The following is a 69,340-nucleotide window of genomic DNA, read 5'->3' on the forward strand; positions in this document are numbered from 1 at the left end:
AATGGCTCAATTCCTCCTTTCAAAACGAGCCCTAGCTCTCCGCCGATTCAGGCGAAATCGCCGCGCCGCTGGGCTACGTCCGCCGCTGCTCTTGAATCCAGCGAAGTCGAGGCGACCGTAGGCGCCGCTTCTGAAATCCCGGGTCACCACCCTGGTTCGACGCCGTTGCGTCTCCCTGGAGTCCGGCGGAGCAGGGCAGTCAACCCCCTCCTCTTCCGTGCGATTAGCGTCGACGTCAAGCCGTCATCTTTCCCCGTTTAAATGAAACAGGTACCTCGAATAAGCCTCCCTCCCCTTCTAAATGCTAAGTTCAATATTTAAGTCTATGTGGAGTCTTGGTTTTGCTACTGATTTGTGAGAGTTTTCTCATTGCCTTTATCTCAAGTGGAGAAAATATATATGTATACTCTGTATTCTTTAACTGATCATGGTTGTTGGATGAAATGTGAATGGATTGAAGTAAGGGAGCTTAGTATATACCTGTGAAGTTTTGGTGTTTGGATGGCTGCTGTGATTATTGAATTCAATGGGGAAGGAACTGAAATTTGCAAATGTTGTTTCCTCAACAAATGCAGAAAGAACCAAGTATGAAATGAAGAAACTTAGGCCAAGACTCACCTCTCGATACTTGGCAGATGGCAGCAGGAATTAACTTCTCTTCATCTCCCTTTCTGGTGGTTGGTGTATGAGAGAAGGAATGAAGTGTTAGGCTGGTGCTTTAATAAGAGAGTTGTTGGCTGTAAAGTCAAAGGATTGGAGATGGTGGTTGGCTGAATTTGAAGGGAGGAGCCGATTGGTCTTCTCTCATTTTTCTTCTTTTTACACTCACGCGTTATCTCCCGCATGCTTGTAGGTATGTAGCTGTAGTGTTTTGTGATAGTGATAGGTTTTGATTGTAAGTAGGGAATAGTGGTGATGTAAATAATTCCCTACAGTCATTGTGTAAAGTTGTATCTGAAAATCTAATTTCTTTGTATCATCGCATATCTATAAAATTGGTTCTAGGTTTTGCTGAATAACTATGCTTCGATGTAACATCTCTACGAATTAAATAACTAATTTAACTCGTTCTCATTAGTCGGAACTAAATCACGACTTTCAAGTAACTAATAGAAATAAAATCTCTATCGCATATAAAATAACAACTTTAACTTGACTTTGCTAAGTCAATTATAAATCTGAAAATATAAATTATTGACTGGCTCAATAATTTATATTGCGGTTTTTCTCACTCGAGTTAACAAGCACAACTAAAATAATAATAGGCATAGTATACATACAATTTAGAATCATAGCTGAATTTTAAACATAAATAATTACTGGATTTCATTTACTGAAGAATGCGATAAATAAATATCGCATTTACTTATCTTAATCATAGAATAAAAGAGCGGGCTATTACAAACCTCTCCCTATATATATATATATATATATATATATATATATATATATATATTAACATATAAAATATGAATTACCTAAAATGTATGAATTCTGTGTACAACACGTATGAATTCGTTGTGCAGTATGAATTGCGAAAAATAATTTTTTTTGCTACCCATGGGATTCGAACTTGGGAGCATGAATTCATCTAACAAGGTGATGAATTAACCGTAGATCTTAATTATTTAAGGGCTGAAAATAGTTCTTATTTTATATTCTAAAATGTGTTTTTATTTTAGTCCATGATAGAGCTATTCAGAAAACTCATTTTAGACAATAAAATAAGAACTAATACTCACCACATATCTGTCTTAATCAACGGTGTTGATTAAAAGTTTGAGGGGCATCTGGTTCGTAGTTGAATAACTTGCGGTTCACACGCAATTTTCGTATAAGGGTAAATCAGGTAGTTGACTTTTCTACTGCAACCTTAATTTACGCATTTCAAAAATTTGAGCCGATTTATTATGGTAATAAAGATTTCATACCATTGCTTGTGGAGTATCTCAATAGACGTCAATCATATTTAAAATCAAATTCATCCCGATATGAAATTTGAAAAAGCTCCGTGTATAATCTTTATAGCTCGACATGAATATGATGCAATCGTGTGTGAATCATTTAGTGTTTGCGCATGAATTTAATTATAGAAAAATCTCCATGTATAATCTTTATAGCTCGACATGAATATGATGCAATCGTGTATGAATCATTCAGTGTCTTTTGCATGAATTATTTTTGGTTTATGTATGAATTTTTATCTGTTGCATGAATTATTTTTAGTTTATGTATGAATTTTTACGTTTTGGGATAATCTGATTGCATGAATTATTTTTGATTTATATATGAATTATGGAAATTTTTTTGTGGACGAATCTTTCACGCGTGAGTATAATAAGAATTGTAGTTATGGAATGATAAATCATGGCAGAAACGTGATCCCATGATTCATGGATAATGTAGTTATTAAAATATTGAAATTACTTTTCTATCCTAATACAAGATTGTGCGTTAATTATATCTCCAAAAGGAGGACAATATCTGATCGTTTAATCAATAAAAATCGGTGGATAAGAGTGGTTTTTATTTTATAGACTAAGATTTGTTTTTATTTTAACGTCCCTATATACATGTGTATATATAGGGTTGCGCTCAATATATGGAGACCACTAAATATTCAAATAATAGAGACCAAATCTCAGCCGTTGATCTTATCTAATCTAACGGTTAGCATTTATTCACGCCATGTTCAATGGATTTTTTTGTTGAACATATACAGGGTCGAATCCCACAACCCCCAAAAAATAAGCATTTATTCACGTCATGTTCAATGGATTTGATGAACGTTCAACATAATTACTGATATGTTCAACGGATTTGATGAACGTTCGTCAAATCCGTTGAACATAGCGTGAATAAATGCTAACCGTTAGATTAGATAAGATCAACGACTGAGATTTGGTCTCTGTTTTTTGAATATTTAATGGTCTTCATTTCCATTTCCATATATATATATATATATAGATATAGAGAGAGAGAGAGAGAGAGAGATTCAATGGAGAAATGCAAATGTTGTTAGAAAGGAGAAACAATCTCAACAATTAAAATAGCTCAATCAAACGATCAATAATTAAGAATAAATTCAGTGTTGAAATTTTGATGAACATGTCAATAGTTGTGATGAAAATGTCAATAATTTTGATGAATGAACGTATTTGTTGAAAATCATGCACTCCAGGATTCGAACCCAAACCAAAATACTTGTTCCATAAAATTATTAGTATGTTCATCAAAATTATTGATTTGTTCATTTCTAAATTTCGCAAAAAAAATAATTTCTCCATAGAACATAACCATATATATATATATATTGAAAGTGAACTAACATCTTATACTGTTTCTCCTTCCGAACTACATTATATTGAAAGTGAACTAACATCTTATACTCATTCATCCACAAAAATAGTTTCTTTTTGTTATTTTTGGATGTCCATAAAAATTCATCCCTTTCCACTTTTGAAAATTTTCTATCACATTGTAGACATCTTCATCCCCTCACAATTTAATTAATTAGATGATTATTAATACTACTTTTTAAGTGGGACCTCTTCTCCAATCATAATACACTCAACTATTTTCATTAAAACTCGTATTGTTTTTTTAGGGCTATATTTTGTGGACGTAGGGAGTAGAAGATTATTGCAAGCATATATTTATATAGATATGGAGTAACTACTATATAAATCATTTTTATTGTATAAAATAAGTTCACTTTCAATTAACTATGAAACATTATAATTTCGCTAAGAAAATAATCCATTCGTCCTACTATTGTTGCTCCAAAACTTTTCGACACAAGAATTAAGGATAATGTATAAATTGATTAAAAGTAGTAGGATTCGCAACTTTTGAAATATTAGTTATTACCTTTTATTGAAATATGACAATAATAACGAGACAACCAAAAATAGTAAATGAGACAACAATAGTGGGACGAAATGAGTAATATTTTAGAGAAAGAATGAAATTCTCGATACTTTTTGAAATTTGAATCCTAAATCATGAATTTAATCATTAAAATAATCAATCTATATAATATATAAAAGAGGAGTTTTTTCCCTATATTCTTTCCCTCTCTTCTCCCAACTATTTTTCCATAATTTTTTGTCCTTTTTTTATATTTTAATTACTTTCTAAACATTGTCAAGTTTGATTCATGAAAAAAATATTTAATATGCATCTTAAATTTAATATATAGTATAAAAATTATCAAAAATGAATTCAAAATGAACAAGTTATGAAAATTTAAAATTTAAAATATTTTATTTTCTCTCTTCATTAAAATTTTACAGTTTTTATTTATGTTTGTGTATGAAAATATTTATTTATTTATTATGACACGTAATACTATATAATAATATGTGTAATTGTGTAATGCTAATTTTTATTATCGAATAATTTTTGAATTTATTTAATAACTATAATTATCATCACACTTTATACAAAGTTGAAAATTTACAGTTTCGAATTTATGATTTTATTGAATAATTAAAACATATTTTGTATTTATTTATATTTTAATTTTGTTTAAGATTTTATATTTATTATTTATTTAAATATATCGTTTAATTTCGATGTTCGCCGTGTATCGCACAAATGAGCGTACTAGTTTATCATAAATCTAATGAGTGAATTTTTATTTTATGCAATAAATACCTAAATCCATTTATATCAATTCTAGAAAGTAAGATCTATAACTAGTATATATGAATTATCAATATGAAATACTTCCTCCGTCAGCAATTTTTTTTAGGAGTGATACGAATTTTAAGAAAAAAAATGTTGAGTGTATTAAGAGTGAAGAAAAGGTTGTTGAATGTATTAGGAATAGTGACATTATATTTTAATTAATATTGAAAGTGATAAAAAAAAATAAAGATAAATGAGATATTTATAAGTGGTGATATATAATCCAAAAATAAATAAGAATTTATTTTATGAACGTCTCAAATAATAAAAATAAAAAATTATTTTGTGGACGAGGCAACGCAAAATAAAGTACTCCCTCCGTCCCAATATTGTTGGCCACATTCTTTTCGGCACGGAGATTAAGAAAGGGGATTGTTATGTGTTTATTAAATGTGGTCCATCAAAATTAAAGAGTTAATTAAGTCTTTCTTGAACCTAAATCTGTCTTTTTCTCCATTTTCCGGCCGACGTCGACGCCGGCGGCGGCACCAGCGCCGGCGACAATCGCCCCAAATTTTCTTGCTATGTGAGTTCGTCTGTCACCAAGAAACCACAAACCAAAAAATCAAAAACCAAATCAAAGCTACTGTCGCCGGAAATCGAAAACCAAATCGAAGCTGCTACTGATGCCGGCGCCGGCGTTTGCCCCTCGCCCCTCACCCAAATCGGTGCACAGGCGAGCCCTAGCCCTAGCACCCAAATCGGCGCATAGGTGAGCCCTAGCCTAGCCCCCAAATCGGCGCACAGGCGAGCCCAAATGGGCTGCGAGCTTCGAACCCCCAAATCGCCTAGAGAGAGAGAGAGAGAAACATTGACAGACATTGAGAGGGAGAGAAGCTTCGAACCCCCAAATCGCTTCGAACCGCCAGGAGATGCCTTGAAGGATGGTGCCTCCGCGGAATAAGGGATGGCGCTGCTGTGGAGGAGCTCGACGCCGGTGACGCGGTCGTACTGGGGAGGGGCAGTGGTGGTAGGGGGGGAGGGGGGCTGAGTGTGTGTGTGTTTATTTAAGAGGATTTAGGTTTAGTTAGAAACTTTAATTAAATTAATTAATTGGACTTAATTAAAGTAAATTTTCTCATTTTTAGAAAGTGGTCAATAATAGTGGGACAAACCAAAAAGAAAATGTGGCCAATAATATTGGGACAGAGGGAGTAAGATTTTTCATACTATTTGTCCCGAAAAGTAGATAAAATATGTTTTGTGGTTTGAAAACTGTTGCTAATAATAGAGTTGAAGATTTAGAAATTAGGGCCAATGTTTTAGAGAGTAGAGCATGTAATTTCCGTTTTATTGCAAGATGGGATGCTAGGCTCCAATGTAATTGCGAAGGAAAGCAGAGGAAAGTGGAAAAAGTAGTAAAGAGAGCAGAGCAGGTTTGTTTGTTTGGAGGATAGCAGCACGTGGAGGGCGATGAGGTGCGGCGCCATGCAGGCGGGAACATATGTGGGCGGCGCGTGTCCTTCACAAGGACGTGTCAGAGTGCGGTCGAATCGCCACATCTCGCCGCGGGCCCACCACCCTCCCGGTTTTCTGGAGCCCGAGGCCCAGCCCGTTCTACACCAAAACCGCTCTTACAAAACAGCGCATAGGTTTCCGGTTTGGGGGTCTGCCATCTGTGGGCGCCCATTTTCCCAACTAATCGCCTTATTCCTATTTATTTTATTACTATTTCCCACTCTTTCTTTTATCTATTCCCCTTTCTCACTTCCATCGTTCTTATCCCATATACTCGGACTGCTTTTTCTTTTCTTTTCTTTTTTTTGCTGCATTTCCACCCTTTTGGCCTTTTGAGATCGCGCGTGTATGATATTTGTTACTCTCAATCTCTCAAAATTACGATCTTATTATTATATGTGTATATCCCTAAAAATTATAACATATTCTTATTTAAAAATAGTTTTATAAATTTTCTCTCTCATTATTTACAAAAAACTGTAGAACTCAATCTCCACTCAAATACTACTACAACATTTTTTTAAAAATGCATGTCATCTCTTTTTTCTAAAACTCGTGTTATTTTCTTTGAGTTGCAATTTTTAGGGACAGAGGGAGTAGTATCTTTTTTTATACTTTATTTATCTTGTTTCTTATTTGCGAACTCCACATCTCTCTATGAAACTCTAGTTTACCGCCGTGCATCCGCTACTCCAAAATCTCTCTCTCTCTCTCTATATATATATATATATATGAGTTGGTTATAATGAAAATTATAATTTAAAATAGGAATTGAGAACACTCACTGACGTGTAAAGTTATTAGTGCATTCGTTGTGCAGTTAGCTGCACTCTGAAAAAATGAAAAAAAATAAAATTTTCGCTCTCTCTAGAATTCGAACTCAGGTGGTGCATTCATCTATCAAGTGTAGGAATATTATAATTGATTAACATTCAATTTGCTCGTAGGATCGTCTTTTGAATTATCTAAATTCACCATACATCGATTAAACCTAACATGCTTCTATTAATTTAATTACTACACAGAGGAGGTATAAATACTTGAAGAATTCACAAAGGAATTCATCAAATTAATTATTGAACAGACCAACGAACTTCGATGCCCCGTTCGGCCTCTCAAATTGTTGAGAAAATTATATATGGTTTTGATTGAGTTCCAAAACTCAAAGATGGAACTCTGCTGATGACCAAAACATAGCTTAAGAATATCAAAAGTATTCTAAGCTGATGCAGTTTACTGAAGAAGTTGAAGGTTGCTGCAAGACACCAACTAAAGATCAAGCTGAGACAAGATCCCATCAGAAGATCTAATTGGAGCCTCGGGCTTATGGGAAAATTCCAGTTTGAAGGAACAACGAAGTTGCTATGCTGATCAGGGTTTGTGCTCGCCACCGAGCACGAAGACTTGTTTCTCTCAACGCTTATAAACTGATGGAAGCATCAGTTTAATCAAAGCAGACCGATCGAAGGACATCAATCTGACTCATGCTCAAACTCACCCATGCCACGTCAGCCATAAGGTCAACAAGCTCAAAGCAAAGTCAACCCTTAAAGCATATCAACCTTTTGAACGGTCTATATATACATCGGAACAACAAGACGCAGTGGTGGTGGTGGTGGTGGTGGTGGAAATATGAAGTTGCAGTATAATATTAGGTTACACCTTTAGAAACCAACAACTGTCATAAATAGGAACTAGATCTTCATTGTAAATTTCAAGTTCATAACTTGAGTCACATTTGTAGTTCCTAGACTAGGCATTTTCAATGTAAACATCCTAAGCTTAGAATCGAACACATTGATCCTTAGAAATTGTTCTTCATTGTAATAGTGTGTTCAATTAGTTGGAGAAACCCCCTATAACCTCTCACAAAGTTGTAAAGATGAAGTGAAGAAGTAAAGAGAAGTCGACGAGTAAGCTTCGAGTGAGAAGTCTGAAACTTGGCAAAGCAACGGGATTGCAACCACACAAATTACTAAGTACGGTATTGCACTTTGTAAATTGATAACGAGATCACAACCACGTAAAGTGCCAAGTAAGGGACTACAAACCGTGTAAATTTGTAAGTAATGAGATTGCAACCGCGAAAATTGCTAAGCCAAAGTTAAGGGATTACCCTGAGTGTTAGGGTCGTGGATGTAGGAGGAATTCCTCTGAACTATGTAAAATATTTGTGTATTGTACTTAGCTTACTTACTTAATGCATTAGTAATGCATCTCTCAGCCAGTTGACATAGCTTTCACTTGTTGACTCATTATCAACAAGTTGTTCAATATTTTGAGAAATCGAGAAAAAGTTGTTATCTGGTGTATTCCCCCATATACCAAACCATACTCTCCTCGGGACCAACAATTGGTATCAGAGCAGGTTATTCTACAGACCTATACTTCTGAAACTTAGTCCGTTCTTTTCTTGTTGAAATAATATCAGGAAATCACTTCAAATTTTTTTGATACCTATCTTGATATTAAAACAGAGATTCTCAAAAGATCCTAGTTGCTGAATATTAGGTCTACTTGAACTGATCTTAGAAAATCTTTTGTGTGTGTGTGGATTCAGGTTGTACTTTATGCCTTAAAATTTTAAGTTTAAAATCTTCGTCAAAAATAGTTTTTGTTCTTAAAAGTCTCTTGAACATCTCTTTGAAAAATGATTTTCATTCATCCAATAGTGCATAAAATTGTTATTATGAACTCACCCCTACCTTGCAGGAAATGAAGTCTCTTTCAGTTGAAAGATAGATATTCGGATTCTTCAATCTTAAAATCGATCATTGAAGAAGAAGACTTGGAGGATTTCTGATAGTCGTGCTGAACAAAAGCATCATGAACAAGTTGTCGTCCAAAGAACTTGTAGAGACACCAGTATAGCAGTCAATCATCAAGTATCAACAAGAATTTCAAGGAATAATCAAGCTCAGATGATGAAGGCATCCGCCTCCTTGCCACCAGAGCCAATATGCTTAATGAAACAACAATCAAGACACAAGCTTCACTGATATGATCATAGGCTATATGAGCCAGATGTAAGCTACAGTAATCAAATTCTCGAGTTATCTAAAATTGTTGTTACTTCTGGACAAGAAACTGAGTTAGGGGAAACATCCCCTAATAAAAGGAGGATCGAGCCAATCGGTGATGAAAATGATAAAATGCTCGATCTCCTGAATAAAGCCCAACAAGATAACGGCTATCTAAAGTATAAGCTTAATCAAACTGAAACTTGTCATCCTGAGGAAATTGAAGAGCTCAAGGAAGAGAACTCTCTAGACGACGAAATCAGCAAAGATAAGGAAAAAAGTCTGAAAAAACTGGTGGATAAGTACTGCAAAGTCTATCACGAAGCTAAAACAACTCAAGCACTTCTCGAAGCTGCTCTCGCTAGAGAAAATGCTCATCAACGACACAGTTCCTTCCACAAAGTGAACGGTGAAAATCGAAACAGGATAAATCTGAGAATAAGTCTCAACTCATCAAATTCCTCGATCTCACGATATAAAAGGTACACTGGCTGCTGACCACTCTTGGGGACTTTTATTAAACGTTAAATATTGTTAGCATTCTCAAAAGAATCAGTTGAGATTTTGACATCTTATACAAATTCGTATCAGTTGACAAAAAACTCAAAGCAAACTCTAACATTCAAATATTTTATTGTACCTTATTGTGGTATCACCTAGTATTCACCTGAGCTCGCACCTCACTCTACTTTGTTTAATGTTTAGTCCTGCCTATTTTATTTTAGCTTCTCTGATTGAATAACAAGGTCCTCTAGTTCTTTCTTAATTTAACTATTGGTGTCTCTTCCCTATGAGGAACCAACAAATTGGTATAACATTTCTGTGAAAGACCACCTGAACTAGGCTCGTTATTATCTTAAATTCAGCAAACCCTTTTGGACCATATCTTGAGATAAGAGGGTACCATAAGAAATTTTTGTTGCTGGAAAATTTGCAAAGAGTGAAAACATGTGCAAATGAAAGACCACTGAGGAAGACATTTAGGCCTGACTCTCCAAATGTTCAAGAATTATCAAAAGATGAAATTTTTGTAACTCCTCGGTCTGTCTAACAGGATTTCAACCGTTGAAAATCTCAAGAAGGATCTCACTACTATCAAGTCTTCAATATCCTATTTAAATACACCATACCAATCCAATTTATATACCCCCTCCCCCAAAAAATAAAAATAAAAATAAATAAATAATAACTCATTTTTTGTCATTTTGGGACGTTTGTAAAAATTAGTCTTTTTTATTTTTGAAAATTTTGTATCACATGATGAGCCATTTTATCCGCACACAGAATAATTAATTATTATTATTAATAATATTTTTTAAATGGATTCATTTTTTATTCACAATACACTTAATCATTTATATTAAAATTAGTAGTGTGTATTTTTATAACTATTTTTTATGAACGGAGGAAATATTATAGGTAGTCATGCCAGTTGTTTGGTTGCTCTTTTGACCACAGTTAAAGATCATATAAACTACTAGAATATAATTAGGTTACTGCTGCACGCTCATGTATTTATTACAATAGATTATGCATAAATTTGCACGTTTTAAAATATAGAAAAAAAAATGTTCATAAACTATGATCGATTTGATTCATCATTCGTGCATAATATATGAGCATGTGGGCTGCCGCTACAATCTAACTTTTAATAAATCAAGCAACTAAAGATTAATGGGTTAATGCACTAACAATATTAGATAATTTTTCTCTAACGTTCGTTATTTGAAATCAGGGTAAGCATAATTTTATTAGTCATTGTATGGCAAGTCTCACACACTTTTAATAATGACATATGAACAATTATCCAATTAAGTTAGACAAATCTTCAAATCTAGACCGAGATCATTTAGTTGGTCTTGAAAAGTCATCGATGATTGAAAATCAGTGTGAAATTTGTACTCAAATAAATATAATAACATGACATTTTTTTTTATTAATATCTTTATTTTAACAAACATATCTCAAAATTAGCAAGATATTACAAAAATCAAATCAATCATCTAATTTAAGCTTTAATTAAAAACTACAGAAGGGAAATTTTATGATCATTTGCATTAACAAAATATTGGAGGTTAAGCCCACAAATTTGGCCTAATGGTACACAATTGAAATTCTGGGCTAGTAGCCCATAAGCGCAAAAATTGCGAAAAACTAGAGAACTCTACAAACTGATTACAACAAGAGGCCAGTTAAAATTCTGATGGGCTTTCTCCTCCACTCATATCCTCTATATATTTTTTGAGGAAACAGATTCACTACAATTTATTGTAAGGTAATCCTCTTTACAACTCCCTTTTTTCCCACTCTTTATAGTCATAAAAAAAAAATCTATTAGAAGTTCTTGTCTTAGTAGCTTTCCACTACTTTAAAATTATACCAAAATAATGAAAATAAAATAGTCACCAAAGTGACTTTATTTTATTTTACAAAAGAAAGAAAAAAACACACTCATACACTAGCCCTTTAGATGACTCGAACTCTTGACTTATCGATTGGGGGAAAAACGCCTTACCAATAGAATGAGTATGATTAAAAGATTGGCAAACTTCAGTGCAATGATCAAAGAAATATAGCAGCAAATAATATGAAGAAAAGGTAAAAAAAATCATGTATCTATTTTTATTTTGTGCTCATGAGAATCTGAAAAAGAAAAGGTAAGAAAGTAAATCGTTTTCAAGTTACTCAGAAAGAAGGTTGAGCCGGAATGCACGAGAATGCTATATATATTTATGTATTTACATATATACTCTTTACAGTATTAGGTTGTTGGGAACAAGTAGGAAAAGTTTCCCATCCTTTGCCAACCCACAACGGAAATGGGAACATGCCATGTTTTGATTTTGTGTTTGTTTCAAGAGATCAAAAGTGTTGTGCTATATATGATAATGAAACGGCAGTGAAAAACCTTCCAATCTGGTAGCTGCTGCTTGTTTCTTCCCCAACTCTGTGAATTGCTCGGAACGGAAATCTGCATCTTGAACAAGAGGGTTTTGAGTTCTACATGGAGGCGACCCAAACGCAAATGGTAGACTTGCGCGTCGCTCTGCTTCGTTGTGCTCCTGCAACAAGATTAGATATTAATTAATTGAATATCTTTCTTCATTACATCTTTCCAGATCGTCAGAATTAATGAATAAGAAGACGCATTGTAATTTCGTCGTCTTCGAAAGAAAAAAGGACAGAAAATATCCGAAATAAATCATACACAGCGCTTGAAAAGGAAATTACAGAAATTCATCAAATACGATCAGAAATAAAAAAAATTCAAATAAATGAATGGATGGCGAATTGAAAGAATTAAATCTACCTGGCGAAGGATTAGCCCTAGCAGCTCAGCACCGTCATTGGACTCGGAATCATTACTGCTTTCATCAACAACGCGATGCATGAAAACGAAGATCATGATTCAAATTGAAGAAAGGGAAGAAGGAAAATGAGAATCACCGAATGTGAAATCTGGAAATAGTGAGAGGGGCGACACGACGGGGCTTGGGGCAAACCACCCGACACATTGCCATTGGATCTTCACAACAATCCATCTTCGACACCAAAATTGGGATGATTTCCCAAGAACAAGCTACCCTTGAACCAATTTTCGCAATAAGAATTTGGACGACGGAAGTTGGAACCATCACCTAATTTAATTCTTTGAAATTTAAACTCGGTTTATGCATTTAATACGTTTTGATTAAATCAATGGTTGTAGTTGAAAATTTAATCGTGTACATGTTGTCTAAGATTATTGTAGCATATTTATTTCTTCTAACTCAATTAATTGTCAGTACGTGCGCCTTTGTATGTGTGACTTACTATAATCTAAATATAATTAAATTTAAAATAATTATAATTAAACAATTATGTAAAAATTTTGAAGGAAAAAAATGACATTTACTTATTTTTTCACCAACAAACAAAAACAAAATCAAAAAATAGAATATATTGTTCAATATTAGATAAAATAATAAGAGAATAAAAATAACATCTATATAATATATAAAAAGGCAGTTTAACGGCTATTTTTTCCCACCAAATTTTAAAAATCAGTTTTTTTTTTAACTGCTTCCTATTTTTCAGCAAGTATGCAAAAATTGCGTTCCACTCATTTTTCTTTATACTCCACCTTTTTCTTTTATGTTTTGATTTATTTTATTTTCTACATCTTTCTAATCTTTTGATTTTATTTAATTAGCTTTACTTTAATTTTATTTTCAATTTTAATTTCTTTTGTTCATAGCAAATATATGACATCAATTTATATCTATATTTATATAATATACAACTAGATAATTTTTTCGGATACTTTTTAGTGTAACTTTTTTAAAATAATTTTTTTAATACTCCAGAATACCTATTTTTTTCACAATTCACACTCAATCCTGCATGTTTTTTTTCCATTTCTCTTTTTTTCGTTTCAATTGTAATTTAATTTGATATAAAAAAATGGCTTTTTCCCTCCATTTATTCCCTCTTTTTTTTTCTCTCTTCTCCCACCATTTTTTCACTATTTTTTTTTATATTTTAATCCTTTTCTAAACATTATCACATTATTTTATTTTTAAAAAAATATGCTCATTTTAAATTTAATATAGTATAAAAATCATGAAAAATGAAGTTAAAACGATTAAGTTATGAAATAAATTAAAAGTTAAAATATTTTACTTTATCTCTTAGTTAAAATTTTACAATTTTATATATATGTTTGTGTATGAAAATACTTATTTATTTATTATGACGCATATACTACTCGACGATAATAATGCCTAATGCTAATTTTTATTATTGATTTTTTATATTTAATAACTTTAATTATCATTACGCTTTATACAAAGTTGAAAATTTATATTTTTATATTTAGGATTTTATTAAATAATTGACGGGCGTGGATTGTTTTAGTTTATTTATATTAAAATATATTTTATCTTTATATATTTTAATTTTATTTAATATTTATATTTATTTATTTAAATATATTGTTTAGTTTCAATGTTCGTCGTGCATCGCACGAATGGTAATACTAGTTAGAGATAAATGAGAGCACATGAATTAATGTGTTAATGCCTCTGAATAACGTACCATTTTACTTAACAAAAAGTTAATATTAACCATAGAAATAAAAATATATAAATTCTAATAAGTTTTATATAAATAGATCACTTTAACTTTAATAAAATTATAATAAAATACACCATAAGAAAAATAAAACTAAGAAAATATAATGAAAACAAAACTGAAAAAAGGAAAAACATAACAACTAAATAGAAAATAAAGAGATGTAAACGAACCGCCACCCCCACTCCCATCCCTACCCCCAGCCCCAATTATTCGTAAACCCTTGTGCTATAATTGATGGAAAGTTATGCGTTAAGCAAGTTGAATTTGCTTATGCAATGTGTTCTTAGTAATAATATGTTTATACTCCATCCGTCCCAATATTCAAGTCTCCTATTTTTTTTTTGGGCTGTCCCAATATTCAAGTTTCCTTTCCTTTTTTGGCAATAATTAAGCAAGGCTTAGTAAATTAATTAAAGGTCTCCACCTACCCCCAATTTCATCCCCACCCCTGCTCTCTCTCTCTCTCTCTCTCATCTTCCTCCCGCCGTCGCCACCACCAACCTCACGCCTTCACCGGTCTTCCCTTCTCCTGCTTCCTCCCGCCGCCGCCACCAACCGAGCGCCTTCACCGGTCTTCCCTCCGCCCTCTTCCTCACGCCGCTGCCACCACCAACCTCTCGCCTGGTCTTCCCTTCGCCCTCTTCCTCCCGCCGCCGCCACCATCAACCTCGCGCCTCCACCGTTCCTCCCGCCACCCTCTTCCTCACGCGGCCGCCACCAACAACCTCGCACCTTCACCGGTCTTCCTTCGCCCTCTTCCTCCCGTCGCCACCACCAACCGAGCGCCTTCACCGGTCTTCCCTCCGCCTTCTTCCTCACGCCGCTGCCACCACCAACCTCTCGTCTGGTCTTCCTTCGCCCCTGGTCTTCCTTCGCCCTCTTCCTCCCGCCGCCACCACCAACCGAGGCGGCAGCTCTATTGCAGATTTGGGGGAAAAAAAATTGGACCTTGATTTCTAAGCAAGGTGGAGGTGAAAATTTTGGATCTTGATTTTGGCCTGTAGCTCTTCTCCGCCGCGACTCATCCACTTCCAGTCGCCAGAGGGCTTCTGCGACCACAATTTCCTCTACCTTCTCCTCGTCGGAATATTTCGAATCGGAAAGAATCTGTGTGTGTGAGTTTTGCAAGAGATCTGTGTGTTCTGCCACAGAGAGTTTGTGTGAGTTTTTGCAAGAGATAAGGGCGAGAAGAGAGAGAATTGCAAGAGAGAACGAGAAGAGAGAGAAGAGAGCAATTTTTGCATCTAATTATGAAATAAAATAACATTAACTAATACACTAATTATGTGGTCTCTACTATTTTTACATCTACTTTAGCTCTCCTAAATTCCCGTGCCCAAAAGCAAGGAGACTTGATTAATGAGACAGAGGGAGTAATTCTCAATTTGGATGATGATTACATTGTAGAAGGTCTGATTTAGAGGATGTTTGGCTGAGCTTATAAGCTCCTCAAAACAACTTATAAGTTGTTTGGGAGCTTATAAGCTTTCTCAAAGTATTTGGCAAAATAAACTCCTAAATAACTTATAAGCTCAAAAAATAAGCTCCAAGAGCTTATAAGCTCTCAAAAAAATAAGTTCTTCTATCCCAATTTATTTTTTTATAATCTCACATGCAACAATCTTTTTACAATTATTTTTCAACTATAATTTATTATTTTTATCATATATCATTCAAGTTCATTTTTCTTCGATTTTCTCTCTGTAAAAAAATATTTTCTCTCTCTAGCAAAAAAATTCTTTCTGTAGCTTATAAGCTCAATTATCCAAATACTTTGACAACTTATAAGCTTTTAAAAACTACATCTTATAAGCTCTTTAAAATAAGCTTAGCCAAATACTCTCTTAGTTTCTATTGTTCTGTTGGTGTGTTATACGGGGATCGCAGATGGGTTGGTGCCGCCACTGGTAGCAATGCAAGTGGATGCCGACGGTGGCGATGCAGGCAGCGATGACTGATGAAGACAGCAGTAGATCTGGATAGCAGAAGGCGGCGGGGGATTGGATGGGGGAGGCAACTGGGGAATTGGGTGAGGGGGTTTTTAAATGTTTTTCATTTGATTTTTTTAGATTTTTTATTTTTATAATTTAAAATTTAAATTTTCAAGATTTTAAATATGATAAATTTTAAAATAAAATTAATAAAAAGATATTTTAGTAAGAGTGTTCATAAATATTTTTCAAAAAAAAAGTGTTCATAAATAATAGTATATTATTATTATTTTTATTGCTATAATTAACTTTATTTAAGTTAAGTGACTATTTTAATATTTGTCTCTAAATTAATTTTGACACTTAAAATTATCATAATTTATTTATTTTTAATTCATTTTTTAATAATTTCTATATCGAATCAGATCTTTTTCCGTAATTTTTAATTTAGCATCTATATTAAATATTTCTCATTATTCATACAACGATTTATAATAATAATAATAATAATAATAATAATAATAATAATAATAATAATAATAATAATAATAATAATAATAATAATAATAAAAAATTGAAAGGAGCTAAAAAATTTAGTGGAAAAAAATTCCTCTTTTATTAATATATATATAGATTCTATTCTTTTCGCATCTATCACCTTCACACAAATTCTCGTCAAAAAGTTCTTTAAGCTACCACCAAATATGTGAGATCCAAACAGGTTCCATCAACTTCTTGATGTATATATATGCAACTTATCTTATCTTCCAATTTATATGCAATTTTCCATCTTTCACCATCCATTTTCTCTCCTAAAGCATACCGATTCAATAAGCTAATGAACTCATTTAACATATTGCATTATCTCTCTTCCACATGGCACTGAAATCCACAGAGATTTATAAGCGTCGGCTTTTCTATGGTAAGCAATTAAGTAAATTCCAACTTCTCATCACCTTTGCTTTGTTCTCTTTTCTTTCCTCTTCTTGAATTTCACCCTTCTCTCTCACTCTCTCAACATTTACTTTTGGGTTTTCTTTTGTGTATGAAATTCAAGTAAAGCCCAAGATTTCTCCTGCAAGGAGGAAGAGTGAGAGAGAAGTGAGGGTAATGAGCAATCCAGTGAAGTTCGAGGATGTCAGTGAGGAGTTGCAGAAGATTCTGGATGCTGATATGGACCAAGCGGGGCCCAGGCGTCGTGCTCGTGAGGCCTTCAAGCACATTCAGCTCTCCATTGATCATATCTTGTTTAAGGTAATTTTAAGATTTTGCGTTGATGGGATTTTTTTGGAATAATAATTGAACAATTAATTTGTTTTTCTTGGGCTATGTGATTGTAATCAGAAGTTAAAGATTGAATCTTTCGAAATTCCGGTCCTTTGTTGTGTTGTTCCTGCAGTTGGCTTTCAATTATGGTGACGTATGAAATCTATGGCTATTGGGCTTTTATAGCAAAAGGTGAATGATTGGCGTTTCTGGAGTTTATTTGTAAAGTATAGCTCAAATCAGATTTCTCTCTCGTTTTGGGTTGCATGTGATTACATTATCTGGAGTTCGATGTTTTAAATTTTGTTTATGAGTATGTGCTCTGTTTAACTGCATAAATTTAATATATTGAACTGTGTGGTTTCGTTGGCTGGGATTCAAGTGTTAATAATACTGAGGCTCCATGTTTATGTAGATGTTTGGAAAGTAAAAATATCAAAACTGGAAGAAGATGCTTTTAATAGATAGGATGAAGTAATAGGTTGTGGTAGAAATCACAAGATAAATTAACGTTAGTTACATCAGGTGATCGGAAACAGTTTGTGTTGCCTGAAACCAGTGATGATGTCTTTGCCTAGGAATATCATAAGCTCCGTCACCTGCCAATTGCCAAATTGCCAATCTATATATGCCTTTCAAACAGATTTTCTTGTATCCATGCTTTCCAGGAACCATGATTTTCTGATACACTTAGAGCACACACGATTCCCTAGCTTTTAGCTCGAATTGGTTCATTCGAAGTCCTGAAATATTACTTATGTACGCTACATTAATTTAGATGATGTAAGCAAAAAGTAAAGTGCATTTTTATCTTTCTGCATATAGGCAATGAGTTGTGTCTGTTTATCCATACAAGTTATAAAGTGCGAGCTTTAGTTTTCAAGGCTATTGTCCTCATTCTTATTTATTATACATGTTGCGCAGATGCCATGTGACAGGTTGAAGATGACAGAGGTAAAGTTTCTCATTTTTTTTGTTGGTTAATAAATATGTTGCTGAAATAAGATCTTGGCTCCTTGCGAGCTTTCAGCCATATTCATCATTCATTCCCTACTTTATCCTTTGTTAATTTTTTATATGATGACTTTTCTAGCCATGCAGTGTCATTGGCTGTCTCTTTACGAGATCCCAGCGATCTTGCCTGCATTAATCTTCCTGTAATCAAAATTTATTCAGCTTTTAGGAACTGGTTTTTGTAATATATTAAGAATTTCAGCCTTCAGTTTATGGGTCACACAAGAATGTTGACAAATCCTCTTTTAAAGAATTTATTGTCTAAAAGGAGTTTTCTTCCGATCATTTCTTGATGTTGTTGCCGATGGTTACAGTCATACGATGTGAATTCCAGAGGGTTGGAAATATTTTCGAAAAGTTGGGTTCCAGAAAGCAGTTCCCCAAAGGCAGTAGTGTGTTATTGTCATGGTTATGGCGATACATGCACGTTTTTCTTTGAAGGCATGTGGCTCATAATTTTATTTTTTGTTGTTGTTTTAGGAGGATGTTGGAACTGAAGTATTACTATTTGATATTCTGTAGGAATCGCTAGAAAGTTAGCATCTTCTGGTTATGCGGTTTTTGGTATGGATTACCCGGGATTCGGTCTGTCAGAAGGTCTACATGGCTATATTCCAAACTTTGACCTAATAGTTGATGATGTGATTGAGCACTACTCTAAGCTGAAAGGTATGGTACCGGGTAAATAGAGTTGTCACATTTGATGATTTCTGTAACATACAATCTCTATGTCGTGGTGTTGGTGATACTCATATTAATACTAGTATACTGTCAAAGCCTACTGAGACAATTTTACCTGTTATTGACTTCAGATGTTGCCGTTTCAGCATTACTTTTTAACAGATTTTCTTTTCCCCAAGTAAGTTAGGTTAGAATATTTGGTTCAACTGTGTAGTGCTAAAAAATTGATCCGATGCAGAAAAACCAGAGTTTCGTCTTTTGCCAAGTTTCCTGTTCGGTCAATCTATGGGGGGAGCAGTAGCCCTGAAGGTGCACCTAAAACAACCAGATGCTTGGAACGGTGCAGTTCTTGTTGCACCTATGTGCAAGGTACTTTACATAGTTTTCCTCTTCTATGTCTGAGAGTTTCCCCGTCCCCGTGCATCGAGTTGATGAAATGTGTCTATCTAGATAGCAGATGAAATGGTTCCCCCATGGCCGGTGGCTCAAATCCTAATTGGAATAGCGAAATTACTTCCAAAACAAAAGCTTGTTCCACAAAAGGATTTAGCCGAGTTGGCGTTCAGAGAAGTGGAGAAGCGACAACAGGTTATAGCTCAGAGCGTGTTAATGATGATTGTGACGAGTAGGTTTATCTAACATTTGCCTCCACTCAGACTGCCTACAATGTGGTTGCTTACAAGCATAAGCCTCGGTTAAGAACAGCCGTGGAGTTGCTGCGGACAACCCAAGCGATCGAGCAGCAACTCGAAAAGGTATTTTCCCTCTCAATTGCCTCACTAGATACTCTCCAACCATTAATTATTCGATTATGATTGTTATATCTTACACACAACTATCTCCTTCACATGTACATTCACTACACTAACCCATTGATTGTGCGACACTTCGCAGTAGGACCCACCGTTTTCTATGGAAAAATGGAAAGTTGTTAAAAATGATGGGTCCAACCGTCACGTGTTGCACAATGAATAGGAAAAGTTGTTAAAAATGGTTGTGCCTAGCTACATACATGCCTTTGAAAAATATTTCTCCTTAAACTTGAGAAATTCTATTCAAAATGCACGTGTACTACACCAATCCATTGAATGGATTTACTACACGTAGCAGTTGGAGCCATCATTTTGCACAACTTTTCCCATTTTCCGTGCAAAATGATGGGTCCAATTGCCACGTATCGTGAAATCAATGGGTTGATGTTGGATAAACCTCGTCAAACTACAGGTGTCTCTGGCGTTGCTGATCCTGCACGGGAAGGACGACAGAGTGACGGATCCATCGGTGAGCAATGCATTATACGAGAGAGCCCGGAGCCAAGACAAGGCGCTCAACCTGTACGACCACGCCTTCCACTCTCTGCTCGAGGGAGAACCCGATCACGTCATACTCAAAGTCTTTAACGATATCATTTATTGGCTCGACAACCACTGCTAAACACGCACTCCAATCGCGCTCCAGCTAAATATTCGTGCCGGAGCAGCATTGAGGTACTCGTTTAAGGTACTTGAAACTAGGATTCTCAGAAACAACTACTGCAGAAAAGTAAATGATTTTGCCAGAACTATCAGATATTTTCAAATGTATACAGATTCTTTATTGCATTTACCAAAAAAAAACGTGATTTATTAGTGTGTTAGGTGCATTTCCATCTCTCGAGTGTTGCTATACAGATTTTTACAGGTGATTGATGTTGTTCGATGCCAGCTTGCTTTCAAACATATAGTGGCGTTTAAGTTTTGCTGTTGCACCAATCATAACTCCACACAATTTCTTGTATCTTTTTTACTTTGAAAAGTTTCCTTTGCAAGCCAGGATTAAATAAAGATCATTTTCTTCTCTCTCTCTCTCTCTCTTTTTTTTTAGCTGCGTGTAATCTTGTTAGAACGACAGCATACCAAATAGGAAACAGAAGGTTCCAGATTTTTTGGTGGGTCTGAAATCCAAATATGCTATTCTAAATTTCTAATGTGTGTTTTGAGGTTAGGTTTCATTGTATGTACGCGTGTAATAAGCCCATATAATGGTGCTGGTCTCGTGGGATATAACATTTCATTTTTAAAAGGGTAAATATCATGGAAACCCCTAAATAATATTCGTTTTATCAAAAATACCCTGAAATTTTCAAAATATTATCTAAACTCTTAAAATATCAGGTTTTTATCAAATATATTCCGTATTTATTTTTCAGTCACCAAAAACGTGATGTGGCTCGCCGGATGCAATAATGTAATTTAAATTTTATTTTTTTAAAATGCAATAGCAAAAACGACGTCGTTTCGTACCATATTATTTTTTAAAAAATCACTTTGAAATTTAAAATTCACTCATATTGTGTTTGAAATTCACGCAAATAACCTAAAATTATGGATAAACACGATAGAATATGGTACGAATCAAAGTCGTTTTTTCCATGTCATTTAAAAAAAATACCCTCCGTCCGCAATATCGTTTCCACATTTGCCATTTCGGTCCGTCCGCGATATCGTTTCCACTTCCATTTATAGAAGTAGGGTCCACAAACTTCCACTCACAACAATTGTGGGACCCAAACTCCACTCACTACATATCCACTACTATCCACCACTTTTCTTAAAACCCACGCCGTCCACAATGTGGAAACGATATCGCGGACGAAGGGAGTATAATATAAATTACATTGTGGCATCCAGCGAGCCACATCACGTTTCTGGTAACCGAAAAATAGATACGAGATACATTTGATAAAAACCTGATAATTTGAGGGTTTAGAGAACATTTTGAAAATTTCAGGATATTTTTGATAAAATGGATATAGTTAAGTTTTCATGCCCAACTCCCCAAGTCAAAAAAAAAAAAAAAAAGCTCAGATTTTTTTTCTTTGTGTTGTTCTGATTTTGGATTACACCAACAAATCTCCAATGCTTCATTCTAGATTCTAGTTGTCTAAATCAATTTATACTTAACTCTTAAATTGGATTTCAATACTTTTCTATTCTCTATATAATATTAATATTAAAAAGGTAACTTTCAATTTGAAAATTAATTTCAAATTGATTTGGATAGTAATTTTGTAAATTATAGAGTAATCAAAATCATAATTATATATATATAATTGTGAAATTTGAAAATTCATAATTTTAGATTCTTTTCACGATTACACCATTCATATAATTTATGTTCTTTTTGTACATCATCTATATATAAATTTAAATTTTTAAAAATATAAATATTTTTGTACATTACACGAATAGCAAAAGATCTAGTTATTTTCAAAGTTGTATTGCTTGGTAGTATGGAATTGTTGGTGCAATTCAATTGATATTTGTTGTTATCTCCTGCTGAATGCGTGACGGTACGTTGCAATATATTTGCGACCAACCGTACATTTTATCCACGAGAAGTCCAATTTTACAAAATAAATAATTGAAAAAAAAAAAGATCATGTTCTCTTTATAAAAACTAATAATGTAATAAATAAATAGGGTTAATGATAATTTTCCCACTTTCAAAATCAAAAGACAAAATATACCCATTTAAATCAAAATACATACTCTTTCGGTCTCAATTCCAATGACCACACGCTAGGCCTAGACACGAATATTAATAAACGAATAATTTATAATAAAATATGATAGAGAAACTAACTTTTTTTGAAGATGTATTTATTAAAAAGATAGGAGAGAGAAATTGAGATATTCTTTTTTAAATAGAAAGAAAGATAATTATGTGTCACAATGACATATATGTTGCAAATAGTGAGTGTGTGAGGATATTGATTATGTATTGACTTCAATTTAGGAAGTGATCCATTGAAATGAGACGGAGGGTGACACTGCATCGTCCTTCCTTCTTGTGCATTGATATTGGTTGTCAGTGGCGTAGTGCTCGTCGGCCAATGGTGGCGATGGTGAGGCCATTACCTTTTCAATTATTTTTTTTTTATAAATTATACTTCTATTAATAAACCAAAAATCAAAGTATTAAAGTATAATCTAAATTTGAATTGATATAAAAACAAAATAGTCATAACAAATATTCACTCCGTTCACGAAAAATCTTTCTAATGAGAATAGATATGAATTTTAAGAAAAGTTAATTGTATATTTGATGAGTGAAAAAATATGTCCTACAAATTAAAAATAATAATAATAGTAATTAATGACCAATTAAAAATAAAAAGCGGTGGGTTCATTAATGATAATATATGAAAATTATAAGAGTGATAGTAAAATTATTTCTAAAAATAAACTAAGAAGATGTGTTTCTTGGATGAATAGAGTAGAATTAATATAGTACTTTATAAATTATGAGTATATTTGTCTAAATTTTATATATATATATATATATATATATATATATATATATATATATTATTTTGCTCCTAGTAAATAAATATACATGATACTAATGGTGTAAATGCAGACTTTAATTAAACGATATTAAAATGAAAAGTTAAAGTTCAGGCGGCTAAGCGTATTGTAATTTGTAAGACATCTACACATTAATATAGTGGTATTAAATAATGAACGTGAATCAGCCATGAGGCCCATGATTAAATTCCACTGAACATTAATCGAGTCAAGGGATTTTTTAGGATAATAACTTATGTTAATTTAAAAATTAGGATAAAAATTTTCGGACTTGTAAAAATAGGACACTATTTTTTTTAGAGTAAAATAAGACACTAATTAATAAGCGTCATAAAAATAGGACATTTCTCGACAGATAATTGGCAGAAAAATGTCCTGCGGATGCAACACTTATTAATTAGTGTCATATTTTGCTCTAAAAAAAATTAGTGTCCTATTTTTACAAGTTCGAAAGTTATTGTTCTAATTTTCAAATCAATCTAAGTTACTGTCCTAAAAAACCCTCGAACTCAACATTAATCCATACAACTAAACCACAATTAATTAATAATTAATGATTGTGGCCATCAAGGGTTTCGGTATATATGCGATATATTAAATTGATACAATAAGCTACAAAATTAAAATTACTATTCAATCCATTTGTAGCAAAGGGAATCACACTTTAAAACCTTTTTTCTTTTGGAGTAGCCGAATAGGGGGAAAATTAAATTGCTAAATATATAGAACCCAAATTCGTATTTCATCAACAAATAATTACGAATTAAAGATAACGAATAAAACAATTCTTCATACGTCCTAGAAAAATAATCTTTATCATTTTAAAGTGTACATAAAAAATTATTTCATTCCATTTATAAAAATTAATTTGCAACATATTACTCCCAATATATAAATTTATATTTATATATTCTATCACTACTTTTATCCTCATTATTCACTAAATCACTGTCCCTAAAAAGAACCCTTTCTTAATTACAATAAATTCAATTATCTATCCCTAAAAAGAACCCTTTCTTAATTACAATAGATTCAACTATCTTTATCAAAAATCGTGTTACTTGGTCATTAAATTAATTTTTCAAAGATGGAGGAGTAGTACTAGCCTAGGGAACTATTCCCAACGAGGCAAAACACTAGAATCAGAATGACATAAATTTGTAATAGAAAAAGGAAAAATAAGATAATCTCCACTATCAATTCAAGCATGGTCGCCACGTGCTGAATTACACGTGGCCCGAGCGCATAGGAAGAAATTCTGGATAAATAAGTTAGGCAAAAATGCGAGGGACAACAGCCTTGTATCCAATAACATTGTCTCTCTGGATTTGATTGCCTTCAAAACTTTTACTACTCTCCGACCTTTTTTTCCCCAATTATTCACAGAAAACATTTGTGAATTGTGAGTGGGCATCTCCAGTTATGCATCCAGCCACATGGCGCCTTCGCCTCTCAAAATGGGAGCCTCAAACTTTTTCTCTTGTGTTCTCCCATTATATATTCGGACCCTTTTCTTCTTGCCTCAGCAAATGAAGCGAGATTCCCTTCTTTTCTAAAGGATTTTTTTTTTGTGGGTTTTTCTTGTCTTCTTCTGAGAAAATGGCATTGTCTTCTTGTTTTCTCCGCACTCCACTCTGCGTTTCTCCTCTCCGGGTATGCTTCGACTGTTTCTGTGTGTTTTGTCAATCTTGAATTCTTGCATTGGTTCTGTTTTTGTTGGTATGTTATTGCGATGCTTTCTAGCTTTTAGTGTTCCATTAAACATGATTTTGGAGCAAAGATTTTGCATTTGCCGTTTAAGATTTGCTTTGTTAGTAGTAGTAAATGTGTTTCTAGGGACGACTAGTTTGAATGTTTTGAGCATTTTACGCGAGAATTCATCAGGGAATTTGAACAACTTTTTTTCATGAGTTGGTGCAAGGCTTTCTACACTAGATTCTTACAGTTCCATTTGTGCATCATCTTGTAGATTGATATTCACACAAGATCGCCCTCTACCAACTCATGTAGCACCCGAATGAGCCAAAGATGCAAGCTTTCTCTCGGAAGCTCGAAAATGGGTCTGAACCAATGTTGGAGGTTGAATTTTGTTGGGGGCTCAAGACCAAATCCTGGAAAAAGCAGAAACGGCTCTGTCGTATGTGCTTCGTGTAATGGTTCTGACTTGCTTGGTCTCCTTTAGCATTTACCCTAGCTATTTGGGTATTCCAATTTTGAAAGAAAATATGAATTGCAGGGCTTGCAAATTCTCAGATTGCTGCTAGTGCTTTTACATGGGGCACAGTTGCTGTGCTTCCATGTTACACCTTCATGGTTGCGGCGCCTCAAGCTGAGTTTGTAAGAATCTCATTTTTGTTTCTTTCATGAGCTCCTAGTATCAAACTTGAGTGAATCTATGTTGTGCAGACCAAGAAAATAGTGGGAAGCAGCATACCCTATATTGTTCTTGGGATGTTGTATGCTTATCTACTCTATCTGTCGTGGACGCCTGACACCATCCGCTTCATGTTTGCGAGTAAATACTGGCTACCGGAGGTGTGTTTTTAACTACTTTCAATTCAACTCCTACAAAATATTCACTCAAAATGTTTCAGCTACCAGGCATTGCTAAGATGTTCTCCAGTGAGATGACACTCGCTTCTGCTTGGATTCATTTGTTAGCTGTCGATCTCTTTGCTGCAAGGTCTCTCTCTCTCTCTAAAACACAACCACAACCACAAACACAAACACAAACACTGATCCCACAGTCGATTTATATTGAAACAGGCAGGTTTATTTTGACGGACTGCAAGACAATGTGGAAACCCGGCATTCGGTCTCTCTGTGCCTGCTGTTTTGTCCCATCGGAATTCTTACACATTTCATCACCAAAGCAGTGAGCGGTGGCAGCGAGAAAACAGAGCATGGAATTCGTTGAGCAACCAAGAAGTTTAGTTTTCATAAATCCATTCAGTCATGGTACTGTATGTATCTGGAGACAATGGCATTCTGCTTTCTATTACATCTTTAGATCGTCATGTGAGTTTTTATTCAAAGGTTAACCAAATCTATTCTAGTTCTATCATTGTTGATAGTATCTGCTTAAGAATTCATACAAATGATCAAACCCATCAATCACTCAGCAAAATCGGCCGATTAAATGGAAACTTAACGCCAATATTGATAAGAGAGCATCTGCAAGACATCCTAAACAGCATTCACAAACTGTTTCCATTTTTATCTAATATCAACTTCCATTTTGCCCCAAAAACTGATGTTTCATGATAGGCAAATTCATAATATTCGTGATCAAGCCGACTTACATCCCCAGACCTGACCTGGGATTGTAGCTAGCATAAAGTTCAGCACAACCTTAGCTGTTTTCTGTAAAGATGTAATCAACTCAGAGCAGGTATTTAGAGTAAGAATGACAGAAATACAGAAGCAACTGAACATGATTCTATTACCATAACAAAAAACGATGTAGAACAACCAATATCAAGATAGCACTGCAGAATTATGAAATTGTTTGATCTGGAATATATGCAGCCGCAGCATTGGTCTTTACAGATTCTTTTCAGAGAAAAATAGCCTCAAACTGAAAAGACCAAAGACGATTGTGGTGGCTTCATATGCACCGTAACCAATATCTTCAACCGTAAACCTAACATGCTTCCTAGCATATTTGTAATCCCATCTTACTCCATCAGCAGAATGATCCTTGTGGCCACAAAGGCTCTATTTGCAAAATTTGAGCCAGATACTGCAAATTTTGATTATTGCAGTCAGAATAACATGTAATCATCCCATGTATTGCCTCAGCAGTTGTCCACATCTGGTCTGTTGCACGTAAAGGTTTACAAATGGCAAATCAGATAAGCTCAACATGCAAAGAAAACATGAGAATCTTAGTTTGTTAATGTTCTTTTGACACCAAGGCCTAGGATGATTAGTTGAATTAAGATCACAATTTTTTCAAGACAGGATGTTACCCTCACAGTGAAGAATCCTACTCAAACAAGTTTACTAGAAATTCACTTCTAATGTCATACTTCAGCATGATTTTCTCTATCGGCAGAAGGTCATAATTGCAGCTATAGCTAGTGTGGTGATTCTCATATTTAGAGTCAACTTCTATAAACAAAAGCTCCCTCATCCCAATCAAACTAACAAAATTTTAACATGTATAGATGCACGATATGCCGTGAACATGATGTCACAAGTACGAAAATGTGGAGCTGTCCTTACATTAAGTTGGAAGTGCTGACATCTGAACTTGGTCCTCATATGCTCCATCTGATATAACTGAACTTTGCAATGAATCTTTTCTGATACGATCCAAAGAAGTCGCTTCGTGTATCCCTGCAAATCAAAATGCTTTATTCAGAACCCATTTACAGGTGCTCATGGAGATAAAAAAAAAAACCCATGGACCAATAAACACTACCCTATTAACATGAAAAGGGGCAAGCGGAAGATTAATGTAATAAATATACTAAGAAAGAGTTGAAAAAGAAATAAAAATGGATTCACTGACAGTCCACATACAATTTGCAACAAACAGACTATTTTGGTAAACTTTTCCTAGCTAAAGCAAACAACAAACCTTAATATCCATCAGATGACTGATTTGAATTTTGAAAAGTGAATGCCCGACAGAATTACTTACGACAGTATAATCAGAACTGACATGAAGTGCACTATTCCAACAATAAATTGGGAAATAGGCATGTCCATGTGTTGGTCTCGTGGTAGTTTGGTTAATGCCTGTCATCCACCCTCACGCAATCTCTAAAATTATTTGTTGTTTCACCCCCCCCCCCCCACACCAAAAAAAGGGAAGTAGGCCTACTATCAATGCAAACCATAGTCCATGAAGTGTATTCTTTATAATGAAAACAATAAAGCGAAAAAGCCTGATTCGTACCAAAGCCCAAAATGGCAGCACAAAGTAAAAAGCCAGGCAAACAGAAATCCATTTTGTACACAACATCCATCACAATGATGCATCCTCCAGCAACCATCAAATGTCTTGGAGATGAGAACACCATATTCAATCTGCAAGTTGTACTCACCATTAATATACAGTGAATCACTACAAATTGGCTACAATATCTCATTCCAAGAGAAATAATGAAACACTTCGGATTTGACACTACCACCAGGATGTAGTGTACAAGTACAAAACACACCGATTGTGAATTCATCAGCATGTTACGATTTAGTAAGCTAATGATAAGTGGCCACAAGAAACTAATAACCAAAAATTTGAGCCAGATTTTTATGGAAAGTAGATCGAAAGTAACTATTCAATTATGTGTTACTCTTGATATAAATAAAACTAGAACATGAAAACAAATTAAAAGGTATAAATATCCATAAGAAGCAGAGCCTACTTAGATTGCATACAAAGACAGGAAAGTACCTCTCTTCTGCAATACTGTCCACATAAAATATCAAGATAATTCCAAAAAGGACAAAGCTTGAAAATGCCCACATAGAAAATGGCAATTCCACACTAGTAGATCCCTGACAAGTTCAAAACACAATTGGGAAACCAGGTATCAGTATATATCAGGCCGTGGTCCACATCCTAGGGCAAAATGTTACAACTTACAATATAAGGGCAACAAACAGAAGACCAGGATATATATTAAGCTAAGAAAACAAAAAGAGTGAAACTCACAATGATCATGTCCCACATGGCGACAGGAAATAGAAAACAGGTGGCAGAAGCAATGGTTATGGCATTGAGCCGTCTTTTAAGTTGATTCTGCAATGATAAAATGCAAACATTTAGATGTCAATTTTAGTTTGTTTATTCGAAATGTGTGTAAGTTTAGCAGAGGCATTAGGAAATGATATCCAAAAAGTATACAGCCAAAGGAAGTTGATACCTTAAGTGAGACACGTCTTGCAATCACTCTCCTTAATGCTGATAAAATTCCAGCAAATACAGGAATTAGCATCTCTTTAACACCCAAAACTTCATCAGACTGGATGTCTGCATCTTCATTCTCACTAAATGGTAGTTTTGAGTTAAGTTGATCAAAAGCCAAATAATCATACATGGATAGAATGTGTTTGAAGGGAAGACCTAAACACCACTTATTTCAGTAGCATGGGATATATTTATAATTAACAATAGTTCAGCCTTGAAAGGATATAAAGAGGAGATTGTGAAGCCATGGCCCATCCTTGAGACAAAAAGTAGAAAGATGCTAACATTGCAAGGAGGCCCCCAACCTGATAAAGAATAAAAAATAACTACTTAACATAGCAGGTCAAGAGAAAAGTAAACAGATTATGAGACATGTTTTCCAAGAGCGAACGCATGTTCATATTATGCCTTGATATCTAGACTGATGTCAGGCTATTTGACAATGCATTTGCCATTCATACGTGATACGACATTTTGACCACAATTATGAAGTTAATCAATCAAGTTCTTTGAAGCTTCAATATGTCTACCAGGAAATCTCACTACCTCACACCTTCACTTAGATGAGCAAAATTGAACAGTAATAGGCTAACAAAGTCCTGATAAGTACACATAAAATAAGACGCAGATTACAAGCTTTGCATCTACAAATTGGGATGCCTATTGAAGCAATACCTTTTTCCAAACACGGTCTCTCCTCCCATACAAGACTGCAGATAACACTCCAAGAACAGCACCAGAATACTCCGCCAATATGATCCTGACGTAATAAGAATTTCTTTCATGGAGCAATAGGCAAGCGACATGTGTAATTTGGTTTGACCTTTGAAAAGTAAGGGTTGATACAGCTAAATCTTGTCATGACTCATGAGCCTTGCAAGCAGATACAAATTTTCATTGTTGGAACAGTTAAGGGCTACACCAAGCTCAAGAAGAAAACACTTCATTCCATATAAAATGACTAAATGACAGTCCTTTGAGTTTTATTCAAATGTATCATCATGGACTATGTAATTCCACTCTTCTTAAGATCAAGAACCACACCATTTTGTAAATTGCCATACAGACAAATGCCACTGTGAAGTTCACATAAATTAGACCTAGTAACCAGCTTAACTGAGGATTCTTTTCCAGTAGCTGTGATCCATCCTCTTTTGAAGTGCAAGCAGGATAAACAAGTTCAAGTAGGAGTAGCTGTATACAAATTAAGTTTGAAAGTTCACCTGAGAGGACCACAAGATCGAAGCCCCTTTCCCCACAAGATGAAATATAGAGCAGTTATACCACCATTTATCACAGAAGGCACTACCTAAAAGAAGAATGCTAAAGACATAAGCAAAGACATTCACATCGAATTTAAGCATAAATAAGCAAGGAAGAAGAATACAAGGAGCCAGTGGGTTTCATGATAACCTGAGTATTAGAAAGCGGTCTGCCCTTCCAAGGTTTTTGCATAAGTAAAAATAGAATGGACGATGGAACAAGACAGCTGAATATAAACAAAACAACTGAAGCCCCTGTTTGAGACAAATAGTGGTACACAGAGTAGATCGACCAAATTCTCATAAAGTTACCAAAGACATGGATGACCTGCAAGGGAGTTTGCCTACATTCAAATAACAATATCAGATCAAGAACATGAGAAACAGGAAGTGACCATCTGAATTTTATGACATATTTATCCAAATTTGCAACCACTCATATATTTATACTCACTTCATTATTGGCAATGACTCAAAAAAAGAGTCTGTGTGGATGCATTTACGCATTTCAACTTTTATGCACTGTCCTGTACCTTCTCTCTATTCCATGTTAGACATGATATAGACTCTATATGTTACAATAAGACATTCTTCTTTTAGAAAAGGAGAAAACATTCCTTCTCTGTGGAGGCTCACTTCACTATTTGATCCTCCACAATAAGTAGGTCAACACATTCCACGCATTCATCTATACAATGACCAATTTCTCTAAAACAAAAACTAGGTTCCTATTTTCTAATCAACTCTTCTTGTTCTCAGACGAGCAAATTTTCAGTTTTCGTGCCTTTAACACTTCAATCTGAAGAAAAAAAAACACATAAGCACACACAATGCGAACTGAAAGTGTGCAATTTCAATTAGCTCCAGAAATTAAGCTACTCGACGGGGAAAATTGAGAAAAACAAAGTAGTTCAAAATGAAATTAACAGATTAATGTGGAATGCATACGATGTACAGGTTACTGACCTGAAAGTAGCCGGCCGAGAAGGGCTACGATTTTCCGGTATATGATTTGGGGACATCATTTTTCTCTCTCACTTTTTATCTTTTGTTTTCCGTCCTTGAATTTAGAAACAGTGGAAAAATATGCAACTTGTTTGATCTACAAAATTGAGCGGGTAAATGTGGATTGGAGAGGAAATGGAGAATCAAATGGAAAAGGAAATTTTGGGTTTGCTCCGAAGCAAAGTGCTTGAAAGTTGAAACCCGGAGTTGAATTTCACTTCTTTTTGTATTTTAGATTTTTTTTTTTTTCCCGGAAGGATGCGTGGGCTTTTTAATGGGTTAACAGATATTCGGGCCTAACCCACTTGGGCTGACAATTTACGGCCCAAGAACGCTCACATTGGATTGAGGCCCAATTTTTAGGGTTTTAGGTCTAATATATACTCTCTCATGCGCCAACCACATCCTTCTCTTCGTTACTCTCTGTAATTTCTAACTCCGGCGCCAAAGCTTTCTCCTCTGTCGCGCTCAACCGAGGTACATTTACAGACTATATTGATTCTAACTCGGCTATATCTCAATTGTAAATGTTTGAATTTAACTGCGGTTTCAGTTTTGCTGGTTGTTTATGTGAATTTTGTCTTATAATTGTTAAATGTCGTTGTTGTTAGATGGGGATCTCGATTAACGAATTTCAAGAGTAGTTGTTTGGATGAGATTATGTATTGGTACTGTGTATATCGAGATGCTTACCTGTTTTCTGGTGCTTCTATCATGTAGTATTACTACTGGATGATGAGATGCAAGCTTATTTGAATTTATAGATGATTATATACTTTTTCTAGATAGGTTAAAAGAAAATTGAACAGAAACTAGAAACCTTTGATATTGCAATTGTTCAGTTCCTAGAAATTAGCTAACTTGACGAATTAATTGTGGAGGCCATACCTAATTAAAAAGGAAGAAGATAATTTTTTATTATAAAAGCAGCTATGGATTTTGTCTTTTGGAGCAATAAATTAATATAGATTTTATTGTGTTCAAATGTGGTTAAGGCGCTATAGGTCTTCTGTAAGTGAACCAAAAGTTTTTTTGTGCACATTACCAATAGTTCTATGGTCACTTACTCACTGGTTTTTATCTGCATATTGGTAATCTTCTCTTTACTATAATTTCCGTACTATATTGGAATTGACTTAGTATTGTGCTCCCTTCTGCAGAGGGTCAATATGTATACTGCATTGCAAAAAATTCACAAAGACAGGGATGCTGAACCCTCTGAATTTGAGGAGAATGTTGCTCAGGTCCTCGCAATATTCCTTCTATATGACTTGTTTTGATGCACAATAAAAAAATCATTAAAAATATAACTTAATTGTGACTTCTAACCTTTGAATGTATCTACAGGCTTTGTTTGATTTGGAAAATACCAACCAAGACATTAAGAGTGACTTGAAAGACCTCTATATTAACTCTGCAGTGTAAGTTTAGCTGTATTTATATGTCCTAGTGCTGTCTGAGTTTGACAATAATAGATATTCTAATTTATTGCAGCCAAATTGATGTTGCTGGAGGTAAGAAGGCTGTTGTGATCCACGTCCCCTACCGACTGAGGAAAGCTTTCCGCAAGATTCACCCTAGGCTGGTGAGAGAGCTTGAGAAGAAGTTCAGTGGAAAGGTATACAATTGTGTTGTTTACTCAGAAATTTTTAGTTCTTATTCTTGTTTTATTTGTTTGTCTAAGAAGAAGCTTTTTTTTTGTTGGTGGAGGGGTTCGTGGCTTGCACTGTCCTCCAATTTATTACAACTGTTGTATTTGATGTCTTTGTACTTCAATTAATTGGTGTTTGCTGCTTCAAGCATCTTATATAGAGGTTGTATTGTTTTGCTTGCTCATCCTTGTATTGAATGTATATTGCAGGAAGTCGTTGTAATTGCTACCAGAAGGATAGTGCGCCCACCCAAGAAGGGTTCTGCTGTCCAAAGGCCTCGATCCCGCACCCTCACTTCAGTGCATGAAGCTGTGCTCGAGGATGTTGTGTATCCTGCTGAGATCGTTGGAAAACGTATCAGATACAGGCTTGATGGATCAAAGATTATGAAGGTCATTGCTTCTTGCTTTGTCTTGAATTATCTCTACTAACCTTGCATGAATATGTATTCATCTTTTTCTCTCTAATGCAGGTGTTCTTGGATCCTAAGGCAAGGAACGATACTGAGACAAAGCTGGAGACTTTTGCTGGGGTATACAGGAAGCTTTCTGGGAAAGATGTTGTCTTTGAGTTCCCGACATTGGAGGCCTGAAAACCTACTGTTTCTAGATTTACTTTCTAGTTCCTACTTTTAATGGATTAATTATGAGCTGTTTGAAGTTTTGACCAAGAGAAATTTGGATGGCTAGTATATGCTACTCATTTTTGTAGCAAGTGTTTAAGTGGTTCTCTTCTCTTTGTTATAATGTCACTTTTGGTTAATTTTTTTGGATTGCATTCATTTGCTGCATGGGTTTACGGTTTTTACTGCTCTTTATTAAATGAAGTTTTGCCTAAATTGAACTTTTGATTTATACATTTGTTAGAACCTGGATATTATTGTATCTTGGGTTTATAATCGTAGTAAGATTTGTTATTAATTTGCTCGGACTTGTGTTCACCATTTTAACGGTTGTGTTAATCAAATTCTTCATTACATTTGAGTTTCTCAGTAGATTTATCATTTACTATGAAAATGTCTTCTTTTGAAATTTGAGGCACTCGGATACTCTCTACCTGTTAGTCTAGATAGTCTCTCTTACAATTATTTGGATTTTGACCCTCGATGAGCAATGACTTGATAATCAGAGATGTAATTTGTCAACAATTTTATATGATGAATCACGTAGAAGCATCAACCATTCATTGCACGTACTGCGATGATTGTGTGTTACATTACACAAGTTTTTGCCTTATTTTAACTAGAAAAACTAAAAAAATTCCAGTTAAGAAAATGGTGGCGAGATGGGCACGTTCCGCTTGAATTCATATCTCTTTATTCTATATGTGATGTATAACTAGTTGTGAATTTACACGTGACAGATCCATATAGGAAAAACAGGAGCCCGTTTACTAGAGCACCAGTTTTGCTGCGAAGTTGTCAGATTTGTCCAAAACCCTGCTGTTAACTCCAGCTCTATACACAATGGATGCTGAAAGAGTTTCAAGAGTGATGTCAGTGCTTGCAGGTGCGAACAGCACATCACCTTCGGCAATCACCTCCTTACAAGAACCAGCGTGCATGCTTCCTTCTCCTTCAACCACCACAAAAACAGAAGGACCAGGAACCGCTGGAATAACAGTAGATGCTTCCTCGGGAATATTATAACAGTCGACCTCAAATTCATCGAATGGAGGGATATATTTCACGGTATAGGGATTTGTGGGAACTCCGGGGAGGATTTCTGGAAAAGTCTGCAAAAAAAATTGAGGTCCTAGCATGGTTAACTAACAATCAAAAGCGTGCATGCATTGTGATGAACAATTATTTACATTTGGCAATGGAGATAATCCCCAAAAACTCTTTAGAGGGCTCGTTTTAATCATCAGATTACCTGTTTGTATGTCAGCATTGAACAGAGAGTTTGGACGTCCCTGTTCTTAGGAGTGAGACCAGCACGAACAACATTGTCTGATGTTGCCATGCACTCTACACATTCACCCTGTATATAAGCATGTGGTTCATTTGCTGCCAAGTATAAAGCTTCACCCGGGTTCAGTTTCACATAGTTAAACAAAAAGGCTGCTATCACACCAATGTCACCGGGGTATTGCTTTTCTAGCCGTAAAACCAGCTCTTCCTTGTCAGTCAGCTCCATTACCTGTCAGAAATTACTCTCTGATTTATGCAATTTTTTGGCACAATAAATAATATCATTACAATCTAAACACAATAAACTGGCTCATATATAATTAGTTTATTCAAGTTTGCTTGAGATAAGCTGTGATCATATTAATTTTATTGATAAAAGAAATAAATCTAAAAACTGGGCCATTTAACATTTCCAAACTTTGGATAGATAGCTCAAGATCTTGAAGGACAGAGTAAAGGGATTCAATGGTCAGAGAGGAAGCAAAGCTTCTGCCTCAGCAAGGTTTATAAAATCCTGTATTTCAAAGACTATAAGATGATGGCTGATCATATCAAATTGCTTAAAAAATCATAGATAACCTTAGAGGTAAGGTTTCCTTGGCTAACAGCCATGCTTCTGCTTGTTAGTTGGATTAAAACTTCTTTGTGTTCATAGGTATTTATCAGAAGGTTACCAAATTTGGCTAGCTAAAGTGGATAACAACAGAGAGAAAACGAAGTTTTTTTGTAGCAGCATGCTAATTGTAATTGAGCTACTAAGTAGAAGCTGCCCTTGTGCAAACTGACGGGAAAAAGAGGGTAAAGGACACCATGAGACCACCTTATAGGCTGAGAAGCGATTTCTCAGCATTTCAAGCATATAGTAAACACCAGTGAACAATTAAAAAAAGAAATTACATACCTGGCCTTTTAGATTCAACCGCCTTATCAACTTGGGAATTATTTCAGATATCACAGTCTTGCTAGCCAACATGAGACCAGTAAATAAGGATTGCAGGACTTCTTTCAGTTTCTTCTCCCCATCGTCTTCACTAGTGTTCAATACTTGAACCGCACATGAATTACCAACCACTTCAGTCATCTCAGGTACAGAGCGAACAACAGTCTTAAGTTCCTAAAACAAAGAGAAATGCCTAAAAAGTAAATGCATTGAACTTTTGAGATTCTGATGTCACCCATTCTTAGTAGTATTCTGCTAGCTTCAATCATCTTCATTCTGAAACTCAGTTTCTTTCTAGCACTCAAAAATGTCCTCAAAATGTAATACATCACAGATTAGTTGTGTTTCAGATTGTACAAATTAATCGACAGTAGGCGAGAGCCAAAAATTGTGTTCCCCAACATTAGGCAAATAATCTACTCCTGTAAGGCCAAAATACCTAATATGGAACTAATGTGGTACCACTCAGATCATTCAAAGTCAATAAATTTGCTAGTTACACATATAATTTCCTTGAATACTAGCTTTAAAGCCAAAATATAATTCTGTTATCAACTATCAGAGGCATTATTGCTGGCTCTCCTCTATCCAGAGGCCAGAGCATCTCACACCAAAAAATTTCATCTCTTTCTCTAGTTCCTTTGTGTTATTGTCATCTCATGCAAGAAAAGCGATGTGAATATGGATCATAAAAATAAGCCATTTTAGCTGATGCTACGGCTGACAATACATAATGCTTGATCTATTCCAGAGCGGAACCCATCACATGAAAGTTGCTACTGGTAGTCTCAAAGCAACCAAGAAAGAATAAATAAGTGCACAGGGGAGAAAATCCATCCAGATTCAGCAATCAGTTTCACTATATATAGTTCGACCTAGCATTCAACAAATCATAATCAGAAACTATTTTGTATAGTAGAATTAGAGAAAACCTTGCATAGAACCAAAAAGGAAATATCATCAGACCATAAGTCAGACAAAGAACAGAACAGCCACTCAAACCACTTAATTAATGGCTTTAAAAACAATATGAAGGGAAATACGGCATAAACGCCCTGAACTAGACTGGAAATCGCCACATCGCCACCAGGGGCAGACCCCCAAAACATTAAACCACTCCAGACAAAGTAAGGGTGCTGTACAAGTATTCTTGAACACGTTTAGAAAGATTTCCAGTTCCAAATAAAAAAAGGAAAAATCTTATCTTAATCTAATAAAACCAGAGATGAGCTAGTTAAACTACCTCAAGACCAACAAATCCACACAGCGCCTCAAACTCAGTGAGTGCCAAAGCCATCTCCGGCTTGTGATTACCGTCCTTGTACACTCCTGGCTGCTGCTTGTGCAGAATTGGAGCCAAATCCTTGTCAGGATGAGCCTGTATCGACAGAGCCTTTTCCACTGAAAGTACCTAATTAAAGTTCACAATTCGTTTCAATTTCTCATCAGTTACTTTCAATTTTCTCAAAAAGCACTAGGCATTACGACGAATTCCAAATCTATCAAATACAAACAGAACTGGCTGTATAGATGTTACGCCTGCTAAATTGAAATTGGCATAGCATGGGTACGATTGATCGTAGAATAGTGGATAAGATAAAGAACGTGGCGTAGTTCACCGCCGTAGATTTGCATTGCAATCTGCACATATACATGGTACGTGTGTATACGGATTGTATAAAATGCATCTGATTCAGTTCTTAGGTACAGCATCGATAGAATCGAAAAATGGAGCAACGACACCTAACATCAATTTCTTCAGAAATACGCGCAGTAAATTCCTAAAAAAACAGCGGCAAAACCGAAGAAATTTTTGAAAAATTACCTTGAACAGGAAAGGAAGAGTAGGTCCCCACTTCTGCAACACCTTATCCCCTAGCACACTCGGATTCCTCTCAATCCAGTCCTTCAGACTAACAAAATCCCCCTGCTTACGATCACAGCCGTCCCTCCCCTCCACACCACTATTCCTCACTCCGCCAGTCGCCTCCGCCGCTGCAACGACGTAGGACGGCCCTGACTCGTGAGTTCCTATCCAGAACTCAGCATAGGGCTCTCCTCCGTCCACCTCCTCCCCACTGTTCTTCGCATACAGCCGCGCCACCGCCGATTCTTCCCCGAGCTTTCCCCAGTCATAGTTCTTAACAGAGCACTTGAGCCTGACAATTCCAGGAATTTCCGCCCCCATGGAAATGGAATGTCAAAGTCTAGAGAGAGAAATGAAGTGGAATCGGAGGAAGAAGAAATTGAGTAGACTGTAGAGGACGAAAGGAGATTGAGTCCATTGGAGAAAAGAGAGCGGTTTTTGAAGACAACCGAATCGAGAGGGAAAGGCTAGAGAGAGAGAGAGGGAGCTGACGGAGGAACAAAATATTGTTGGCGTTATCGTTAGATTGGAAACGGCGGGTGATGACTCGGTGGGTCGGTGGCGCAAAGCGTCAGCGAGTTGACAAAGTTTTAGCAGTAACGGCGTTTGACAGTTTCCACAAACCAAGGCTACGTCAGAATTCTTGGGACCCATCTGGTTACTTGCATGCCAACCCAACTTGCTTGAGTCAATATTTTTAAATTAATTTATAGGATAAGGTCTTTTTCATGTTTTTTTTTCTTCATATATATAGAAACTCTTTAGCTAATAATATAGAGGTTTTATGAAGAAGATTAGAGTAATACTCATGTGACTCACGCATGTGAATATAGTATTTGGGAAAGGTTCAAAACCTTTAAATAAAATGAGAACGAATAATTATTTTTAACTCTATAATAATAAAAATTTATGATAAACATATTATTTTAATGAATGAATGTAATTTTAAGCTTTGAATTTTAAAGAGAGCGAAAAATTTATATTTTCTAGATCCATTAAATTTATAAATTTTATAAAAAAATATAGTATTACTTTTACTTTATCAAAAAAATATGCTTCTCGCCATAATTGATGTGGAATAAATCATACATAGCGCTGACTCTCTCGTCCAATTCATGAATAATTAACTAAAATCGACTAAAATAAATCAATTTCTAGAGATTCTCCTTTTTTTTTTACCCTTTTTGTATTCTTCTATAAATAGTTCTATCAATACATTTGTAAAGTTTACGCTATTTCATATATACATAAAATATCCTCTTCTTTAACAGTTTTTGAAGATCTTCTGCATTATTTTCCTTTAGTTTATAAATATTTAAGTTAAGTGTTGTTAGTTGATTCACCAATAATCACACCATATAGTATTTATCTTATCTGTTCTTTTATTTTATTGCGAGCTAGTAACATTGTTAGTGCCGTAAAAATACTATTAATATAGTATTATAGTACGAGCAATTGCATCGCTCATTATTTGTGAACACGGATTATTTCAATACTACATGTTAGCATATTTTTAAATATTATTTTTATTATAACACCCCTTAAATTGTTATTAGTATCATATTTTTAGATTGCATAAAATTTTATATAGACGGATAAAAAGAATAAATTGAACTTTAATGATGTCAATCTCAATAACACTTTTTAATATATTAGAATTTAAAAGATGACGTGGATTATTTTCAAGATCGAGTGGTCTAATAAGTTGGTGGCCAACCTTACATATGAGTTATTTGGTACTTGACTTATTTATCAAATACTCGATCCGTCCCACTAGAATTGGCACTCTTGAATTGGGCACGAAGATTAAGAATAAAGGGTTAAGAGTGTAAAGTAGGTATGGTCCACTTATTTTATGTGAGTAGAGAAAGTAGGGACCGCATACTATTTTAGAAAAGTGTCAATTCTAGTGGGACAAACAAAAAAGACAAATGCGCCCATTCTAATGGGACGGAGGGAGTACATTATAGTTCGATGCAATTTCTACAGTTGAAGTTTACATTTCGATAATATTTACAACATATATATAAATATATAAAAAGCGGATTGGTCTAAGGTTAACATCAAAGAAATGATTTGTAATAATTTGGTACTTGTATATGCATGTGAGCTGTGATGTAGCAATATGAATTTCGATGAGATCAAACGTGAAGTCGTTATCACCAGAAAACGTCGCTTTTTTAGTGTCAAATAATGCAAAAACGTGTTTAGAGCGGTATCGGATGCTTCGCCTCTTTTTTGTGCGCATTTGAAACTCCCACGTCTCGACTCAGCCGATGCTTATGCTTATATACTCTATCCGCATAGATCCCGTGCGCATCCATCAATTAAATATGCCCTTTTTCTCATCAAGAATATGGCGTAGCAATCAAAACTATTGAAGCATATACCATGAATTTTATCCATAAATATTTAATTGTTTCGTTACTATAGATTTGATTTGGTGAAAATAAATTGTTGAATGTGTTATAACGGACGATTATATTTATCTAGAACTATTTTTTTATAGACTTCAAGCTGTTACTTGAATTGGATCCCCACCACAAGTACTATAGTAATTTTGTAAGGGTTAAGATTTGATATTCCTTGTAATTAACAGAGGAATTTGTGTTGGAGTGCATGGTATTTTTTGGTTTGAATTTTAGTAGGCATGAAGCAAGTGCCGTGTGTGAATGAGATGTAATTGCAAATACTTTTTTTGTCAAAAATATGATCATATAAGCAGGGACGGACCTAGGAATTTAATAATGGTCGGGTGAGATTTCACCGAATGATTTTAATAAAGTAATTGCGAATCTATGGAGTTCTTATCAATTTTTTCGGTTCGATTTTGTTCATTTTTTATTCTTTTTGCAGTAAAGTCAAGTGAACTAAAATTGCATGCCCATGGTTTCAAAGAAAAAGTTGCACGCTCATACCCAATTTTTGATGATTTTGGGCTTAATTTGTTGGGCTTACAAGACGTGGATGTAAGTATTGAATTTCGGCACAAGCGCCCAAATGCGTTGGAATTTGGATTTGAATAAATGTCATGTGTCCTTAGGGGTGTAAACGAACCAACCCACTCGCGAACTATTCAGGGCTCAGCTCCAAAAAAACTCGTTCGAAATTCGTTCGTTTTTTAAACGAGTCGAACTCGAGCCCGAATCCAATCTCGATAAAATTATCGACCTGAACTCGAGCCTGTGCATGTTCGGCTCGTGAGCTCGCGAACATGTTCGGCTCGAACCTATTCGTGAATAGGCTCGCGAATATGTTTGCGAATAAGCTCACGAATATGTTCGCGAATAGGCTCGTGAATAGGTTCATCAAATAATAATTTTATTTGTTAAATATTTTTTAAATAATAAAAATAATACTCATAATTTAAAAAAAATACTACTAACTTGATAAATTATCTATTTATTAAAAATAAATTATAAATTATGATTCATAAACAGTCTAGTAATATATGAACAAATATAATTTTTTTTTATTTTAATGAAACATTAATATATAAATAATTCGAACCGAGCTCGAATTCGAGCTTGAATTTGAAATCGAGCTTGAAATTCTAGCCGAGCTCGAGCTCGAGATAAAGAATAATTAACGAGCCAAATTCGAACCAAACTCGAGCTTGGTATTATATAAGCGAGCCGAGCTCGAGCTCATTTTTTGGCGTGAATTCGAGCTCGAGCCGAACTCGAGCCAAACCAAATCTTCATGAACCGAGCCCGAGCCTGGAGATATTCGGCTCGGCTAGGTTCGTATATAGCCCTATGTGTCCTTCTCAAATATATAAATTTTCAGCGCTAATTCAATCTAAATTGATTACTCCCTGTAACATTCGTTCCATAATAAATGTCCTAGTTTTCTTGTATTTAACATACAAACTATGACACTTGTTATAGAATGGAGGGAGTATTTGTTTGTAAGTACATAAAATATACTTAAATTTTAATTTTAGTCAATATTTTCTTCGTCCATCAGAATATGATTAATTTTTTCATTTTGATTTGTCCATAAAAAATAGAACAATTTTATTTTTGATAAATTTACCTACACGATTCTCTAATTTTAACCCTGAACAGTACCTCTTATTTTACCAAACTTGTCATTAATGAACCCAACCTAATTAAAACTACTTAACCCATCCCCAACTAATTAAATACATCCACTATATTACCACTAAATTAAAACTAACCCAAGGCAATTAAACACCCCACCCACTTGTTAAGGTTAAACCTGCAAAGTATGCTTTAGCTTTAGAGATGCTTGTATTTTTATATCCTATTTTACTAATAAGTAATTAAAGGTTAAACACTCAAGTAACTAATTACTTTAACAATATAATAAAAGTGAGAATTTTATTCCACTTACAACATATTCAACCAATTTCTTAAAACTCGTGAAATTATGAGAAAGAATATTTTTTGGTGGACGAAGGGAGTATTATTTTTTGGTCAATTGATACATGGACTATCAATATTTTAGTATTTGGCCAAAATTAAAATTTCAGTAACAATTAACCTACGTAGATGCCGAAATTTTATCATGCGACACTTGAATCGATAATTAAAATGTTGTAATATTTATATAATACAAAACGACGTTGTTTTCTTTCTCTAAAATAAAATCACGCTCTCAGAACCCTATTGCTTCCAATATAACAACAATACGACGTTGCTTTTATGTTATAAGTATATAAAAACACAACGTTTTAAGTATTGACTGAAATATTATTAATAAATTCCGGCATCCATTAAGATTAATAATAAAAAAAATAGTCCCTCCATCCATGAAAATTGTAATTTAATTTGGAGGGCACGAATTTTAATAAATAGTTGAGAGATGTGTATAATGTGTAGAATGAGGTTCACCAAAATTGAGTGGAGAAATGATCCACCAAAGTTGACGTGTTAAATGATTATATATTTTGTAAATATTGAGTGTGAGTGAAATTTAAAATATATGGGGTAGTTTCCAAAAAATAAAATACTTCAATTTTTATGAAAAGGTGGAAACAATCAGAGCAACCACAGTAGTTAGCCCCTTAAAAGGGCTCTTAGGTGGTCTCCACCACTTAATAGTAACTTCCACACAATGGAGCTCTCTACATTCGGGCCATCTAATTTTATTTTCTATTTTATTTTTATTTTAAAGCAAATATCAATTTAAACCTCAAACGTCCGTAATAATAATAATGGCGTAATTACTTTAATTATGCCTATAATGATAAATAACTAATTAAACATCGATAATATTAATTAAAGATGTGACATGAACAAGTCGCAATTTGAGTACGTTGATTCAAAACTTAACAACGCAATATCTTGTTATCGATGTTCTTGATAAAACCTTAAACTCAACAATTCGTCATTCATATCAAGTGGTTCTTGTTTGAGAATCACATATATTGAATTTAATACTTCATACTGAGAGGATTTGAAAACCTTTCTAGTAAACAAATCACCTAACTGAATTAAAATACTAGTATGTTGCACAAACATACATGGTATTCCACGACAAAGGAAATCCTCCTCAAGTTCTCGTGTTCTCCAAGTTTTCAGCATCCTCTAGAAGCTAATAACCGATTTAACCATTGTTTCCACATATTATACATATTAGTGAACCATTTATTCTCGGCCAAGCAATGCTCGTCAATCGTATCTCTCCAACATGTTTTAAACTGTTCCTCGCATTCACAATTATTCATACAACAAACCAAAGCCTTTTAAAATCCTTATTCATATAAAGTTTACCAAAATGCTTGACAACATTACATATACAACACTGCTTTTTGCCAAAATATATGATCGTATGTGTTTTGTTTGTGATCTTGTGTTTGTATGTGATTTTTAGTACAAAAATATGCTCATAGACAATGGACTTATACATCTGTTGTAGTTGGTGAAAAGTTACTCCTTCAAATATTTCTGACGTTTTCTTGAAGTTCATTTTTGTTTCTTCAAGGTGAGGTAGAAGTTCTTGCTTCTGAGACTGTAGAAGTTTCAGTATGTTGATCACTTTGCGCTCTTGAACGTTTCTTCTATCAGCTTCGTCTTTGTCTGAGATATAGCGCATGACATTCCTTTGAGCATCTCGCACATAGAGAATCTCTCTGATGATTTGCCTGTGCTCCCTAAGGAGATTTTCAAATCTCATTCTTAGGTCTTGATACTCTTGTCGAGCTTGATCATATTTGCAAGTTTCTCCTGGGGGTGAGTGGGTTGGACTCTGGCTTTCTTCTGGAAATATAAGTCTGTCGTTGATGTCTGAATCCAATGGCCCAATCTCAAGTCCGTTAACTCCTCGAAAGAATGTTTTGATATAGTCGCTGGAGGAGTCTTTCTTGATCCTGTTCATGAGGTAAAGACAAAGAAACACACAGGAACGGAGAGAAGAGCACGGAGCATGCAAAACTAAGAAAAATCTTGAAAAGATTTTAAGAGTTGAAAATAACCCTCTGAAGGATCTAGTTCAGATAGAAGCTAATCAAAACATAATTGTTCTGGCGAACAACCTGCTCTGATACCAATTGTTAGGTCCGAAGGGTCTCGAATAGGTGTATGAGGGGGGAATACACCTATAGGCTATTTTTCGATCTTTACAAGATATCAAAACGAAACTTCAAACACAAACTCAAACATATGTTTACTGAAAAGAGTTTTGACCAAAACAGGGTTGACGACTGATACTGAACACTCTTCAGTAAGGAGTTATCAGTTAAGTCAAAAGACCTTAACTGATACACGTAAGGCTTCAGTCGAGTTTGATAAAAGGAGATGTTATGAATCTTACTGACTATCAGAAGATGGATCATCAGTCATACTGATAACACACGCAACGGAAAACTTTTGTTTCGCAATAGCCTGTGAGTTAAGCACGTTGTTAGTCTTTAGGTTTCTCTTTGCTATTAATCAATTTTCAGTTTACGAAAAGAATAGCACAAGTAAGAAAGTAAATACTGAAAGCTGTAAATAACACAGAGATTTTTACGTGGTTCGAAAAAATACTTCCTACATCAACGGTCGGTTGATCAGACCAACAACTTCACTGGGCAAGTGCTTACGGGTGCACTGCAAACCTGAACGTGTGCTTACAGGTGCACACAACCGAAACAACCGAAGATCCAATCTTCAGTACCAACACACCTTGTTGGATTTCTCACTCCTAGCACGCACTGGGCACTAGGATCTCACGGAGGCAGAACACCTTTCTGAACTCCTTAGCAACACAAACACTCGATTCAGTCGGTTAAAGGGAGGTTTGAAAACTTGCCAACTAAACTTCAAAGAACAAGTTCTTTGCAATTAGTTTGACCTAGGCTTTGAATGAACAATGTTTGCCTAAGATCTAAGAGAATGTATGTAATTAGCAGTGATTGGTTTTTGGCTTTGGGATTCTCTTCTTCGATTCAAACTTTGGAGAGTTTGGGCTTTAGCTGAGAAACAATTTTGGCAGCGTTTCAGCTTATGTCGTTGAATCGGTGAAGATTGAAGTGATCCTCGAGCGCTATTTATAGGAGAAGTTTTGAATAGATCCGTTGGCGGAGAAGGTCTTCAAGATTTCTTCCGTTAGAGAGTAATTTGAACTTGGGCTTCAATCTTTGAGGTTCCTTGTTTGGTGAGAACGGCTATGTTGAAGAGCAGGAGATGCGACATCTCTGAAAAGGTAATCACCAAAGAGGAATGACCTCTGCAGAGAAAGGACGATCTTGAGATCTCTGCATTTAATGCGGTTGTCCTTCTGGAGTGTGTGACTTCCTTTGAACGTTGGAGGTTCAGTCCGAGGAAGAATGTTTAACTGATACTTGACTTTAGTATCAGTCCGCTGATTCCATGTGGCACGCATTAAGTAATCAGTCAAAACTGATTATTCGACTGATGTTTCAGTCGGCAACTTCAGTCTTCAGTCTTCAGTCCTTCGTTCTTCAGTTTTCAGACTTCAGAACAGCAACTAAACTAGAAAAAGAACTCTAACACTTGAGTTCAAGTAGTTCTAGTCTATTACAAAAGAAACCTATTGATTTTGATATCATCAAAACAAGGATTAGGATATTTCGTTAAGTTCCCAACAAATATGACGGGTCACTCAACCATTTCTCAGTCAGATATTCCATCAGCTTGTTAGTATCTCCGTTAGTAACTTTTTTCATTTTTCTATGGTCCCTATTCAACTCATTATAGACATCTTTTCGTAGAAATCCAATATTTGCGCGACTCCCCGATTCAGTCTCCATAAAACGGTAAGCACGACTCACACCTATACCACTAGACGTCAAGGCTATAAGCAAAGTCTTCTTGGACTGAGACATAAGCGGGCTGAACGAAGCAGGTAACTGTCACTGGGGTGGAGCAGTTTATGGTTGTGCTGCTTCATAAAAACAGTAACTTTCCATGGCGAATCAACATCCTCCCTACAAACACGCAACTTCGCCTTACAATTACTACGATACGACTGTTTTTATAAATCGACACTCTATCCCTTGACCGCTTATCATTCGGATACAATTTATAACGAACAATCCTTGTGTCGAGGAAATAGCCTTGAGTACCTTTCATAACCGAAAACCCACTTAAACGTGCATACTCACGGTACAATACGTGGACTTCGTCCAAAGTAACGACAAGATATCCTACATTTAACAAATCTTTTACCAACTCTTCGAAACTTGGACAGAGTACTCACTTTCTTCAATGTCATCTTGGGGACCATTATCGTTATAATGATTCATAGGAATATAATCATCTTCATCGTGAACATCTTCACCATCGTCAACGTCTTCACCACCATCACCATCTACATCTTTTTCAACATCTTCCTCGTAATAACGTTCATGATCAACACAAGTGAAGTCCAAAATTTGATAAGCCGATTCCACATGCTCACATCCCGCCTTATTATTATGGACGTCGTCACTACCAACATTACCACTAATATTATCATCATCACCTTCGACTCCGCAACAAATATTCAAATCGAAGCTCATTTAGCCTAAATCCACATAAGATGTATCTGCACCGAATTCAAAATATAATGTTAATTTAACAATAATTAAAAAAATGACCGACCATTCACGATATAAACACAATGAATATAAAGGACACAAACTAAGCATTTTAAGGAGCTTCTGTGTATGAACATAAAAACTTCTTTCAATTCTAGCTTCGATTCATTGATAAAACATAACAGTCGTTCATATAATAGAATTTTTTTTATCTAAAAATTACTCCCTCCGTCCCACAAGAGTGTGCATCACTTTTGGTTGCACGAGTTTTAATAAAATGTTAGATGAATGTACTGAGAATTGAAAAAGTGATTCACTTTATTATAAAATAAGAGTAAGAAATAAGGAGTTAGTGGTGGAGTAGTGTCCAAAAATGACAAATGCACACTCTTGTGGGACATCCCAAAATAGAAATAAGGACACACTCTTATGGGACAGATGGAGTAAATAAATATGAGAAATTAATTACCACTATCATCACAATAACATAACATTAACTTCGACACTCATGTTACCCTACCATTACAAATAGGATTTAACAACCATGACAATAACGATAACAAGTATCAAACAATAAATATCACATCACAACTGTAAATGTTTACCTATTTACAACTACAGAAATTCATTCACGCTTAACACTTTACACATCAAATGACTGTCGATGTAGAGCAATCTAATTCGAACAAATACTCTAATAAATAAATTGAGACCACGGATAAATGAAAGACGCTTATGCGTGAAGCGAAATCACCGGAAATTAAATTACAATGTCAAAAAATGAATAATACATCAAAATTGGATGTTGGCTAACGTTAACAAAAATCTACGGCTGAAAATTAATCTGATTACAAATCAAAATCATCTACAGTCGAAATGTTTCCTAGGAATTTTTGAAAACCCTATATCAGACTTAGGTTTTTAGTAGGGAAACGTGTCAAAATCCTGAACATCTACAAATCTCTATGCATAAAGGTGGTATAACGTAAGATGATTTCTTTGCAAACTGGTGGTATTCTAACGTTACAATCCGATTTGGTCAATAAAAAAGCATATAGTACTGAACTTAGTGTCAAGCGACGTGTCGGCATCCTAGCGAGGAAGCGCACCATGCAATAGCTAAGACATTATATAAATAAGGAAATATGACCTATTTGAATTGGGACGGAGGGAAGGGAGTAATAAATTAAAATAATAATGAAATACTAACAAAGAAAACTACCAGACCTTGTTCTGTCGCGTGGTTCTCTCTCTCAGAAAATCTAAACTCGCGCCGCCCTTACTATCTGGCGCTGTGGTCGCCGATTAACCTCGCCACCGCCCCTAGCTCGCTGCTACAATCCCTAACTCTCTCTCACGTGCATAACTCACTCTTTCTCACGCCCTAACTCCGCCGCCCCACCCTCTCGATGCCGCCGTTGAAGCTCGCCGCCGCCGGATCAGTGCATGCCGATCGTTGCTAGAGGTAAGTTGAATGCCTTCTTTATCATCGGATATATGCCTCAGAATATGAACTCCCTGCCCCCCTCACCCTCATTCTCTTGCTATCACCTTGTTCTCTCTCTATCAGAATCTTAACTTGCCGCTGCCCTGAGCCCTCACCCTCTTACGCTGTGGCCGTCAGTCACCGTGCCCTGCCCGCCGTCGTCGTGCTTATAAGGTGAGTTAGCTGCCTCCTTTATCATTGAATATATGCCTGGAAACTATTTGATGAATTGCTTGATAGAACAATCTATTGCTTCATTGAAAGAACGATACTTTTTTAATTTAATCCTTTTTTTTCCTGAAAATTTGTTTAGTTCAGAATTGGAATGATAGTTGTTTGTCTATCTTTTGATTATGTATATGGCTCATTGATGTAAGTTCCTATTTTCTGGTTTTGATTTTGGTTGGGTGTCGGACGCTGTTGTGTGTAATTTGATTTTTATACGACTTTCCACTTTGATAATTGGGATAAAAACAGCTTAAGTCGCCAGAATCCTCTTGTTGCTTTATGTAATTGAGTGATGCAGCAAATATGAAGCTATCCATAGCTCATAAAATTATATACATTTCATTATTGACCATTTGTTATTATAATTTTTTTAGTACCAAAGTTTGACCTCTAAGATGGCCGTGGGGTATAGAATAAGGACAAAAGCAGACGCTACTCCTTCGATTAACACTAAGATATTGTATATGTGCGTGTGTATGTGTGTTTTTCCTTTTCTATTGTTGAAATACTTGTGATATATTTTTCAAATCTTTTCTTTTCCAATCGTGATTAATTTTATATGAAAGGAAGTCAATCTAGATTGAATGATTTATTTAGTTTAGTTTACCAAAGATGAATAAACACTAACATTCATTTCTAAAAAATATCTAGTTGATAATGAAAATGAACCAACACTTAATTCACTGAACATATCTGAAGACAAGCTTAAATCTTAATGCTACGAGAAAGTAGATTTCAAAGAAAACAGTGGCAAAAAATTGCGTGCAGTTTTATCACAGTTTTTACTAATGGTAACAAGGTCCAGCCTATCCTTGCCTTCTTTTTTCTTCTGATCATTTTGGGAGACTAGCTAGTGTAAAGAAAGCTGTAGCTTCACTGTTTGAAAGTTGTTGAATTTGTGGTCTATTTCAGAGCACCATCTAAACCACTTTTCCTCTTTAGATGATAAGGCCAATACACATAACTGATTCATTGGTTTATTTTCGGATTAGTGATTACACATTTTTTAGTTTTCGGATTAGTGATTAGTAATAATAATAATTATAATACCAGGGTTTAAGTTTCCATTTTAGCACATTATCTCCGGCTTCCGCGGCGACGGAACATGGCAGAATGGATTTGCAGGACGCTGCGAGACGGTGGCTTAGAAGGGGAGCATGCCCCCGCTCTCACCATCAATGACACAATCACCTGCTCTTTAGGTTCCTTTGTCTTCGATCACATCCTCTCTCAGCTTTCCTCCTTCATTGACTCCCAAAAATCTCTATCAAGGTCACTCCGAAGCTACAAATCATCCATTTGATTCATTTTTAATCCTATAGACATATATATACCTGCGTGTAGTTTGCAATTTTTTTCGTGCTGAGATTGTGTAATTGCTCGTTTCCCTGTTTCGGCAGTGGCATTGTGTTGGTTGCATTGTCGCGGAGTCCTTTGTACTATGAAAAATTGTTGAAGAGCAAAGGATACGACGTCTCTACAAGTACATGGTTTGAATTTTGATTTGATTTTCCATGTATATATAAATATGAATGCATGATGCATCTATAATTTGGAAATTCGATGAATTATTGATTGTGATGGTGTTGTCCTTGTTTGGAACTGAAATAGGTTTAAGGTTTTGGACTGTTATACGGACCCATTGGGTTGGAAAAGCAAGCTCATGAATAATGGGAGCATTGCCAATGACTCTCTTGGATCTTCAGTGACAGTTAAATTGTGTAAAAATGTTAAGGACTTGGATGGGTTATTGTCATTGATTCTTCAACTTGGAAAAGGTATGCATACTATATAGCTATTAATTTGCTGTTTTTGTGAGGTGTAACATAAATAGTTGGTTGATGATATAACACAATGTGTTGGCTTTGGTTTGGCAGAATTGTCGGCAGATGGAAAAGGAAGGTTTGTGGTTGCGATAGACTCGGTAATTTGGTTCTTTGTCCAGTAATTTTAATTAATCAGAATTTAGGAGAGAATTCGTAAATGTGGAACACCTTTGTAATGCTGAAGTTGCACGCATTCCAACTTTCGACATGTATCAAGGGACAGAAAAATGCAATGGTTTATTATTCAACCACTGCGATTACCCTTAAATGGTAAAAGAGTTTCACATAAATAGCAGAGCATTTTCTTGATTTAATTCATTGGGAATTATTTGCCTCTTTAAGATAAGGTGCAGAAAAAAGTAGGGTGGAAGGGTTCCTCATGTGTAAATTTAAGAATATCAGTTAATCTACATGATATTTGCCCACTAACTTATGCTTGAGTTTTTGCACTTGCTTGTTTTCAGGTTAGTGAGATGCTAAGACATGCGTCAGTTTCATCAGTTGCATCCCTCTTAAGCGAACTTAGGAGTCATGGTATGTAATTTGCTCCTTGTAACAAGTTAGAAGAATCAATTTTATCTATACTGATCTTTGTGTGTCCTACCTAAATCATTGCATTTATAGCATGCCAAGTTAATTTTTCAAGTTAGAGCATATTTATAGGCATAAAAGCATAGGTTTGTAATAAACTATTTACCTACTAAATGTTATTGCTCTGCTTATGCGTAGGGGTTAACTGCATTGTCCATAAAGACCATTGCTTGTGAACTTAACTCCAGCAATCTTCTTTGTTCGGTAAATTGTTCACAAATTTCAGTATTTGGCTCAATGAAATATCCTCAGCCGTATATTATTGTCTCTAAGATTCTAAGATGTAATGTCAACCAAGATGGCGGATTTTCATATGTCATGATCAAACCATGCTAAAAAAACACCGTTACTGATTTCATACTAACTTCCGTATACTCTTTAAACTTCTATGCCATAACAGCATATTTTGAACAATTGAATTTAACCCTGTAACTCCAGGTAAATCAAAATTCACTAGAATCAGAAAGCTTAATTTGTCAGGTGAGGCTTAGGTGGGTGTGATGCAGTTGCTGGCATTATGCAAGTGAAAGGTGGTCTTACCTCTATTTTGGAGTGTGTGAACTCATCCTTCATGATTTGTGACAGCATCATTTGGTTGCATTGGCTCATAAAATCACATAGGCGATCCTTTTTGTTAATCATGATAGAATGATGATATGTTGTTGTAGTTTTGTCTCCACTAACAGATTTAGGGAGACAACTAACAATGGAGAAATGCATTGATATTAGTGTTTCAAAAAAGCAATTGGATAAATTGTTTCTTGCTGTTGTATGGCCTTCTTTAATTCCCCATTGCTTGATCATAAATCCAACATGGATATCTTCTAAGTGTTTTATTTTTTATTACAAGGCCAAGTTTCTAGCTTATTCTGGCTATTACATTCGGATCTGCATGAGAGCCGGGCTACTGCTGCTCTTGAGTACATGTCGTCTATGAAGGCTACTTTAGAACAAATGGTTCAACCAGTGGATGGACTGAGGGGAAATTCTGTTAGCCTCTCCTTGATGGAACATAACTTGCGAAGAGGAAAATTCAGTGTGCACGTTAAACGTCGAAATGGGCGTGTTAGAATGATGGTATTCTCCCATCCTCTTATATAGCAGCCTATGTGGTATTCCTATACATGTTTCACATGCCTATATGGTTTTATTTAGATATTTGAGCACTTCCAATCTCTATGGCAACTTAACTATGAAGAATTTTTTTTATGTTAGGTTGAAGAGCTCTATGTTGAGAATTCGAATCTCAATTTTACACCCTTTTCTACGGCAGATGAAGTAACTGCTCAAAGCCTTGTGCCTAAGGTGGGTTGATTGTTTTTTTCGCTCAGAAATCATTATACAACTCCTTAGGCACAATTTCATAAAGTTGCTCTTTCTAATGAGCTAGTAATAGTATACTCATACAATACCTAAGAAATAGAAATGATTTGTGAATGTTCATATGAAAAAAGGTTCTTTCTTTCCAGGTCCAGTTCAATTTACAGTTATCTGAAAAGGAGCGAAATGACCGAGCAAAAGTGGTCCTTCCATTTGAGCATCAAGGTACTGATTCAGCTTGAATTTATAAATGATTCATTTTTGTCATTCCCTTATTCGACTTAACTTCATAGAATTAGGGGAGGTTCTCTGAATTTGTTAAGCCTGTGAAGGCTTCGATTTTTATCTTTACAGTCACCTTAATCTTTTGTTTCACAGGCAATGGCAAAAACATTCAAATATATGATGGTCGGAAATCTCTCGATGAGAGCAAAGGTTACACTGAACAGATTGGTGTTGAGAAAGAGGAAGGCCGCCGGGGGGAGATAATCTATTTTCGGGATTCAGATGACGAGATGCCCGATTCAGATGAGGACCCTGATGATGACTTGGATATATGATTCTGGGTCCCTTGCTTCTTACCCAAAATGGCAGGATTTATGACTCTAATGTTGTTCTACCAGTTGAGAAAATCTCGCTGTGAAGTCAACCGCCGATCACTACTATATCTCCTGCATCATTTAGGCTGTTGCTACTCCCAGATTAGGCTATGAATAGAGCCTTAAATCTCGTGTTTCTTCTTATGACGATAGTTGAAATTGTACACACTAAATTGCTACTGTATTAGTGAAACCACTTTTGGCATTGAATCATATGTAAGTTTTGAATAATACAATCTGGAAGACGGCAGTTTCCTGAAAATCTAACTGTTGGCTAAATTGGAACCAAAATAATTCAATTTTGTTAGAATGCAAAGCTTGAGGATCAAAACAATGTGCCCCATAAGGGTAGTAGTGTTGTTGATCCTGCAGCCAAAAAATGAATTTGATTGTTGTGGTTGTGGAGTTATAGATGATGTTGTAGCAACTCCTCAATTGGCCAACTCCACTATTTCAACCCTGAAGAAATCAACACTGGAAATGTCAAATACAACAAAATGGCAACTAGTAAACTTTTCTGAGTTTCAGATATGTAACAAAATATCTTCTCCTTTTTCCCTAACTTCAGGATAGTTATGAGATGCTTTGTTATATGTTCTTTTCATATGATATCTATTTCCATTTAATTCCATGGAATTTTATGGAAGGTGAGACTCTGTGATTTACTCTCGAAGAGTTAAAGATTTCATAAAGCTTTGCATCATTTCTCAGTTGTTATCAGGAAAACTGCCTAAGGTTAACTTAAGACTATCAATAATGTGGAATAGTACTAGTAGCCATACAACAACGTATTTAGGCTCATCACATGAATTTGTGTATTTTGGGCAAATATATTACTGCAAGGTAACATACCTCAGGACAAAATGACGAGTCCAAGATATATCGATGCAGAGAGAAACAATAAGGATATCATTCCCCTGCAAGAAGGTTCTATTAGTAAGTACAGTTAAATCTCAAATTCTTTAACAAGAGAAAAACATTGAGCTGCCTACGAGGAAGTTAAGTATACTTTTTCTTTCTCAAATTCATTTCATAAGTGATTTGGTCATCACATTAGTGGCTTCAGCTTCAAGGACACAAACTTGGATACGGAAATAAGTATAGGTTATTATGGCAGATCAATTTATTAATTAAAGAATTTCATACTATTTGAAGTATGTACTAAGGATACTATGTTGTTTCTGATCATATCCTACGTAAATCGTTTGGATTTATACATGTATACATACCAGATAACTCCCCAACCAACTCCTGTACAACATGGGCAAAGTTCTGCAAATTTCTCAGCATCACTTGAGTGAACCCTTCGAGATATCAAATCATCGTATATATCTGCATCATACAACTTGGTCATAGTATGTTCTACTAAGTGATGAGTTTAATTTACTAATGGCGAGAAGTGAGTTTCTACCGTAGATGGAAAACAGACTATTCATAACACCTGCCATCAGAGAAGAATGTGTAAGCAACAGAGGAAAATCTATTGAAAGCCAGTTGAAGAGAACACATGTCATGGATAAGCCTATACCAATGAAGAGAATTATGTAGTGAAGGATACGAACTTTGGTTGTTTCTTGAAGAACCCATACGACAGCAAGAAAAACAATAAATCCTGGTACACAACATTATCCAAGAAATTAATATCTTGAATTTGCAGAAGTTACTACCACATCTCAAGTACAACAATGATTGATTGACTTACCAATACAAAGCCCTCGTAGAGTCCACTGTGCAACATATCAAGGAATCAGTCGATCATCATAATATCATAACATACGCTAGATACTTCCAAATTGGGAATTTGTGATTGAATCATATGAAATGCAGTATATTTCAGTGATTATTTCCTAAGATCTTACATTTTTTGCAATGAAGAGCACAATAAGAAGGGAAAGGATAAGACAACCAGCAGCAATTCTTGAGGTGAGAAGGTTTGTCGAAGCAAGTATGAGAGCCATACCCCAAAACGATGAACCAAGGTCTGCAATAGAAAGCAACAACAAAAAGTCGGCATGCACTTAGATGACAAATTTGGACAATAATTAGATGCAGCAGATGCATCAAAATTAACCAAAAACAAAAACATGTTGTAGAAAAAAAAGTATTACATCCAGCCGGTAAGATCAACCAATATACACCACCACGTGTTTGAGTCATGCCACCTTCATTAGCATGAACTTGAATGCCCTCAACCTACATGTAATAGCATTTTAGATGCCTTAGAATCAACAAAGAGGAATCTATTTTAAGGAGGTACATGAAGCAGAAATATTAACATATTTCCGAAGTCTATTGAACTTCCAAAGTGAATATAAACGCAGCCCTTATGCAATGTTGGATTTCTACCTCACCACATGTAAGCTTGCACGCAATTGCGTGGCTTGCTTCATGAAGAAATACAGTGATGAGCTTGAAAGGTGTCAGCAAAAATGTCCTCCATAACTGTCATCATCAAAACAGAAGATAAAATGGAAGTTATTTCACGAAATGACTTCTCAAAAGTGTGAAAAAGGAGAAAGATCTGGATTCTTCCATTCTATGGCTAAACATTTCACTTAAAATTACAGCACACACAAAAAAACCCCACCATGAAATGCTTGAAGCTTAGAAAACCAGCATTCATTCAAGAAAAAATATGAAGAAGAGAGAGCCAGTTGTGCCTCTTACTTCCTTTTATTTTTAACTTTTTCCATACCAAATTAAGAAATCCAAATTTAAGCTCAACAATCAATACACGTAATTTAGCTCGAATTACTTAGCTAAAGCTTCAAAGTCAAGAAAGCTTCCAAAATGCACCGAATCAAGTAGTATCATAAGCAATTATATCAAAGTGGACTGTGAATCCAGTTTCTCTTTGTCCATCACCAATTTAATTGCTTTTGCAATCAAGCTAAACTAGCAAAATGCCTATGTGCATTTGCTAAAAGCTCTCTAATTTTAATATGCAGCCAAATCTAAACCAATAAAAAGAATGAACTTCAATAAAAGCAGACAAATATATAACTTACAGCAAGGATAACAACGGTGAAGATACCAATGGTTGCTAGAAAACGGACTTGTTCATGCTGACAGCAATTCGTCAGCTCCCAGTTCGGATTCATATTTTCAGATTAAAAGGAGGAAAACAAAAAGAAACTGGAAAAGAGAATAAGAAGAAAAAAAATGTAAAAAGTGTCTAAAATGAAGGGCACTCGAATATACACAGACAACACTACCTTGGTGGGGAATGAGGATCAAGAACCCAATTGAAGGCGATAGTGAGGGGAAAATTTCAAAAAATAAAAAATAAAAAATTAATAACTGAGTCTTGATATTTGAGAAAATTATTTTTTTAAAATTTCGGGGTTATGTTATGCGTGGGAAGCAGGTGCATTATAACGGTATGGGATTAATTGCAGGCAATTGCAGTTTCTCTCACCGAATCAACCGCTGACGTTTGTCGTTTACGGTTGACTATTCTGTCCCTTTTCTTTTTATTTAAAAACAGAATCCTTAAACTCAAATATATATATATATATATATATGAATATATAGGTACATTACATTGTATTCTAGTGTTTCGTAGGAGAGTTGTTAAACAAGAAAAGTTGGAAATTTTGGAGAGTAGTATATTTAATTAGAATACTTTATCCCTTCTTGAATAAGAGTAGTCAGTGGTCAAAATTCCTATATAAAAAAATTACTAATAAGTGTAATCTTATTATATTTAATTATTCTATTGATAATTAATTTAAATAAATAATTTATCTCGAGGACAATAGTGAAACAAATTTTTTGAAAATATTTTATTTAAAATTTTGGAATTATAAAGACAAAATTAGAGACGTTTATTTGCGCTTTGTGCATCGAATGAAGGTGTCACTAATTTATTTCAGGAAATGTAAAGGAAGAGGAAGAAAAAGGAGGGATCGTTTCTATTGGGCTCTTCTCTATTGGGTAAGGCCCAAATTATAGGGCACTACAAGCACTGGGTTAGGCCACCGATTAATAAATTGGTGTTGGTTTATTGACATTTAGCTTTTCTCTTCTTCTTTTTTTGTCAGATAACATCATAACAACTCCTAACTTTTTAGGTAACAGTGTGTTTGAAGGTGTGGTTCCAACTATAAGAGCAAACTGTTATAATGAAAAATAAACATGAAAGTTTCAATTTGCTCGATTCTAAGGCTTGGATAAACAAGATATCCACTTAGAATTTGGAGGGGAAATAAAAGTTGAATCTCTTGTATTGATATCTAATATTAGAGCACATGTGTTGTAGTTGATGATAATGTTGGGATCGGGTCGAAAAACGCAGCGGAAATAATTAATTTTTTTTTCTCGAAATTATAGATGAAATAACTATTATTTCATTCCAACGGCATTAACGACTTCACGTTAACATGATGAGAGAGCGAGAATAGAATCTCATACATTTTCGCTCTCCGGTTGATGTCGGGAATGGAAGCAATCGGTTGCTCGCAGGGATCCAAGCGTATCCCCTCTATCAAGTCCACACTTAGTGTTTGTGTCGAGTGAGAAGTTTTTCGCTAGCAAAACTAATCACTCTTGTGTTCAGGAGAAATCAGAAAACTCAGCAGAAAAAGACTGAGCGGCGAGAGCAGAGAGAGAGAAAATAAAATGCAGAAGACGATTGAATTTAAGGAAACGCGTTCCCCAAATTAACACTGCAGATTAATTCCCTTAATTATGGAAATTATGGAAATTAAAATCCTTCTGCAGTTACGTCTAGTGAACAGACGTCTTTTTATTTTCTTCTTCTCCAATCCGGAGAATATCCGGATATCTTATATCCGGATACAGTTATATATATATCCATATATATATATATATAAATCTGATTTTATTAGATTTAAAATTAATCTAATTAACTTTATCTCTAATTAAATTAATCCTATTAATTTAATATAGAATCAGACTTGTTAATCCGATTATATTCAATAAAACTAATTTAATTGAATATCTAAATTAACTCATTAATTTAGAACAAGTCTCAATTTAATTAATTGAATTAATTAATTGGATTTAACTATTTAAATCAATTCAATCTGACACGTTACACTAATTTGTGTGTGACCCTCTTAGGTTCACAACCAGCACCAGTAATAGGTTTGTAACACATTACAACTTAGTTAATTTATCTGATAAATTAATTCACTTGAAATTAACTATTTAATTTCAAGAGCCTATAAACCATGGGAACATCTAGCAAGTAGCATGGCTATCTAGCACTGTGTGAAATAGCGAGTAAACCTATTTTGATTATGAATCGTCATACACGTACAGTCCTTCTATCATCTAATTTCCCAATTGGATATTGAGTATGGAATTAAATCGAAAACTCAAGATAACCCAATAATCATATTTTCAATTGAATTCAATAACTCTTTAATGAATCATAATTCATTATGCCCTGGCCAAGGTCTTCAAGTTATGAACAATGAAAACTATAGGAAATTCTCTTGTCTCACAAGTAATAGATTCTTTATTGACCACTCATTAATCTCCATATAAGTTCATAGTTCATCCAACATAAAATCTTTAGTGATTGACTAGCAATCAGAAAATATATCAAAATGAAATAGAACTAATACAAGATTACTATGGTGTCTCAAGTCAAAGGACTAATCGTATACTATCATAATATAGTAATTCTTATTTCGATAAAACGAATTCCATATAAGAATTTCTATCGGGTCAGTTCGGTGTACTTGTTCTCCAACAAGCACCCACATATATACACTTACGTCAACTACGTTAATGTTGATGAAACGCAACATTCTCATCTTATGAGTGTGTATCATATGTGCGAGCTATTTCCAACAATTCAATATCCTTTTCTTGAATAGTTATTTCACTCGGAACTATTTTAAGACCAAAGCTTTAAAGACATATTTCATAATCACCATCATATGCGTGATCATATCTTATAACTCTTTATGGTCTAAGGACTTCATCTAAATCGCATAAGTTATTAAAAACAAATACATTAGATAAATAAATGCCTTTATTAATATAAATTCCAATGAGATTGAATTTACATATAAATAAAAATGACCAATCTAATTGGTGCGCCGGGTGTAACTCTTTCAGATAACCACTATCACAGTTACTTGAAGTACTCCAAACTGAGATTCATATGAGTGTTCGGTTTTTCTTTGGTTACTTTACTACTTTTGAGATAGTGAAAGATTTGTGCTTTTTAATGTTTGAGAGTTTATGTACACAGTGTTTTCGGTAACTTTGTTGTGCCTGATTCTGAGGTATTTATAGGCAAGATGATGAATATTTTCATTGAAGGAGCTCATTCAAAACTTGAGCCTACATGACGTTGAATATATTATTATTTGAATCCGTGGTATACTTTCGGCTCTTGCAACATCGTACGCCTGACATATGCAACATGTGTACTTTTTTTGCAATTTCGAGATTCTCTACGAATACGGTGTCAGACTCCGTAAAAGGTCAGCTAGGGTTTCTGGTTTGCCGATGTCACAACACAGCTGACTTCCTTGATTAATACAGACTTGACTGATCACGTCCTTGAGTTAACTTTCTATTTTGATCTTCTTTCTTCAAGTAGCTCGTGTTGATCTTCTCTATCACCAGACTTGATGATCAGTGTACTTCTCTTCATGCACCATCATTAGATTTCTGTGTAAGTTGAAACAATATTTCAGAACTTGAGTGGCTTATAATCTTTATTCTTCCTTAGCTGATTCCTATAAAATACAAAAGTATGGTCCCTAATAAGTGAGTTTCAATTTATTTACATTAGCTGACCATCATCACTAGGAGATTTCTTTTTTATTTGCAAAATCATGTTAGTATTTTGTTAATAAAAATATATTCTTGAATACGTATCTTAGATTAAAGATTGAGACAAGAGCTTTAATTTCATACTCCCTCCGTTTTTTAAAATTGTGACCCAATGAAGGTGGCACATGTTTTAAGAAAAAATATGATAGTTGTGTTTGAATGGAGATTGAGTCTCACTCTTTTTTGTAAATAGTGAGAGAGAAAGTTTGTATGGTCATTTCCAAATAAGGAAATGTCATAATTTTTAGGGACATCCCAATAAGGTAATAAGGTCACAATTTTCAGGGACGGAGCGAGTATATAATATGTAAAAAGAGTTTAAATGAATAAATTATGATTATTTAGAGTTGTGAAACAAATTATATAGATATACACTTCTTATGTCCATAAAAATGGAACATAATTATTACTTTTGGCATTCATGAAAAATGGGGCACTTTTTCTTTTAGTACATGGGTCCACATCTTTTTCTTATCTTCAAAAATACTCTTTATTTATAAAAAAACACCTTAAATTCAATCTAAACTATTCATTTTATATAATGGTGAGACACTTTCTCCACTAGATTAAAAATACCATCCATTTTATTAAAACCTATGCAACAAATGTGTCTCATTTTCATGTACGGACACGCAGGCGAGATTGAACCCAAGACCTCTCACAAATGAGAGGTTTTGGTGCCTCAACTTTGCCACGAGAGCAAGGCCTTATTGGCTCAAACGCACACAATATATTAAATATAAAATGAAATACCTGTAAAAAAAAATATAAAATGAAATAGATTATCAAAGCATGTGGCTAACTAAATGTCAATGTCCAGCAAATAAAATAATCCGACCATTATGAAGTGAGAGCATTCAATTTTGGGTTTCGGTATTAATGATCGTTAAAATATGTGTAATTGATGAGCATGGGAGTGGGCTAGGTCGCCAGATATATATGTACCAAATATGATTAATTATTTAGGCTATTGTTGGAAGCACATGTGTGTCCTCATTATGTCCCAATTTCTGCTATAAACACAAAGCATGCATTGCTCTTTACTTTCCCCTACACCCCACCCCTTCACAACCACCATCATATTTAATTTTCTTCGCTCCCTCCATATGCACACTTTAATTAGTTATATATATATATATGGGTGGGATCATGTAAATCCATCCCTTATAATAGTAGTATATAGTATCTAGCGGTCTTCCATATAATGGGGCCATGTGACGCGCTAGGAGCGTGCCACATGACAGCAGCCTCCCAAAAATGCATAACTTTAAACCGAAAAGTGCATTTCATTTTTACAAATTTGATATTTTCGCCACCTCACCCCACCCCACCCCCCAACCCCCCTTCCCCCCACCACCACCCCCTACCCCATCCTCTCAAAAATAGACATGCATGTTGCACATGCATATAAAATCAAACAAAAAATACATAAAGTTTCACATAAAAATGCATTAACTTGTACAAAAAATGCATTTCATTTTTACAAATCTGGTATTTTCGCCACCCCACCCTGCACCACCCCCCAACCCCCACCCTCCAAGCTATTTTTTTTACTGTTGCCCCACCCTAACCCCCTAGCCATTTTTTTTCTTCAGATTTGTGGAAAAAAAAAATGGCTTGGGATGGTGGGGTGGGAGAGTTGGGGGTGGTTCAGGGTGAAGTGGCGAAAATACCGAATTTGTAAAAATGAAATGCATTTTTCTGTTCAAAGTTATGCATTTTGTGTCAAGCTTTATGTATTTTTATATCCATGTAAAATATGTATGTTTTGAGAAAATCTAAATTTTTTATTTTTAATATCCAAAAAATATATTTCGATTTTACCCTTGTGCAGATTTTGCCTTGGAAGCTCCTTGCCACGTGTCACAATCTTGATGCGCCATATGACAATAGTATGTGAGGAAACGTTATATACTATATACTAGGATAAGGGGTGGATCTATATGATCCACTCCCTATATATATATAGGGGGCCGCTCCAATGAGACCCCCTAATTTTAGTGAGATCTAGGGTACGATCTGGTGCGTTTATTTTATCAATCATATGGCTGATATTGTATCTGGAGGGTGATTTTTTTTCGCAGGGTTCGAATCCTGGATGGAGCAGAATATTTTAAATTTTGTTATTCATCAGTATATACTGCATTGTTCATCAGTATATACGGCCATGTTCATCAGTATATATGTCTTATTCATTACGAATTTTTTAAATTTTATTTTTCATCAGTATATACATCTTGTTCATTAGATATACGTTTTGTTCATTAGTATTATATGTCTTATTCATTGTCCTATTGTTTCACGAAAAATATGGGGTCTCACTGGAGCGCGCCCCTATATATATATATATATATATATATATATATATATATATATATAGAGAGAGAGAGAGAGAGAGAGAGAGAGAGAGAAAGAGAGGGAGGTTCAAATGAGAATCGAGATTTAAAATGAGAACGGAGAACCATCCTTAATTCTTGGATCATAAATATTAACGGTGTATGCATTATTTTGATGGATGGATACACTATTTGGATTTGAATCCTGGAGCGAGCGAAATTTTTATTTTTTTCGAATGCAGTTAATTGTATAGTGAATGCAGTAACTTTACACGCCAGTGCAATGTTCTCAGTTCTCATTTTAAATTGCGATTTTCTCTATAACCAACCCGTATATATATAGGGAAGAGTTCAATGAAGACCACTAAATATTCAAAGACCAAAGACCAAATTTTAGCCGTTAATCTTATCTAATCTAACGATTAGCATTTATTCACGCCATGTTCAACGAATTTTTTTGTTGAACATATACAAGGTCGAATTCCACAACCCCCCAAAAATCAACATTTATTCATGCCATGTTCAACAGATTTGATGAACGTTCAACGAAATTACTGATATGTTCAAACGTTCATCAAATTTGTTGAACATGTCGTGAATCAAAGCTGATTCTTTGGGGATTGTGGGATTCGACCTTATTATGTTCAACAAAAAAATTCGTTGAATATGGCGTGAATAAATGTTGACCGTTAAATTAGATAAGATCAACGTACGACTGAAACTTGATCTCTGTAAATTGAATATTTATTGGTCTCCATAGAACGCAGAGAATTATTATATTTCATTTTGAACAAATCTATACATTTTACGAACATATCAATATAACTAACGAATAGACGTATTTGGTAAAAAAGAGAAAAACTCGCCATCAGCAGGATTTGAACCTGGGGCAAATTATTGTTCATGCGGTACATTGATTTGTTCATCAAATTTATACATCTGTTCGTTTTTGTTTCACGAATTCTCTATTATCTAAATATTTAGCATTCTCTGTTTAATCTTTCTCTCTCTCTCTCTCTCTATATATATATATATATATATATATATATATATGTATATAGAAGGAGTGAATCATGTAGATTTATTCCATTATCATAGTATATAGATTTAAAATATGGACCACACAATATGTGTATATGGCGCTAGGAATGTGACACATGGCAAATGTCTTCTAAAGGCTTTCAAAGCAAAATACACGAAAGGTCAAAATAGGAATAAAATTTTTGAAAATTAAAAAAAAAAATTACTTCATCCATCCAGAAAGAACTTCCTAAAAGGGAGTGGTACAGATTTTAAGAAAAAAGTTTGTTGAGTGTATTGAAAGTGGAGAAAAAATTGTTGAGTGTATTAGGAATGATGAAAAATTATTTTAATTAGTATTGAGAATGGTGGGATATAGTACAAAAATAGGTAGGAAGTTCTTTTGTGGACGTCCCAAAAAGGAAAAATAGGAAGTTCTTTCGTGGACGGAGGGAATATTTATTTATTTTGTCGAAAATTCCTTTTGTTCCCACGGCCGTCGTGAAAATTATGCATATAATTGAACATAAATATGCATAAATATAAAACACAAAAATTCATAACGTTAGATAGAAATATATATGAAAAAATATTAGTATACGACTCATCTGGTACTTCTCGTTGTTGCTCACCGACGCCATAGTTATGCATATAATTGAATACAAATATACATATATACATAAACACAAATATGCATAGCGTTGGATAGAAATATGCATGAGAATATATGACCCGTCACGTACCTCTCGTCCCAGGTCACCTGACAGATCGCAAAGTGCTATGCATATTTGTGTGTAACGCTATGCATATATATGTGTTTATGTATATGCATAATGCATATTTGTGTTTAATTATATGCATAGTCTCGTCGTTGGTCACCTGACATGTCATATATTCTCATGCATATTTCTATCCAACGTTATGTATATTTGGGTTTATATATATAGGGTGTGGTTCTAGAGAGAACTACATTATTTGTGAGTATGTGAGAACCATCAAATCTAATGCATTCACTGTAAAAATTAATGCATTCGCTGTTAAAATTAATGCACTAAAAAAATAAAAAAATTGCTCCCTTCAGGATTCGAACCCAGGATCTGCATTCATCCAACAAGATGATACATCCACCGTAGATCTTGATGATCGAATGGCTGAAAATGGTTCTCCGTTCTTTTTTTATTTATGGTTCTTTCTTGAACCTCTCCCTATATATATATATATATATATATATATATGTATATTTGTGTTCAATTATATGTATAATTTTAACAATGATGAGAATAAGGCTTGTATTAATGGAAAAGAAAAAGAGTACAAAACATCCAAGAAAGCGCAAAAGAGAGCAAACAAAAAACCGAGCCTCATTAAAACCTTCTAAGAAGAAGAGACCTTAGAAGGAAAAAGAGTACTCGTGAAAGACTCACATTCGGTTCAGGAGCGGGAAGAGACAACTTCAGGAGTTCCGGCCTAACCATCACCCCTAAGAAGCTCGGCTCAAGAGAACCGGAAGAAGAAGAACCAAGAAAGAAAACAGGAGACCAACAACAAAAGAAAACAACCCAACCAAAGCCTAAGGGAACCAACGAACCTGCTTATATAACCATACGGATATGACTATGCGTCGACATATCCCTTGCAACCGCAATCCTAATCTCCTCAATCGCAAAAGGCCACCAGCCTTCCTGCCGATCATCATTGGCCATAATATCTGCCGGTTGATTACCCTCACGGTAAATATGCGAGACCATCAAAGAAAAATCCCGAAGCAGGCGAAGAGTATGCTGCCAAAACGCCCTAAATCTCCAAGGAACATCACTCGAGCGAGAGTACAAAAGGTGAACCACATACATAGAGTCAGCCTCAACCCACAGATGCCGCCAGCCTCGGGTATGAGCAATGTGAATAGCATAGATCACAGCCAACAATTCCGCCTCGAAAGCAAAGCCGTTGCCGTCTTTAAAATGAAAACAACCTCGGACATGAGACCACTTGTCTCGAAAAACCCCACCCGCAGCAATAACTCCAGGAGCTCCCGCCGCCGAGCCATCTGTATTAACTTTAATCCATTGACCAACGGGAGGCCACCAGTGAACCTCCACCATATAGGGGGGAGGAGCAGCACGGCTCCTCACCCCAATCGCACGAGTGATCGAATAGTCAGCCCAAGAATTAGAAATATTACCCAACTTCCGGAAAACCCCATCAATCTCCATAAAGTAAGCCTTGACAAAGGCCAAAACCGCACGTCTATCAAAGCACAGATCCTCAAAAATAAGCGCATTGCGTCCCGACCAGATACGCCACATCAGAGTGATAATTTTAACAATGATCGTAGAAGAAAATGAATTTTCGATATTTTTTTTTTAATTGTGACCGCACAAAATAGGAGCAAATATTGTGGTGGCCGAACAAATATTTCTTAATTTTACATATGACAAATAAGAGCATGAATAAATGATAAATTCCCTTAATTAATCTATTTTATTGAGGGTGTATTCACTTTGGTTATAAATTTATCATGAAAGAATGAGAGATAACTAAAATTTCACCCTTTAAATTCTTCATTTTTTTCCATCATTTTTTACTTGATCTTTCCTTTGTAATGAAAAGAAGAAATGAGTAAGGATCAAGTAAGAAATGAGAAAAAAAAAATAAAATGATAAAATTTTGTTTATCCCTTTTTTTGTATGATAAATTTACGGTTAAAGAGAATGCACCTGACTGTACCGCATTCCAATCTATTTCAGGGGTGAATACAAGCACCCACTTTCCATTGATTTTGTAATGTGTTTGAATCAAATGACAATATTAATTTTTCTAAAATTTTTTATTCTACCATTCTCTGGCCGAAATTTGCCAACTCGAAAAAAGAATTTTTGAAAAAGTCATTGAGCGTAACGTTTGCAAAAGGAAATTGAAAGAGTCGAGTAGAAGTCTGAGTAGTCCATTTCATCTCCTCACATCCCCTAAAATCCTTCTAGCAGTTAATTACTTGTACACAAGGGTAATATGATATGACTAATGCATTGCTGCATGTCTTCAAATTTTAAATTTTCTTGGAAACTAATTTGCTTAATACTGTAATTTTGATTCCTCTCACCCACTCTCTTTATTACTTTAAATATATATAAATACACATAAATCAGTTCTCTTTTATAACGAGAACAAAAAAATAAAGCTGCCATGCAAAGAGTCCCACTCCCATTTCAATTCGCTACACGTTAGGTTTTCCCACCTTTAAAACCTTCTCCTCCCATTAATTAACACGCCCACCAACTGTTTGATGTTTTGAGCTCTACTACCACTAACAATGGCGGTCCAAGTCTTCCCCGACGGCCCCAGCAGCCCTCGGATCTCATTCTCCCATGATCTTCGGAACGACGACGTCGTTCCTGTCGAGCACTACCCCCGCTCGCCTTCCTCCGGCATCGACTTCGATTTCTGCGTTTTCCGCGAGAGTTTCGACCATGAATCCTCCTCTGCCGACGAGCTCTTCTTCGACGGCAAAATCCTCCCCATCCAGATCAAGAAACGATTATCACCGCCGCTTCTCAGATCGGCGCCTCCTCCGCCCCCGCCGGCCGTTTCAGAGAAGCTGAATCAGAGGCCGTCGTCGTTCTGGGGGTTCAAGCGGAGCGCGAGCTGGAACTGCGGCAGCGGCTATGCGAGGACGTTGTGCCCGCTGCCGCTCCTGTCGCGGAGCAACTCCACCGGCTCCACGGCTAGCGTCAAGCGCTCGCCCAAGCAGAATTCAAGCAACTACCATAAGCCGCCGCTAAAGAAGGGTTCGTATAACGGCGCCGTCAAAATTAACCCGATTTTGAACGTTCCATCTGCGAATCTGTTTGGGTTGGGTTCGATATTTTCCAGGGATAAGGGTAAGAAGAAGGGATTATTTTTCATTTAGATTTTAAGCATTTACATGCTTTAATTTAGAGCAAACACAAAAAGTAAATAAAATGTATGATCGGGGAAATTGGATTTGCATAAATTTAGTCTATCTTCACATGGTGGAAAAAGAATTGGCGAATTACAGGTAAAATTTGCTTGCCCATAATCTGCTTTTTTTTTTTAAATCTTTCTTTTTCTTATACATTATTGTCAATTTGTTTGTCTATTTTCATCTGTCTAGCTTGAAACTAGAAGTTTATATACATATAGTATAGAGTAGTTGCATTCTTTTAATAATTGTTACGCACACATTAATGAAATCTACGCAATATTAAACAGGAAATTTCCAATTTGAAATAAATTTAAATTTAAATTTTTTTATTTTTACTTTCTTCATCTTTTTTCTCATTTTAGACATATAGCATATTTTTTTCATTTTTATTTTAATTATATTTTAAGCAAAATATTCTCACCGTCTCAACGAATTTGAGACATTTCTTTTGAGCACCGTGATTCAAAGTTAATATGTATAATTAGTGATTTTGAATAAATTTTAATATTAATATTTAAATTAATTAAGCTGAATTTTTTTATTTTGATTTATTAATTAAATTAATCAGTTTTTATATTATTAATTACTATTAATTTTTCCTTTCCTAAAAAATGAAAATGAGCTGCATTTTAGCCTCACCTACACATCTCACCTTTTATTCCTTGATCCACAAAAGACAGAAAATTCAAGAAAACAAAAATCCTGTTTCCAATCTCAAATATGGCACGAAGTGAAGCATCTTAAATCAGATCTAGATTTAAAACGAAACACAATTTAAAGTTGGGGATAGTGATGAGACCACCAAAATTCTCTTGAATTTAAAAATGTTTAGAACAAAAACATTGAATTGAATGGTGATACTAACAAAAACTTGAAATGCGAACATCAAACCGTTTATTCAACAAAGGAACACAACCTGCTACTTTTCGTGTCCCTCCTCCTCTAGATTCCATTTACATTGAGCTTCTACGTTTGTTCTAGCCAGAAGGGAACAACAAGGGGTCTGCCCCCATCCCCAAATCCCTAGCACCCCTACCGCTGCCGTTGTCGTGGCTCTCGCCCGTTCCCAACGCCATCCCCTCTAACTCGAAGTCCTAGATTTGCGAGAAGGGGATAAAATTCATCGAAGAAGATCACCGAAAAATAGAGATTCTCAGCGCGCCACCCTTAGCACCACCTTCCTCCGTGCTACCGCAGTCTCATCCTCAATAGTGCGACTTTCCCCGTTCCTCTCTCTTATTTCTTAAACAACCATTACTTCCCTCTGTTCTCTCACTCATCTCTTAAACGGACGGCCATACTGCGAGAAATCACCATCGCTACCTCCTCTTTCCTCTGCGACAGCAGCCATGACGGATGACGCAAGATTTGGTCTAAGGTTTCACAAGTTGAGAGAGAGAAGGATTGAGGATGATATTAATTATATATTCCCTCTGCCCCATTAGGCTTGTCCCATTTCTTTTGGGCACGGTTATTAATGAGGATATAATTAGTGTAGTAAAAGTGTGTAAAGGTGTGGGCTATATTGTTTGTAGTGTAAAATCATTACCAAATATAAAAACAGGACAAGATCAATGAGACAAAAAAAAAAAAAAAAAAAACAGGAAAAGATCAATGGGACGGAAGAAGTATATGAAAATATATTTTATAATATTTTTAGGTTGATTGACTGGTGTTGACGGGGCAGAGCTGAGGCTAGGGTTCAACCCCGTATTTTGACTTCCGTTGTAGCACAAGCTCTTATCTTGTCTTTCGTTTCCCTAACTTAAGACTTCTATGTTATATTATGAATGACATCTCTTGTCGAGTTTAGACTCTTAACTTTCAAATATTCTGTTAATGAATGTTGGTTATTAGAAGCATGAAACCAAACTTGTGATCCTAAGGTTTAGCTATGTTGTTGATGACTAGCATCATTCGATGTCATTCTTTCTTCATTCAAAAGGGTTTTGCCCAACTTATTGCCCTGTTATTTGGACTAAGCAAGGTTTTTCCCTTGTGTTATTACTATGAATTGGTCGCACCTCGAATACAGATATTCCTTCAAGAATTGGGGTGTGATAGAATGGTATCAGAGCTTCAGTTTCCTTTCATGCCTC

The 69,340-nt window shown here is 35.1% G+C and overlaps 9 protein-coding genes across 19 annotated transcripts; 5 read left to right on the top strand and 4 right to left on the bottom strand.

Moving 5' to 3' along the window:
- Nucleotides 1–11,867: 11,867 nt before the first annotated feature.
- LOC131001695 (uncharacterized) lies at nt 11,868–12,827 on the bottom strand. The gene is made up of 3 exons (XM_057928273.1): nt 12,618–12,827; nt 12,481–12,535; nt 11,868–12,232 (listed from the first exon to the last, which is right to left on the bottom strand). The coding sequence occupies exons 1-3, from the start codon at nt 12,803–12,805 to the stop codon at nt 12,047–12,049; spliced, it is 429 nt and encodes a 142-aa protein (XP_057784256.1). The 5' UTR covers nt 12,806–12,827; the 3' UTR covers nt 11,868–12,046.
- A 4,065-nt stretch (nt 12,828–16,892) lies between these two features.
- LOC131001619 (caffeoylshikimate esterase-like) lies at nt 16,893–20,802 on the top strand. Of its 4 annotated transcripts, none has more exons than XM_057928149.1 (9): nt 16,894–17,138; nt 17,274–17,470; nt 18,407–18,436; nt 18,811–18,937; nt 19,019–19,165; nt 19,416–19,546; nt 19,628–19,765; nt 19,834–19,932; nt 20,402–20,802. In XM_057928149.1, the coding sequence occupies exons 1-9, from the start codon at nt 17,093–17,095 to the stop codon at nt 20,609–20,611; spliced, it is 1,125 nt and encodes a 374-aa protein (XP_057784132.1). In that variant the 5' UTR covers nt 16,894–17,092; the 3' UTR covers nt 20,612–20,802. The 4 variants fall into 4 exon arrangements, with proteins under 4 accessions (XP_057784133.1, XP_057784136.1, XP_057784132.1 ...); XM_057928152.1 differs by having other exon boundaries at nt 16,895–17,138; nt 17,279–17,470; XM_057928150.1 differs by lacking the exon at nt 18,407–18,436 and having other exon boundaries at nt 16,893–17,138.
- A 4,012-nt stretch (nt 20,803–24,814) lies between these two features.
- On the top strand, nt 24,815–26,590 carry LOC131001665 (protein ABA DEFICIENT 4, chloroplastic-like). 2 transcript variants are annotated; one of them, XM_057928227.1, is made up of 6 exons: nt 24,817–25,179; nt 25,496–25,676; nt 25,763–25,863; nt 25,933–26,061; nt 26,121–26,209; nt 26,293–26,590. In XM_057928227.1, exons 1-6 carry the CDS (start codon nt 25,126–25,128, stop codon nt 26,441–26,443), a joined length of 705 nt encoding a protein of 234 aa, XP_057784210.1. In that variant the 5' UTR covers nt 24,817–25,125; the 3' UTR covers nt 26,444–26,590. The 2 variants fall into 2 exon arrangements, with proteins under 2 accessions (XP_057784209.1, XP_057784210.1); XM_057928226.1 differs by having other exon boundaries at nt 24,815–25,179; nt 26,121–26,590.
- A 356-nt stretch (nt 26,591–26,946) lies between these two features.
- LOC131001630 (uncharacterized) lies at nt 26,947–31,960 on the bottom strand. 4 transcript variants are annotated; one of them, XM_057928172.1, is made up of 11 exons: nt 31,675–31,960; nt 30,860–31,052; nt 30,670–30,755; nt 30,122–30,206; nt 29,673–29,751; nt 29,403–29,533; nt 29,192–29,278; nt 28,931–29,034; nt 28,433–28,563; nt 27,754–27,867; nt 26,947–27,345 (listed from the first exon to the last, which is right to left on the bottom strand). In XM_057928172.1, the coding sequence occupies exons 1-10, from the start codon at nt 31,731–31,733 to the stop codon at nt 27,755–27,757; spliced, it is 1,068 nt and encodes a 355-aa protein (XP_057784155.1). In that variant the 5' UTR covers nt 31,734–31,960; the 3' UTR covers nt 26,947–27,345; nt 27,754. The 4 variants fall into 4 exon arrangements, with proteins under 4 accessions (XP_057784155.1, XP_057784154.1, XP_057784153.1 ...); XM_057928171.1 differs by having other exon boundaries at nt 26,947–27,268; nt 29,403–29,526; nt 29,660–29,751; nt 31,675–31,928; XM_057928170.1 differs by having other exon boundaries at nt 29,403–29,526; nt 29,660–29,751; nt 31,675–31,928.
- A 97-nt stretch (nt 31,961–32,057) lies between these two features.
- LOC131001684 (40S ribosomal protein S7) lies at nt 32,058–34,146 on the top strand. The gene is made up of 6 exons (XM_057928252.1): nt 32,058–32,190; nt 32,874–32,957; nt 33,061–33,134; nt 33,208–33,331; nt 33,575–33,757; nt 33,838–34,146. Exons 2-6 carry the CDS (start codon nt 32,883–32,885, stop codon nt 33,955–33,957), a joined length of 576 nt encoding a protein of 191 aa, XP_057784235.1. The 5' UTR covers nt 32,058–32,190; nt 32,874–32,882; the 3' UTR covers nt 33,958–34,146.
- A 366-nt stretch (nt 34,147–34,512) lies between these two features.
- On the bottom strand, nt 34,513–38,871 carry LOC131001590 (mannose-6-phosphate isomerase 1-like). The gene is made up of 5 exons (XM_057928087.1): nt 38,043–38,871; nt 37,461–37,628; nt 36,179–36,391; nt 35,240–35,506; nt 34,513–35,099 (listed from the first exon to the last, which is right to left on the bottom strand). The coding sequence occupies exons 1-5, from the start codon at nt 38,403–38,405 to the stop codon at nt 34,758–34,760; spliced, it is 1,353 nt and encodes a 450-aa protein (XP_057784070.1). The 5' UTR covers nt 38,406–38,871; the 3' UTR covers nt 34,513–34,757.
- Nucleotides 38,872–48,234: 9,363 nt separating this feature from the next.
- On the top strand, nt 48,235–53,385 carry LOC131001620 (elongator complex protein 5). Of its 3 annotated transcripts, none has more exons than XM_057928154.1 (11): nt 48,235–48,538; nt 48,644–48,733; nt 49,841–50,059; nt 50,188–50,277; nt 50,399–50,565; nt 50,665–50,711; nt 51,078–51,147; nt 52,055–52,281; nt 52,420–52,509; nt 52,674–52,749; nt 52,903–53,385. In XM_057928154.1, exons 3-11 carry the CDS (start codon nt 49,893–49,895, stop codon nt 53,082–53,084), a joined length of 1,116 nt encoding a protein of 371 aa, XP_057784137.1. In that variant the 5' UTR covers nt 48,235–48,538; nt 48,644–48,733; nt 49,841–49,892; the 3' UTR covers nt 53,085–53,385. The 3 variants fall into 3 exon arrangements, with proteins under 3 accessions (XP_057784137.1, XP_057784138.1, XP_057784139.1); XM_057928155.1 differs by having other exon boundaries at nt 49,849–50,059; XM_057928156.1 differs by having other exon boundaries at nt 49,861–50,059.
- LOC131001671 (uncharacterized) lies at nt 53,308–56,485 on the bottom strand. Of its 2 annotated transcripts, XM_057928238.1 has the most exons (11): nt 56,339–56,485; nt 56,132–56,258; nt 55,470–55,565; nt 55,232–55,316; nt 54,983–55,104; nt 54,826–54,850; nt 54,652–54,735; nt 54,535–54,564; nt 54,353–54,455; nt 53,976–54,040; nt 53,308–53,582 (listed from the first exon to the last, which is right to left on the bottom strand). In XM_057928238.1, exons 2-10 carry the CDS (start codon nt 56,222–56,224, stop codon nt 53,977–53,979), a joined length of 702 nt encoding a protein of 233 aa, XP_057784221.1. In that variant the 5' UTR covers nt 56,225–56,258; nt 56,339–56,485; the 3' UTR covers nt 53,308–53,582; nt 53,976. The 2 variants fall into 2 exon arrangements, with proteins under 2 accessions (XP_057784221.1, XP_057784220.1); XM_057928237.1 differs by having other exon boundaries at nt 56,132–56,470.
- Nucleotides 56,486–66,608: 10,123 nt separating this feature from the next.
- LOC130998165 (uncharacterized) lies at nt 66,609–67,205 on the top strand. The gene has a single exon (XM_057923596.1). The coding sequence runs from the start codon at nt 66,609–66,611 to the stop codon at nt 67,203–67,205; it is 597 nt and encodes a 198-aa protein (XP_057779579.1).
- Nucleotides 67,206–69,340: the final 2,135 nt, after the last annotated feature.

This window comes from Salvia miltiorrhiza, chromosome 8, assembly GCF_028751815.1.
Source record: "Salvia miltiorrhiza cultivar Shanhuang (shh) chromosome 8, IMPLAD_Smil_shh, whole genome shotgun sequence".
Classification (NCBI taxonomy): Eukaryota; Viridiplantae; Streptophyta; class Magnoliopsida; order Lamiales; family Lamiaceae; genus Salvia; species Salvia miltiorrhiza.

Excerpts from the sequence above, each read along its gene's own strand:
- LOC131001630 (XM_057928171.1), bottom strand. The coding sequence starts at position 31,733 with ATGATGTCCCCAAATCATATACCGGAAAATCGTAGCCCTTCTCGGCCG. Across the intron at positions 31,053-31,674 it reads TCTCGGCCGGCTACTTTCAG|GCAAACTCCCTTGCAGGTCA; the intron begins GTCAGTAACCTG and ends ATTTGAATGTAG. Across the intron at positions 29,279-29,402 it reads CAAGACGTGTCTCACTTAAG|AATCAACTTAAAAGACGGCT; the intron begins GTATCAACTTCC and ends TTATCATTGCAG.
- LOC131001620 (XM_057928154.1), top strand. The coding sequence starts at position 49,893 with ATGGCAGAATGGATTTGCAGGACGCTGCGAGACGGTGGCTTAGAAGGG. Across the intron at positions 50,712-51,077 it reads TTGTGGTTGCGATAGACTCG|GTTAGTGAGATGCTAAGACA; the intron begins GTAATTTGGTTC and ends GCTTGTTTTCAG. Across the intron at positions 52,282-52,419 it reads ATGGGCGTGTTAGAATGATG|GTTGAAGAGCTCTATGTTGA; the intron begins GTATTCTCCCAT and ends TTTTTATGTTAG.
- LOC131001671 (XM_057928238.1), bottom strand. The coding sequence starts at position 56,224 with ATGAATCCGAACTGGGAGCTGACGAATTGCTGTCAGCATGAACAAGTC. Across the intron at positions 55,566-56,131 it reads TCACCGTTGTTATCCTTGCT|TTATGGAGGACATTTTTGCT; the intron begins GTAAGTTATATA and ends TGATGATGACAG. Across the intron at positions 54,565-54,651 it reads CTACATAATTCTCTTCATTG|GTGTTATGAATAGTCTGTTT; the intron begins GTATAGGCTTAT and ends CTCTGATGGCAG.
- LOC131001695 (XM_057928273.1), bottom strand. The coding sequence starts at position 12,805 with ATGGTTCCAACTTCCGTCGTCCAAATTCTTATTGCGAAAATTGGTTCA. Across the intron at positions 12,536-12,617 it reads ATTTCCAGATTTCACATTCG|TAATGATTCCGAGTCCAATG; the intron begins GTGATTCTCATT and ends TGATGAAAGCAG. Across the intron at positions 12,233-12,480 it reads TAGGGCTAATCCTTCGCCAG|GAGCACAACGAAGCAGAGCG; the intron begins GTAGATTTAATT and ends ATCTTGTTGCAG.
- LOC131001619 (XM_057928149.1), top strand. The coding sequence starts at position 17,093 with ATGGCACTGAAATCCACAGAGATTTATAAGCGTCGGCTTTTCTATG. Across the intron at positions 18,437-18,810 it reads ACAGGTTGAAGATGACAGAG|TCATACGATGTGAATTCCAG; the intron begins GTAAAGTTTCTC and ends CGATGGTTACAG. Across the intron at positions 19,166-19,415 it reads GCACTACTCTAAGCTGAAAG|AAAAACCAGAGTTTCGTCTT; the intron begins GTATGGTACCGG and ends GATCCGATGCAG.
- LOC131001665 (XM_057928226.1), top strand. The coding sequence starts at position 25,126 with ATGGCATTGTCTTCTTGTTTTCTCCGCACTCCACTCTGCGTTTCTCCT. Across the intron at positions 25,180-25,495 it reads TCTGCGTTTCTCCTCTCCGG|ATTGATATTCACACAAGATC; the intron begins GTATGCTTCGAC and ends ATCATCTTGTAG. Across the intron at positions 25,864-25,932 it reads CGGCGCCTCAAGCTGAGTTT|ACCAAGAAAATAGTGGGAAG; the intron begins GTAAGAATCTCA and ends TATGTTGTGCAG.
- LOC130998165 (XM_057923596.1), top strand. The coding sequence starts at position 66,609 with ATGGCGGTCCAAGTCTTCCCCGACGGCCCCAGCAGCCCTCGGATCTCA.
- LOC131001590 (XM_057928087.1), bottom strand. The coding sequence starts at position 38,405 with ATGGGGGCGGAAATTCCTGGAATTGTCAGGCTCAAGTGCTCTGTTAAG. Across the intron at positions 37,629-38,042 it reads CTCTTCCTTTCCTGTTCAAG|GTACTTTCAGTGGAAAAGGC; the intron begins GTAATTTTTCAA and ends AACTTTAATTAG. Across the intron at positions 35,100-35,239 it reads CAATGCTGACATACAAACAG|ACTTTTCCAGAAATCCTCCC; the intron begins GTAATCTGATGA and ends TTTTTTTTGCAG.
- LOC131001684 (XM_057928252.1), top strand. The coding sequence starts at position 32,883 with ATGTATACTGCATTGCAAAAAATTCACAAAGACAGGGATGCTGAACCC. Across the intron at positions 33,135-33,207 it reads CTCTATATTAACTCTGCAGT|CCAAATTGATGTTGCTGGAG; the intron begins GTAAGTTTAGCT and ends AATTTATTGCAG. Across the intron at positions 33,332-33,574 it reads AGAAGAAGTTCAGTGGAAAG|GAAGTCGTTGTAATTGCTAC; the intron begins GTATACAATTGT and ends TGTATATTGCAG.